Consider the following 64,045-nt stretch of genomic DNA (forward strand, 5'->3'; position numbering starts at 1 on the left):
TAATGCCTGCTATGGTTAGAAATGTTTTGGCAGGATAATAGTGATTTCTAAACAATAATCTAGGACCAAGTATCCAAAAGAAAAAATGGATCCCTGCAATTATACCTGTAAACTTTAGAGAGGGTTTTCCCTTCAATGTCAACATGGTCATCGTCATCATCATCATCATCACCACCATCATCATCAGGCTTGTTACAGATCATTTTGTCTTTTCTCCCTCGACTCACATATGTAGGAATCAAGTGAGCCAAATCCATGCAATTAACTCCACTCCCCATCCTCCAGCAGTGTTGATGCATCATCATTCACCAACGACTGGCCTTTGAGGGGAAACAACTGCCACAGTGAAATATCCACACAAAGACCCCACAAGTAGGTAGCAAATTCCAATTTACCTGCAAAAGCATCCTCTCAACTTCACAAACCATCTGAACGCTACAGAAGAAACAAGTCCCAACCCAAGTATGTAAAAAGAACCCAATTCCTTATTTTGTCCTAGTCCAATAAGACACTCACTTGAACAGGAAAATGCCAAGAGGAATATGGACTATCAAGCAGAAGCCCTGCCTACTTCAAACTCAACAACACAAATGACAGTTCCTTGCTTCTCAGTCCCAACCCACAATTCAGTTTTAAACAATGAAGCTCCTGGACCAGCCTGAAGGTCAATGAAGACAAGACAGAAAGGATTCTGCCTGGGAGGTGGGAACAAAGAACTGGGAGATGTGGCTAGGATTATATGTGCCCTTTCAACTGATAGTATATGGCTATCACTTGTGACTCCAATTCTTAATCTGGGATCCTGTTGGCTCCCCAGATGGGGTTAGATAATTATATACAAGCAGTGACCAAGAAGAGTTGTTGTTTTCTTCTGTTGCTGTCTGTCCTAGAGATAGCAATGATTTCTCTCTGTAGGGGACTATGCATTTACTGTCCTTGTCTCTCACCTAGAGATCAAATTACTGAACCTTACACTGAGGTATCTGGAGCAACACTTTCATCAGCTAACAGACTGAAGCTAAGCCACATTTCAAAGCCTGTCTCTTTTCATAGGCCTTTTATGAGTAGAAGGTGAGCTGAGGGTCAGGATATATCCATTGACAGTCGTGTTCTATGGTTGGAGTGTGATTTTTTTTTTTTTTTTGCTGATTTAGGGAATCAGCTGTATTTATTTTTATCATATGAATGGCTTTTTAGTATATGACCCTGAAGTCACTCAAGGCCCTGAGTAAGCACATTTTAATGTTTGTATAGAACTAAGAAACTAAATAGTATCCTCCCAGCTAATGTCCTAACTCAGGCTCCAGTTCAGGAAAGTTCTTACACACATAAGCAGGTCCATCTGTATTCAGGAAAATGCATATGCTTATGCTTAACTTTAATCATGTCCATAAATCCTATTGACTACACACATGCTTAAGTGCTTTTCTAAATAGGGATGCTTTCCTGAATGGGCTGTATGTGCCAAAGAGGGACTTGAATAGTCCTTTGAGAAACCTATCAGAGCTAAAGACTATAACCTTTGGGACTCCGGTGTGACTACCTGAGAATATGCAAAATTAGCCCATGCACTTCTCTAGCTTTTATTATCCTGGTCCTCTCTATGAGGGTGTGAATCATTAGGCAGAAGTCAGCATTGTTAGGAGTGCAGATATATATTTATTTAGGGACCTGAATGTCAAGAGCAGGACTGCTCTTAATAGCTGATGATTCTACAAGTCAGACACTTTCCTTCTGCTGCCCATCACTCTATTTTATATCTCACAATAGATAAAAAGATAGGACCCCAGGTCCTGACAGCAGGGGTCAAGTTGGCTTTGTTGTCATTTCTTCTCCTTCCCCTCCCCATCAGAGATGCACCTCTCTGGGCTCATGGCAGAGAGGGTGACCATGTGGGAGAGATTTTCTGCCACCAGATTGCAGATATTATTTCCTTTGTGGTGCTGCATAACTGGCTTCTCCCCAAGTATAGTGGGCACTGCTACTCCCTTGTTTGCTGCTGCTTCCTTCTCCTGTCGCCGCATGTCCTGATATACCTGGTGCATGATGAACTGGGTTGTGTTCCTTGGTGCACGCATCCCTGGTGCACGCCAGCCACACAGGTTCATAGGTCGTAGCAGTGCAGCTACTGCTGCACGCATGCTTGCTGGCACACGGCACTTGGGGACCCAGCGGCGCTGTGCTATGCTCCAATGCTTTGCTTGCTTCTTCTTCCAGGATCCCTTCCTATTGCCTCCCTCCATCCACCAACACTGCCTCCTTCTGGGGAGTCTGCAGTGGTGCCATCTAGAAAAGGTGTGGGCAGCCCTTGGCTGCCTATGCACAGTGCCATAGGGCCAGAGAGAAAACTCTCCCAGGCTCCTTCTCTCCCACATCAGGGTCCTGCCTGCTGTTGCAGGCCACTGATGTTGTTGACCCTTCATAGAAAGCTGCTGCCACCCATGTTGGCTCCTCCACTGGCTAGTCAGGTATATATAAGGATTCTGTTCCACCAAATACTTCTTGTTTTGCACCACCAGCTGCTTCCTTGGCTCCATCTCCTCCTGTAGCTGCCAGTTCCCTCTGTACTGTTGATTCCTTCTGCTACTGCCAGCTCCTCCTGGCCTCAACCAGCTGGTCTCCTGCAGCTGCTGTCCCTGTCTGCTGCTGTTCCTTCCAGCTCCTCCTGCCTTGGGGCCATTCCCAACTCCAATTGCGGCTCGTAACATGATGAGCCCCCGGTGCGAGATGCCGCTTGGTCCCTTGTCCCTGCAGAGACTCAACAGGCCGCGGGGTGTAGTGCCACCGGGGATGGCGGCCTCCTTTCACCTCAGGAGTCCTGTCCACACTGAACATAGCATCCCAGTTACCGGGGGCAACAGGCAGCCAATCACAAAGCAATGGGAGGGGCTGTGACTGAACATTCCACAGGTGCTTTTGCCCAGAGAGTGGGGGTGGGGACTCAGATTGTTTTTCTTACCTACGGGGCTTAAGGAAAGTCAAATTTCATGCCTGCTGCCTGAAGTTTGGGGACAACTGCACCATATTCAGCCCCTTCCTTCCCCCCCACCACACACACACACACACACACACACACATCTGCCATGCTTTGTGCATGGGTTTTAACTAGAAATAGGTTTGAGACAAGATGCCAGATATAAACACCCCAAACTCTGGAATAGGTAAGACCTAGTGTAGCAATTACCCCCGAAGTCAGAGGATGCTGGCCCCTGTCATGAGACAAGGGTATAAATCTTTGTGACTTTGATCCAGGTCAAGTGGCTGGGGTGAAGAAATACATTTGTGTGTCACCCCTTTATTATATCCAGGCCCTGCCCCTATTCCTAACATTAATTCCAGTCTACATTTTACTACCAATACTGAGATTTCAATCTGAGGCTCTCAAAGCACCTCACGCAGGCAAGTGATTGTTATTGTTTCATTATACAGGTAAGATGTCTGAGACACTGAGGGTACGTCTACACTACAGCGCTAATTCGAACTAACTTAGTTCGAATTAATTAATTCGAACTAAGCTAATTCGAACTAGTGCAGCTAGACCTAAAAACTAGTTCAAATTAGTGTTTTGCTAATTCGAACTAGCGCGTCCACACTGATTGGACGCAGGGGGGCATTTAAGGGCACCTGAAACCAGTTCTGGCAGGGCATCAGGTCAGTAGCTGCGTTGTGTGGCTGCTGTCTGAGGCTATCTGAGGCTCGTGCTTAAAGGGACCCCCCCGGACAGCTGGTTCTCAGCTTTTCCTGCTTGCTTGCCAACCTCGCCGAGGGACAGCAAAGCGTTGGTCTCTGTGCCCGTCTGTGTCGGTGCTTCCCTTTGGGGACGTCGCCGCAGGTGGCAACATGGAGCCACAGCTTGCCCTGCACCTTCTGGTGCACTTTCTGGACTTGCTGCTGCAAGCCTGCCAGCAATGGCTCGAGGCTGCCTGGCACCACCTGGTGCACGTCAGCCCCCTGCCTCTCCACCTGGCCGCCCTGGGGGCCATGGAGGAGCCGCGGCGGTGCCCGGACGCCGGCGTGCCCCGCCGCATCTGGCGTCTGGACACCAGCAGTGACTGGTGGGACCGCATCATCCTGGACAGCTGGGAAGACCGACAGTGGACCCAGAATTTCAGGATGAGGAGGGACACCTTCCTGGAGCTCTGTGAGTGGCTCGCCCCTGCTCTGCGCAGAAGGGACACTCGCATGAGGGCCGCCATCCCCCTCCAGAAGCGTGTGGCCATTGCCCTCTGGAAGCTCTCCATGCCGGACAGCTACCGATCCGTCGGGAACCAGTTCGGCATGGGGAGATCCACCGTTGGAGCGGTGCTCATGCAGGTACGGCACTCATTGGCCACTGGACCGGGAGGGGAGGGGGGCTGCAAGGAGGGGATGGGCCGCCCCAGGGAAAAAGGGGGGAGGAGGGAGGAAGCAAAAGTGCCCCGCACCGGTCTCTCCCGGCCATACTTCACGCCGCCCGGGGGGATTGCTTCCGAGAGTGGGGCACGGGACACTGCCAGGGCACGAACACTCCCAGCCACCCAGGCGCCCCACTGATTCGCGCTTTGCTGTGTCTCTCCACCGGTGGTCAAGGCCATCAACCAGGTGTTGCTCCTCAGGGTGGTCCGCCTCGCCGACACGGATGCCGTCTCCGGGGCTTCGGTGCCCTGGGCTTCCCCAACTGCGGGGGGGCCATCGACGGGACGCACATCCCCATCCGTGCTCCGGAACACCAGGCCTCCCGGTACGTCAACCGCAAGGGGTAGTTCTCCTGCAAGGGTGATCCTGCAGGCCGTGTGTGACCACCGGGGACAGTATACGGACATTAACGTGGGCTGGTCCGGCAAGGCACACGACGCACGGGTGTACCGCAACTCCTCCGTGTGCCAGCGGCTGCAGGACGGGACCTTCTACCCCGACCGCCACATGAGGGTCGGGGACGTGGACATGCCCGTGTGCTTGGTGGGGGATGCCGTCTACCCCCTACAGCCGTGGCTGATGAAGCCCTACACGGGGCACCTCAATCCCTCCCGCCAGGCCTTCAATGCCAGGCTCAGCAGGGCCTGCATCGTGGTGGAGGGGGCCTTCGGGCGACTGAAAGCCCGCTTTCGATGCCTCCTCACCCGTCTGGACCTCGCCGAGCACAATATACCTCCTGTAGTGGCAGCATGTTCTGTGCTGCACAATTTGTGTGAGAGAAAGGGGGAGGCTTTCCTGTCAGCCTGGATGGCTGAGGCTGACTGCATGGCTGGCCACTATGCTCAGCCCCGCACCGCCGCTGTCTGGGAAGCCCACCGGGGGGCTGTCCGGATCCGGGAAGCCCTGTGGGAGAGCTTCCTGGTGGAGGAGGAGGAGGACTGAACTCTCCCTGCATGCCCCACTGGGACCTTCTTCCACCCTCCCCACCTTCCTCTTTCCCCTTCCTAACCACCCTTCCTAATGTCAAATAAAGACACCTGTTTTGTCAAACAACCTCTCTTTTAATTTAACATAAGTGGAGTAGGGGGACGGAGGGTGAGGGTGGGAGAGGGGAGGGGGAAACCTGGGACGAGGGAGCTGGAAGGGGGTGGAAGGGAGGAAGGGAAAGGAAAGCTCAGGGGCGGGGGTCCGGCTGCCTCTCCCGTCTTGCAACACTGCGGGTGAGGGGATGTCGGGGGGGAATGGGTGTGGAGGTTGGGGCAGGAGGGACGGGGGCTGTGGAGGAAGCAGGAGCAGGGGAAGTAGGGGGAGCAGGAGCAGGAGGAAGCGGGAACCGGTCGAGGAGGCTCTGGAGGTGGCCTCTGAGGGCACAGCCCTGCTCCTCCAGCGCCTCCAAGCTCCGCTGGCGCAGCCGAAGGTCCTCCTGGACCCAATGGTCCTGGATGCGGAGCTGGTGATTCAGGAAGCGGAGGTGCCGCTGCTGGTACTCCTCCTGGTTCCTGGCTCTCCTGCTGGCCCGGGCGCGGGTGGCTGCTGCAGGCGGGTTGGTGCACCCTACAGGCCCAGGTGCTGCGGCTGTGGTGAAACAAGAGCAGCGGTCAATTCTCCCTGGGGCCCAGGTGGGTGAAACCCAGCCCCCCTCTGCAAGGCCAGGGCCCCTGCATGACACCCAGCTGCTGCTCCATGGTGGGCAAGGGCCAGACGCACGGTCCCTGGTCTCCCTCTCCCCGCAACCCTCCGTACACCTAAGGGGAGCACGATGGTACTCACATGTGGAGGCCTCCTCGGCCTCTGACAACACAGGCGATCGGCTCTGTGGGGTTCCTCGGGGGTCCTGGGCAGGCTGCCGGCAGGCTCCTGGCTCTCGGTGTCCTCCGGCTTCTCCTCCTCGGTGTCACTGAGTGGTCCCTCCACCCCGGGGTCGATGACCACCCTGAGGGCAGGGATGGCGTGACCCCCCAGGATGCGGTCTAGAGCCAGAAAGTGGGGGCAGGCCTCCGGGTCAGCCCCTGGCAGGCAAGCCCGGGAGTAGGACTGCCGCAGGTCCTTTATTTTGCAGTGGACCTGCTCCCTGCTACGGCGGTGGCCCCTGGCGGCCAGGCTGGCAGCCATGCGGCCATACACTGCCGCGTTCCTGTGGCTAGTGTGGAGATCGTGGACATTGTAGGCTTCCCCCCAAACCTGGATGAGGTCCACGATCTCCGCACTAGACCACGCGGGCGCCCTCCTCTTGCGGCCCTGGGCAGGCTCCTGGGAGCCGCCAGGCTGGTCCCGGGAAGAGGGGGAGGGCTGGGGGGCATCGGGTGGCTGGTTCATGGAGTGTCAGGTGCAGGGTCTGCTGGCACGGTGCTGGCAGCATTGCAACTGGCACAAACAGTGTAGCTAGCCCGTGGCCCTTTAAGGGCTCCGGGGTCGGGAGGGGGGCAGTAGAGTTTGCCTGGTGTTGGCCAGAGTGGCCAGCAGGGCAAGCTGGGAAGGGCTAGCCTCCCACTAGTTCGAACTAAAGGGCTACACAGCCTTAGTTCGAACTAGTAAGTTCGAACTAGGCGTTAGTCCTTGTGAAATGAGGTTACCTAGTTCGAACTAAGCGCTCCGCTAGTTCGAATTAAGTTCAAACTAGTGGAGCGCTAGTGTAGCGCCTATCAAAGTTAATTCGAACTAACGTCCATTAGTTCGAATTAACTTTGTAGTGTAGACATACCCTGAGAGATTAAATGTCTTCTCCATAGTCACATGGAGCATGTATTTGGGACAGGAATTCATCCCAGCTCTCCTGCCTCTATATCCCAAACCCACTTACTGGAGCATGCTGTCTTATGTACTCTGCCTTACAGGACTTGAGAAAATAAAACCTAATGTAATGCAGTTCTGCAGTCTGTCTCCTTTTCAAAGTGGAGGCTTTTGGAGACCACAAGTTAGAGAATATCCTTTCCTTCTAGCTATCTAATATCTCTCTGTGGCCCTCATCACTGTAGCAACTTTCAAGTATTTAAAAATAGCAAACAATTACAACCTCCTTCTTTCTTCTTTCAGAATAGCTTGATTAGTTTGGGTGCATGTAAAAAAGAAAGAGGAGACTTCTGTCTTGCTCCATCTACTCAGAAAATTCTGTTTCTTTTGACCATGAGCGTCTTCCTGTCCGTCACTAGTTCCTTGGTACTGCAGGATGAAGCTCTTTAATCCAGCACTCTGACCCAGCAACATCCATGGTCTGGAATGATTTTAGTTTGCCAGATGTCCACTTATCATGGGTGTGGTCAAGTTTCCTGCAGTCCCATAAAGTTTGTTTCCAGCCATCAGTCTTGGCTCTCAGTGTTCTGTGCTGTAGTTTAGCTTTAATTTACCCCCTACATGTCTGCTAAGAACCTAGTAAGCAGTGGAAGTGTTGGTAATTCTGCTAGAAAATATTGACTTCCCATGGTTTGGCATATTTTCTGGTTCAGCATCAGTCAGGTCCCAAGGGTGCCTATAGTGTAATTGTAGTTGTCATATATGGTTATCATCACAGAGGGAGCTGTAATCTGTGTGAAAACTAGGACAATACCCATTGAGAGCTTTTGAATGCCAGGCCTCAGTATTATCTTAACTTGAGAAAGATGTCATTGCTATAGAGTTGAAATCACTTTCTAAACTAGAATAGTTCTGGCAGGTTTTTTTCTTTATTTAAATACTAATCAGGAAAAAAACACTTAAGAATGGAAAATGTTTAAAATGCAATACTTTTGAAGGCTGTGTCTAGACTGGCCAGTTTTTCTGGAAAATCAGCCGCTTTTCCGGAAAAACTTGCCATCTGTCTACACTGGCCGCTTGAATTTCCGCAAAAGCACTGACTTCCTACTGTAAGAAATCAGTGCTTCTTGCGGAAATACTATTCTGCTCCCATTCAGGCAAAAGTCCCTTTTGCGCAAAGCTTTTGTGCAAAAGGGCCAGTGTAGACAGCTCAGATCTGTTTTCCGCAAAAAAGCCCCGATCGCAAAAATGGCAATCGGGGCTTTTTTGTGGAAAAGCGCTTCTAGATTGGCACGGATGCTTTTCCGCAAAAAGTGCTTTTGCGGAAAAGCGTCCATGCCAATCTAGACACTCTGTTCCAAAAATGCTTTTAATGGAAAACTTTTCCGTTAAAAGCATTTCCAGAAAATCATGCCAATCTAGACGCAGCCTTGCTGTTTCTGAAGCACAGTAAAGCAAAAGAAATAACAGTTATTTTTTTCTCTTATAAAAAAATCATAGTCTGTCACTTTGCTTTACTTTTAAGTCAGTTCCATGTTTTTCACCAGCACTCAGTATGGAGGCCATAGTGAAAATTCTTTCAGCCTGATATACTGGGACTACAATGGGAAAAATGCTCACCATGGTGAGACTAGCAAACTTGAACAAAGCACAATATAATATGGTATAATGCAAAGTTATATCAATCATGAACACATGATGGCAGTAGTAGTCTGTGTACAATGGTTAACTGAAAATGTCTGGGCATTAGAGAGACAAGATTGGCAAGATAATATCTTTTATTGGACCAATTTCTGTTGGTTAGAAAGACATGCTTTCAAACTTACCAAGGCTCTCCTTCAACCTACTTCATCTGCCTTGTCTGTCTAATATCCTGGGACCAACAAGTCTACAACACCACTGCACACAACATATGCACCAAACTGCTTTTGTTTTTAGGTATTATGAAGATTACCACAACAAAAGCTTCCATAGCCCAACAATTACTAGGATGAGTTGCAAATAGGGTGAAAGTCTGGGAGAGATATTATGTTTTGTTTAATACAGTTGAGCAAAATTGTGGTAAAGTCAATTACAAACATGGTCTCTGATCTAGACTCCATTGTGTAATGAACTTGTGCCTAAAGAGGCTCTGTCATCTATTCAGATATCTGTGGCATATCACATTAATTATAGCAGATTTCTCTATTCCTTCTTTATTTATCAAAGCATTTAAGGGTATAATCCAAAGCCTATTGATGTTAGTGGCGTCTTTCTCATGGGCTTTGGATCAGGGACTAACAAAGTTGTCAGCCAGCCAACCTTGGAAGGCTTCTTTATTCACAGAACAGACACATGATTTCCTAAACTATATTGCTAACACACCTTAACTCTGTTGAGAGTAATTCAGTAATTCATGATTATCTATAAAGATGACAATTTTATTTGCTATTTACTTAAGTGCTAACATTTTTGATGTCTTTACAAAGTGTGCTAAAAAGGGTGGCATCTTTGCTAATTGCCTGTTTGCTAAGAAGAACACTTCCACCACTTATCCCATTCTATGTAAGTAACCCAACACTGTAAAGTGGTAGATTTTTATGTCCCTGTTGAGCTGCATCATTTTGAACCTTTGACAGTGATAAAAGACTGTTTCCCTTTAGCAGTTGTCGTACAAGAATCCCCTTATCCTTTCATTCTGACTAGACTTTCCAGACACCCTGCCACAATGGTATACATTTCCAGATATTAACAGTTTCAGCAACATTTTTTTTCACTGTTCAGGAATTTGGGTTTGGTATATAAAGGGTATGTTTATTTATCAGTGTGATATGGAGAAGTCTGATATGTCATTTTGCTCATTGTATACTGACAGCTGTACACTTCCCCCCACTTGCCACTGTTGAAAAAGACAATCTGATCATTGGGATCTTTATGTTTCTGTCTGATACATCTATTCTTGTTATACATTTATCCAATAGATTGGAGAGCCCTTCTCACCATGGCTCATTGTTTGACAGTTAAAGAATTTGGGGCCCTTTGTGCACTACAGGAAGTGGGGGGCCTTCTTCAAAGAACTTGCCACCTATACTTAGCCCACCTAAGATCCCCTCCATAGAATCCTGAGTGCTTCTTCCACCCCACATGTACCCCAATAACCCTCCACCATTGCCATCTTATCCTGACAGCCCTGCCCCTCCACATCCCAGCATTCTGGACACATCCCACGTATCACAGCCCCCACCAACCTTAGCTTGCTCCCAACCTTCCCTGCTTGAGTAATCTGACCTTTACTATTAGTGTTGTGGGATGAAAGTAACTTACATTTCTTATGGGAACTGCTGTATTGTAATCCCTCCCCCCTTGGGAGGGGCTCAGGAAAGGCAGTTGGTGGGAGGAGGGTTGCGATATGACAGCACCTATAAGAAATTTAAGTGTGGAGTGCAGAGGGCTCAGGCCAGGGGGCTGCGGAGGGTGCAGGAGTTTGGGTTGGAGGTTTGAGGAGGGGCTCAGGACAGGAGGTGAGGATGTGGGTGTGTGCAGGAGTTAGAGAAGGAAGTTAGTGAGGAGGTGTGGTCAGGGCTAGGCGAGTCCCAGTTGCTGATGCATGGATCCCTGCCCATGCTGCTCCTGTTTCTGTACTGCCTGGCATCTAGGCAGTATGGCAAGAGAGGGCCAGAGCAACACAGGCTGGGATGTGAATGCCCCACCAGGAGCGTAGCTGGGACTGTACACTCCTCCTACAGTGCACTCCCAGCCCCAGCTGGCCCTTTCACTTGCCTGGCTACCTGCTGCAGAGCCCGGAGAGCTGGCGGGAGCCCAGCTGGGAGTGCACTGCATACTATAACTCCTTCTGCAGCAGAGCACCCCAGCACCAGCTTGCTCCTTCTTACCAGAATGGTGGTGCCCTGAGGCTCGCCACCTTATTTTCCCCTCTGGTTTAGTAGCGGAAACCTTAATTGTTTCTGTGAAGCAAATAAAAATAATGTTAAATGGTCATTTTCCTAATAATACTTCTCATTTGACTTCCAAAATTTTGCATTTAGCTTATGCCACTGTTCAGGGCCACTTCACCTGTATTCCTGCTCTCTGGTCCACAAAAGGCACCCACTTTCTGGGTTCAGACTTCCCAGCTGTCACTTCTCTTTTGTGGAGATATGTGTCCCCCTCCTGATCACTTTTTTCCCAGTCTGCACAGTTCCCTCCCTACACTGTGAATTCCCCAGCAAGTCAGAATGCCCAAACAGTCTTGCTCAATGCTCTATGCAACATAATAGACCATATGTGTAAATTACCATACAATCTTTCTAAATAAGCACAGTTGTTCTTAAAATGAAAGCCTCAACAGAGGGAACATACTAAAATAATACAAATATGCTGAGTTTATCAGCTATCATCCCAGCTCCAGCAAGAGCTCTAGTAGATATTCAAATCCCACCAAAGTTTTTTTCTGTGTTTATAAGCATCTTGGCTCAGAACAAACACCCCATGAATATGTCATGTCCTACCAACCCTTTCTATGAAGGATTGGACCCTTCTGTAGGCAGAAGATCCTGTCTGTTTGCTAAAGCAGAAAGCAGACTGAGTCAGTGTAAATTCAGGCTATTTATCCAAAAGTCCTTTCTTTGTCTGCTTGTCTCTAGAGAATCCAATCTGAATCAACAGATGCAAGCCTCTTCAGGTAGTGGTACTTTCCTGGAGGTGTTTGTCTAATCACACCCACCACTATTCTTATTTCCTGGAGGGCTATGATCCCCCTTCTCCATGGAATTATATAAAATGTCTATCCCACATTTATGCCATCTAATTTAAAACAGTGAGTTGTGGGGATTAGACAAAATGGCAACAGAGCAAACCTGTGTGTTGTCCTTATCTTGTAAAATTCAATGCACATCTGTTTGTGACTCTTGGACTGCCAAACACAAAGCAGCAGATTAAGATTTTTGCATCGGCAGAAGGGGTAGATTTTGAAATTGTTGGCCCACCAGTTGTTTTCTGAGACAGACGGGCCCTGTCAGGACAAAAGGAAGCTTCACCACAGGAAAGGCTGATGCTATAGTACATTTAAGACAACCCACCCCCTTAATTTCCAACATTCCAATATTCCCTGTTACACAAGAATTTGGGAAATTCTGAAAAATTTAAGCCTGAGCAGAAGCATCAACTGAGAACAGAGGCTGCAGTCCTGAAGAACTTCAATCTTTCCTATCTAGCTTGCAAAAAAATACTGTCAAACTTGGTGGGGGAGCAGTGGATGTAGCCTGCTAAGACTGCCCAGCATTGATTTGGGTCCTTCTGAATTCATGACATACACAAACAAACCTACTCCCCATGTTCCCAGTTGCCTACTTCCACATTGTGGTTCATAGGAACGGAAGATGCAGTGTCCTTAAGTACAGAAGTTCCATTGCCTAGCTCAGCAGAAGTGTACCGTTTCTGCTGCACTTGACACATACGTGGTGAATGTACTAAATTAAACTCAGGGAAACTAGGATACCAAATATATTTGTTTTGTAGTTGGGAAGATATTTTTTTCATGATTGGTTGTCACCAAGTTATTTTCAGAAATATTTCAAAAGATTTTCACTGTGTCACTTTTTTCTCTTTACTGTTATGAGGGACCAGCATCTTCGAATCTGTCAGGTTATTTCTGAGCATCATATTTCAAAGTGGAAGGTATGAAACATACAGTAGAAAACAGATTTCTTAAAAATTGCCAGGGTGAGAGAATTTCCAGATCCGAATTGTTGAGACTTCAGGAGAAATGAAGAACTCAAATAAATGGCTAGCAATATTCGGAGACTTAGATCACGTGCCAGAACTGAACTTACTCAACTACAGTGTTCTGTATAACTATCAAGGTACTCCAGGTAAAGTTCTTCAGCTTCTTTAACAGATACAGGTTAATGTTCAATATTTTCCAAACAGGCCATTTAACATGAGAATTTTATTATTGCTCTAAAAGAACTAGCTAGCTTAGCAAAGGTATAGAAAACAAGGCTGTAAAGCCCAATTATTGCTACAAAAGCACTGATATGCACTTTATGTACATTTATGTACTCCTAGATGTTTATTCTCCATATTTTAGTGCTGATGCAAGATAAGGTTCAAGATTTTCCAAATATTTTGGAATACTATCAGTATTTCTCCAAAACAATCTGGTGCAGTAGAAAACAAGTAGAAAGCAAAGATTTGTACTTTACTGAGAGCAAGAAGCCAATTAAAATGAAAATGTCATTGATATAGATCTTATGTACATGTATTTTGTGTTATTCATTTATTGTGTTACAATTAAGTTTATATAAAATTATTAAATTTTAGCACACAAACATTAAATCAGAGAGCATCAAAGTTACACAGTTTCAGCTGTTCTGATCCCTCTTTTCTATATATTCAATGTAGTTGTTGTATTGAACGTATTGACATTTATTGCATTGCATAGTTTATATTTCAGTAGATAATGGATTAATCTTTTAGCATTTCACATTATCATTTGTGTTTTTTGTTACTTTTCTTACTGATTAAAAACCTTTCAAATAAATGAGCTTTGAAAATAATCTGCATTTTTTTTACACAGCAATGCCTTGTTCATTTGTCATAGACACTATCATGTCAAACGACATTGCTGGCTGCTGTCGAAACTTAGATGAGGCTACCAATTGGCAAACGGGGTAGACACATATAAGCAGAAGGAGTCTTGCTCAAATTGATGGGATTGCCATCCAGTCTGATGTCTTCTAGAGATCTACGGGCATAAGAAACATCTTTCATTTTGCAGAAAGTGTCTTCATGCATCTGCTGAATGTTGTTGTTCTAAAAAGAAAAACAAAGTTATCCATAAGAGCACAAACATATGTTTGATGATAATTGTCTTTAAAAGCCAATTTTTGATACATTTTCTGTGCTGTAAAAAGAAAGTAACATAACCTCAGGGACTTTGCACTGCCCACAGTTCAAGAGAGACAGATTCTAGATGAAGATAGCCAGCTTACAATTCTCCCTGTCAAGGGAACTCTCAACCAGTAGAGAACTGCTGCCTAGAACAAACAAAAGGCCAAGAAGGCAGAGTGGAGTCAGGCAGGAAGGTGAGAGACCAGTAAAACTCTCAGCTAAAGGCTCATGCCCAGCAGAGGTCAGCCTAAAGAAGCATAGAGCTGTAACCAGCCTCTTGACATCCTCAGACCTCACAGCTTGCCAGCCTACAGATGTGGAATACCGTGTTGTGCCAAAGGCCCTAAATAGAGAGTTTATGTAGCCCATACACCTACTGGGTGTGGTTCACTGACCTATGGAGTGGCATTTAAACCACTTACAGAGAAAGCCAGAATGTGTGTGCTCTACAGCCTTAGCTGAGAGCCACCTGGCTTTATAGTGCAAGCTGTAGCACAGAGGTCCATGTTCTGTTCTGCCTGTCAGCTTGTCCAGGATTTCAACTGGGTCTCTGAAGTTTGTGACTTGCTTCCTCTGCTAGGGGAAGTATGCAACCCACACCTCTGCTAGGTATGGTTCACTATCACAGGGAATGACACTGAAACCACTTACAGAGAGATAAGAATGAGTTTCCTCTACAGCAGTGTTTCTCAAAGTGGTCTGCAGACCCGCACTGAGAATGGTGCTACCAGGCTGCTTTCTGGCTTGTTTATTTACTGACTATGGAGCATCGTGGCTCCCATTGGCTCCAATTCATCATTTGCAGCCAAGAGGAGCCACAGGAAGCAGCGGCCTGGGTCACATCACTTGGCAGCAAATGGCAAACTGGATCCAATGGGAGCCACAAGGCTCCGTGGCTGCGGAACTGGTAAGTAAACAAATTGGAGCAACCTGGTAACAGCTGTCTCAGAGAGGGTCCGTGGTCTTCAGCATTAGGCAGGTGACTTCATAGCTCAATCTGTAGAAGCTCATACACTAAACTCTAGGGGTCCCAGGTTCAATTTCACCTGTCAGCATTGCACTTAGATCCACAAACAAATTGTACATGAAGCTTAAAATACTACAGGAATTATTTGCTGAGTGTAAATTACTCTTCCTGTAATCTCAGTTTTGTGCTTCTTTTCCCAAGGTAAATAATTTTCAACAACAAAAATGATAGGATACCATATTTGTGTGGGACTTTGGTTATTTTAGAACTGAAATGACATGTCTCAAAAGGAGAGCCCCTCCTACACTTTCATGTCAGTCAGAGATTGGACTGCCAGGAGATAATCCATGTCCTTGCCTGTCTGTATCATTATTCAAATATGCAGTGGTGTGTGTAGCACTATCTTAGCAATATGAAACCAAGAGAATGGATTGCCATTGCTAGACTACATTTATTCAGTTCAGGTCTTTATGTATTAAAAGGTGGGAATGAAATTATGAATGTGTGTTGGGATATTCACCCCCACACCAGCCCAGAAGTGATCAATGATGCTGAGGAGAGGCCAGTTTATCTAATAGGCTGCACCTGGGGATAAGCCAGGACTTGGTGGGCCAACTGAAGATGGAGCTCAGCTGGGGAGGAACAGGAGACAGTGGCATACAGCAAATAAAATTGGCATGAGACAGGCAGGGGTGTTTGAGGCTATGGAATTCAGTAGTCTGCAGTTACTGTCTATGGGGAGGGAGTTTATGCTGGTACATCCAGAGAGGGAGGAGGAGCCAGAAGCTGTAGGAGGAAATAGAGGGAAAGACCAAGAGTCTGAGGGAAAGCAGATCACAACTGTCAGGTACAGAGTTCCTGCACTGGCACCTGGAGTAGTAGGTGGGCCCTTATGAGCCACTGGGGAAGCCGAGTGCAGGTTGCCTGTGATGGGTGTCCAGTAGGAAGGGAAGACTAGAGTGACCTGGTTGGAGGCTAAGCATGAAGACCGAACACCCTGAATCACAAAGAATAAGAAAAAGTGATTAAATGATATACAGCAATAGGGATGAGTAACCTGTAAAGAGCTAATACCCAGAGCACCCTTGAGAAGGAGTCACATAATGCTGAATAAAGCATCCCATGACAGAAGGATAAAATGGCTTTGCCAGATTTATGTTCTGGTTGTGGACCAGCTCCTTCTCTGGTGTAAATCAAAATGGCTACAGTGCCTAAACTAAATCTTACCAATGGAGAATCTGGCCTTTTGTTTGAAAATATTTACATTGCACATGAAAGTTTTAATAATTCATATCCAGATACACTGGACTGTGGATTATTCAAATTTTTTTTGTCACCTGACTCTGAAAAGTGTAGAGTAAGTGAATTTCATATAATAAATACCCTGAGTAGTCTAAGGTTACAGATGGCCCAATTAGATAATGCGAGTTTACCTGAAATTTCAGAATAAAAAAAATCCACTTAGCAGTAATATTAGTTTGTCCTCCCAGCTATGTCTGTTATTCAGCATTGCTATAAAAAGCAATTGGTTTTGTAATCTACCTGAAGATGAAGAGCTTGGAGGCTTTCAGGCAGTGGGAGTGGGATGTGATCCAGGTTATTGTCAGTGATGTAAAGATGATGCAGATCAACCATATCCTGAAAAAAAAGGAAGGGGAAATTTTCCTTAACTGGAATTTGTAAATATCTCCAGGAAATGCATAATAAGTTTTACATCCACCATTGCAATGAGAAACTTAATGCATGAGTTCCTTTAAATCAACAGGACTCTCAGTTAAAAGCTCTACGTTAAGCTTAAAAAAATAATGAAATACTGATAGGAGCTTTCTTTTGCATTGGCCAAGCTCAGTTAACATTAAAGATCAGCTGCCTTCCTAAAGCAACTGAGAATGGCAAATACATATTTAAGCAGTCTCCAGCTTGACATTGTTTTCAAGTGCTAATGTGGCCTGTCCAAACTTCTGCAGAAAGACCTTGCTGGGTTTTTTTTCTCCTCAAGGAATCACCCAGTTTATTGTTTAGCACAGGGGCAGGAACCTCAAGCCAGGGGCCTGGATGTGGCTCCTGACTTGCCTGCATCTGACCCCCAAGGCTCAGGGGCCTTTCCCCCAGTATTAGCAAGCCTGGCACGCCAGCCCTTCACTGCCCTACTGTGGGTCTGGAGCACACAAAATCTACTAGGCTGGGCCCCCTAGGTTCTGGTGTATGAAGGGAATGTGAGGAGTGTCTTTCTTCTTCTCAGTCAGATGCCACATCAGTGGGTTTTGGGGGGGTTTTTTTTTTGCTTCTCGCTTGTGTGTGGCCCCCAACTGATTTTTCTGTGATCAGAAGCCCCTAACCAAAAAAAGTTTCCCCACACCTGGTTTATCAGAATCATTTTTGTTCATGCAAAATGTTTCTGAATAATATTCTTGACACATACCTCTCCCCAACAGTAAGATCAACTCCTGCATAGCAATAGCAGCAAGGGAGTGAAGTCTAGAGGAGAAGCCGTATATTCTAACTACACTAAGGGATAGAAGTTCAGGGCTTCTGAGTTCTTGTCTCTCACTCTCATCTTGGGGACATCTGTAAACCTCTCTGTCTCAATATACCCATCTGTAAAACAGGCATAAGACTACTATTTATTTCACTGGCTCTTGTGGATTCATGAACATTTGCCAAGCTCTTTGAGATGCTAGGATGTCAGGAGTGTGAGTGTGAAATAATTGTGGGGCATATTTTCTCCCATGTCTGAAATGTACTTGAGAGTATGAGTGAGAGGCCATTGGGGAGCCTGAAGGCTGAGTTATGCCTTCCTAAAAAGCTCACCCTAGGTGTGAGGCTGAGAGGGAGCAGCTGGTGAAGGAGCTGATTCTGCAAGCTTTGATATACTGGCTGAGCCATCTTCCCATGAAGGAATTCATAGCTGATCAAGTACAGCTAGAATCTAGCTCCTTTGGGGCACCTGGACAGTGTATAAAAGTCAGATAAATCATGAAAAACTGGTCCATTATTTAGATATATAAACAGAGGCATAGATGGTGAGATAGTGATATGCCTGGGGGAAGAGGCAGCACATGGTAGCTTTTCCACCAAGAGGGAAGGTGTCACTCAGGGAGCTGCAGTCTACCTGCTGCTCCAGAGAAAGAGTAAATATATGTGGTTTGTAATATGGGTGTAGCTACACTGCTCAACACATTGGAAGGGAGCCAAAGCTTTACCCACACATACAGGTGGACAAAACACTACTGTGATATGGTGTAGGTGTGATTTTTCTGTCAATACCAAACTCACTTTAAATGCTTCTTCCTTTATTCCTTTGCGGCCAAGCCTGTTGTTACTAACATCAATAAATGTCAGGGTAGGTGGTAATTCGGGGAGCTGTCTTATCTTGTTATCCCGGAGCACTAGCTCCTGAAGCTGGGGCAGCTGCCTGAAGGCATCTTCATCGATCTCGGATATAAAATTTGATGTCAGATCGATCCTTTTTAAATCATCTGGCAGAGAAAATAACAAAATAGTTAGAGCACTTCAGAGCTTATTTCTGACTGTCTTAAAACTTTTTTTAGAAAAAGCAACTGTATTTTAAATACATTTGAACATCCCCTATACAGTACTTCATTACATGCTTGTACTTATTTGGTAGAAATAATGCAGAAAAGTAGCCAATTTGAGGACTGAAGCAGTTTTCTTCTTCTGAAAAGGGCTGGCTTCCATTAATAATGAGCACAATTGCAGTTTATGGGAACTTCAAGAACACAACGTTCTTTCAGGAGGTCCAGTAAGCTCCTTTAGTGGAGGGTGCTCCATTGAGAGCAAAATTACACAATTGGAACAAATCTTATTTTGATAGAATTTGAGGAGAAGTGGTAAATCATGACTATTTCATGAAAGAAATTGAATATAAAGAATCTCTTTTTGTTTGCAATTTTCCATAATTGAAAAATTTCAGAATGAAATGTTGCCAAATTCTCTTATTTATCTGATTTAAAAAAAAATTTCAGAGAAAAATAGTACCCCTTATATTTCACACTGGGAAAAGGGGGAGGTTAAAAAGTAAGCATTTCCATACAAACTCCTTTTTTTCCTACCTTTTTTTCAATAGAAAAGAGTAAAACTTTAGAATGGGTTTTTATTTTTGTTGTTTCAACCACAAATGAAATAATTTTTCAATAAAAAAAAAATGTAAAAGGAAAGAGTATTTTTTCTTTTGATCAAAATGTGTTTTCAATTAAAAGTTTATCGGGGATGAGGAGGGGCTTGGTGGAATGGAGAATTCACACACCAAAAAAAGTGGATTCTTTTTGAGCCTTGTAGTGCTCTCTGGATATTGTAAACATGTCTGAGGTGAGCTTCCTTACTCAATCACTTCCAATATGAATAAATTTGGGTTTTTTTAGAACAGTTATGTAGTCAAATAAGGCATTTTCAAATTAATATATTACATGATTAATTTTAAGTGCACCACTGTAACAGTTTGGTATTGGTGTTATATTTTGTAAACCAAACCAATCAAAAAGATTTTCAAAATTGCATGGAAGAAGTTGGGCTACCAAAAAGTGGCTTGATTTCAAAATTGTCCAGTATCCAAAGACTTCCACTGAAATCAATTGCACGGACTCTGTAATTTTTTGAAAACCAGGCCTCTTAAGTTGCTCACATAAAAAGGGAGGGATGCAAAATCATGAGTAGAATTTGACAATTTAGGCCTCAAAGAACCTAACTTTAGCACATTTGAAAATAGAGGTTTAGATTTTCCTTTTCCATAAGGTTTTCCTGCTCAAATCTCAGTAAAACCATAAATATCTTTAAATGAGGGAAACTTCTTTAAACATTTACAAAGATTCCCTTCTTACTCTTGCTAATTACTGAATGTAATGCCTAAATGAAAACTGCTTTCCCTAAAGAAGAGAACTAATCACTGTATTTTACATTCTCTATGGGGGTTTTCTCCTTTAAAGTTAATTAGAAATGCCAGCAAGTGCATAGGTAAATGTGTTCAATTATTTGTACTGTATTATTTGCATTAATTTAGGATTGAATTTTAGTGAATCTGTAATCAAGCTACTTAAGGCTTAGGCCTCAAAGCATAACAACGACCAAACTGGGTCAAAGGTCCATCTAGCCCAGTATCCTGTCTTCTGACAGTGGCCAATACCAAGTGCTCCCAGAAGGTATGAACAGATCAAGTAATCATCAAGTGATCCCTCCCCTGTCATCTATTCCCAGCTATTAGCTAGGATGGGTTATGAATGGTGTCCCTAGCCTCTGTTAGAGGCTGGGAATGGGTGATAGGAGAAGTATTACTTGAGGATTCCCTGTTCTGTTCACCCTCTGGGACATCTAGCTTTGGCCACTGTCAGAAGACAAGATACTGAGCTAGATGGACCTTTGGTCTGACCCTGTATGGTCATTCTTATATTCTTATGCCTATGACAAACAGAGGCTAGGGACACCATTCCTACCCATCATGACTAATAGCCATTGATGGACCTATTCTCCATGAATTTATCTAGCTCTTTTTTGAAATCCTGGCCTTCACAACATCCTCTGGTAAGGAGTTTCACAGGTTGACTGTATGTTACATGAAAAGCACTTAAAGCAGCAAAGCACTTAAGCATGTTACCCATTGACATCAATAAATTTGACAAGCTCATGTAAGACAGTTTGCCACTTAAAATGGCACATAGAAAAAAGGAAAGAAGAAAGGGAAACCAATTGCATCAGTACTATCACACATACTTTGATTAGCAAAGTCGTTTTTGTTGATCTTTTTTATTCTGTTATAGCGAGAGTAGAAATGGGTGGTTTCCTTGGGCAGTGGAGGGACAGCATCCAGTTCATGATCGTCGCAGTAGACTGTGGTCCCCAGACATGTACACAGAAGGCAAGTCGGAAGGCCTATGAAAATATTAAAGGAAACCAATTATGTGAAGAAAAACGTGGAGTGAGAATACTCAGATTGGGACAGTTTTATAAAGCTGTACTATCTAAGAGTTAGGTATTACCATTAAGAAAGTAGCAGTGTTAAATTGTGCTTAGCAGGGTTGAGCCCTGGCGCTCTAGTCTTGGCAATTCGTAGCCTCAGCACCTCTGGGCTTGCTGGATCAGTTATAAAAGTGAAAAAAGGGATTGAGCTCCTACACCCCTTTCATTGCAAATTAAGCGCTGGAAAACAGTACATCCAAAGTTGAAGGTTTTCAAAATTGTTCATTACAGCCTGTTTGACTTACTAATAATGGAGATAGAAATTAAAGAAAGGTAGCTGTAAATATACACGTGTTTCTCAGAATATTAAAATGAGTCAAACAGTCCATTGTTCTTCAGTGCTTTTAAAAAGTACAAGGGATCCTAGTGACAAAAAGATGAGATTCCTCCATGGTGTACAGGGCTGGCGGCAGTGTCTCTACAGTACTTACACCTCACATATGGGATGTGCAGGGAGACAGGGGAGTGGACACAGTGGGGAGTGGGTGCCAGAGCACGTCTACACACAGAGCAAAGGTTCTTCTCCACTGACACATTTGTGAGTGGGTCTGCTAAGAAAGAGATGAAAGGGGCAGGCTAGGACCCAGCTATTGGTATAGTTGTTATGCAGATCCAGTGGCTTCAACATCCTGGGCACCCAGCACAAATGGGGAGTGTCTGCTCCTCCAACCCAGAAGCTGGGAGAGCAGTAATAAGAATGGGAGGGATCCATCTCCATCCTCTGGCTCTGCTCTCTGCTAGCAGAGCCCTACTTTCCAAGATGCAGTAATGGTGTGTACAATCAAGTGTGTGCCTAGGGAGTGGTTTGTCGCTTCACTGGTTAGGATTGTTAATGCCTCCAGAAGGGAGAACAAGAGAGGCTAGCTTTCCTGAACTTCCTCATTTGGGAAAAGCAACAAAGAGAGTTTTGGTGAAGCAGTTCTGATGCCAGCTGGAATCCCTGAGTTTCCTGTCTATCTGCCCACTAGTGGCAAAAAATAAAAACCAAACCCCCTCACAATGTATTCATCGATGGAAGTGACTTCCTCTCTCAGGAAAGACAGTTAAATACCTGTGTTGCTTCCTTAATTTCAGCAGCAGCTTTCAGTGCCATTGGCTAGCTGTTACACTTTGCTGGACTGGATGTGATCTCCTTCCTCTGTGATCTCTGAGGGCTCTGATAGTCCTGCTCCTCATGAGGAGTAAGGGACATCAACAGGAGTGTGTGCTCCCATCGACCTCCTGCTCCGTCCAAGGTGCCAAAATACAATTTAAGATACTTTGACTCCAGCTATATAATTAATGTAGCTGGAGTTGCATAGTTTAAGTCGATTTTCCCTCGTTAGTAAAGGCCAGGCCTGAGATGGTTGGGATGGGGAATCAATTGCTTATCCCTTCTAAGAATTCTTTTACATAAAGTCCTGTTCTGTCACCCCCTCCAATGCCGCATGTTTGGAGGGCGGCTGCAGAGGGTTGTGAGAGTGGGTATTTATTACCACAAGTTTGTGGATGATACTCAGCTTTCCTTTTTTACTGGAGCTAAATGGTGTAGTCCCTCCGCTTCCCAAATGTCTGACTGTAAGCAGGGCATGGATGGGATTAGCAGGTAAAGGGGAACCATGTGGATGGTATGGCAAAGATGTTAGGTGGGTGGGCAGGGTTGTGTATGTGAGGCTCTCTATACGTGGGTGATCCTGGATCCCTTACCAATAATTGATTTCCCAGTTATAGTAGTAGCTAAAATGCTTTTTTTCATCCATTTTTTTTTAATTTAAAAGGTGGTGGATACAATCCTCTCTGAGGGCCTAGTCACGGTGACATAACTTTGATCTCCAGATTAAATTATGACCAGGTGTTTGATGAGGCTAACCTCTAAGGCCATTTTACTTTTGACGCAAGCACAGAATAAGGCTGTTTGTTTAATGTTCTAGCTATAGGATGCATATTATATCACCCCCAAATATCTCACCAGATTCTCATTTGCTTTGAGGTGCAATAGAAGGTATTGCCATTGATCTAGAAACCTCTGCATTGTTTGGAAGCTCATTCCTTCTCTCCCTCTTAGGTTATAACAGTTGAAATTGTTTGGAGGCATTTGACTCAATTCCTAGTTTGATGCCCTGCTATCTTGTGTCCACTACACTCTTCTGTACTTACCCATCCCTTTCCCCACCACGGGTAAAATGCCACCGATCACAACAACAAAGTAGAAAACCAGGCCCAAGAATTCTTTTTAATCCTTCAAATTTACCTGCAAGGCTGGTTGCCTCTATTCTTAGGGCTAGATTGCAAGCCACAAGTGTTCAGTAGGGGGCGGTATAGAGCCATGCAGGTTTCTGCATGCTCTGGAGCAGTACTGGGGGGATCAGAGATCATGTAGGCATGAACTCCCCTGAGGCTACAGACTGGGTGCAGAATGTTCCTCTTGGTGACCAAGACCCTTTTGGGGCCCAAAATTGTACTCTGATCCTCCTGCCTACCATTTGCTCTCCCAAGAAGCACGAGCGTAGGGACTACTATTTTGACAAATAGGTACCTACATGCTTCCCTTCTGCCATGAGTAGCCATGCCGAGGGTGTAAGCTGCTTGCCCATCGTTGCATGATTATGCTCATTCCACTCACTAGCTTTGGCCTTAGACTTTTGCATAAAGGAGTTAAAGTATGGAATCTAATAAGGTGCAGTTTGAGATGGAGGTCTACCTATATTGACATTTGTCAGCATGCTAGAGATATGCTCCCACAGATTGTAGGACCCAAACATTTTAAATAGGATTTACATAACTATATGGGGAAACTAAATCTTGAATTCTTATACATCCCAGACATCCTCCACTTCTGTGGTAACTCCAGAAGAGCAGAAAGTTTAAAACTTCAATTTAATCGATAAGTTTCTTTAGTTGTCGGATTTCTATGAATCAACTATATCGTGTGCAAATTCCATTCTTGCTATAATTTTGATTACAGAGATTAGATACATGAACTGCAACTCATCATCTCACTTATTTGTATTGTTTGTCACTGGACAATCTTCTTGGGGTCTCTGATGGCTAATTCCTTTCTTGGATTGTTCATTCCAATTTAACAGTGGTCCAAGACATGATATGGCCAGTCAAAACTTAGTGCTTCAAAGTTTAATGTAATGAAATCCATTGAACATGAACTGAATTCACAATAATATAAAATATCTAAGTTCCTGATAGATTCATTTAGGGTATGTCTACACTACCACCTAGTTCGAACTAGGGTGGTAATGTAGGCAACCGGAGTTGCAAATGAAGCCCGGGATTTGAATTTCCTGGGATTCATTTGCATCTCGCTGGGCGCCATTTTAAAATGTCCGCTAGTGCGGACTCCGTGCTGTAAAACGAGGAATAACGGTAGTTCGGAATAGGAAGCCTAGTCCGTGCGGCGTGTAGCCGCGCGGCACGGAGTCCGTACTAGTGGACATTTAAAAATGGCAGCGCCCGGCGAGATGCAAATGAAGCCCGGGAAATTCAAATCCCGGGCTTCATTTGCAACTCCGGTTGCCTACATTACCACCCTAGTTCGAACTAGGGTGGTAGTGTAGACATATCCTTGGTGATTAAAAACTGGGGTAACAGTAGTCACAACTGCAATTCAGTTTTCTAAGAGTATCACATGAGAAACAGAGTTAATTTGACATTTCCTTCTTATTAGAGTTATGAGATTATAGTCACATTGAACCCCTCTGATTCCATGCTATGCGAAAGATTCAAATGTGGTGGCTTTGAAACTTATTAAAGTTACTTAAGTTTAGTTCTGTGAACAGTATGTTTTGGATGATTCTTGAGGAAATGAGTTTTTTCGGAGAGTTATGGAGACTAGATATCAATTTCCTTCCCATTGTTTTTAATTAACATTTCTGATTCTGATCTTAACATCAGGAAAGAGTTCTCATCCCTTGAGCTAAAACTGCTTGAAAGATGTGCATTTCAAAGAAAATATTTACACAAAGAGGAGCATTAAAATAGAGCCATTTCACCTCATTCACAAAAGGTTTATTGCATATGAATGACAAACACCAGCTACTCAGAGCTGCAAGTGGCCATGCCCGCAGATGCTCAGGTAAACAAACTGTCTGGTGTCCCCGCCAGCAGCTTACCCCTACAAACCATGTGTGGCTGGCATGCAGGAGATTCCCTACATCCTGCTCTAGCAGATCTGTTTCTCATCATAGAACCCACTGTGCACTTTGTGCTGGATAGTTTTATTTGTGAAATTTATTTGGACTGTTTCACTAATTAGGACAGTTAGCAGTGTAGTTAGCAAAAGTAAGTGGCATTTACAATTTAAAAGTTCTTATTGAATTGGCTTTTAGGTTGGTTGTTTTGGAGTTGCCTGTTTTGGCCCTCTTGGCCAATTATGATTAGTCTTGTTTCTGAAAAAAGGCTAATTGTTGAAGACCAGAATCATAGAATCATAAAATATTAGAACTGGAAGGGACATCGAGAGGTGATTGAATCCAGTCCCCGGCCCTCACAGCAGGACCAAGCACTGTCTAGATCATCCCTGATAGATGTCTATCTAACCTGCTCTTAAGTATCTCCAGAGATGGAGATTCCACAGCCTCCCTAGGCAATGGATTCCAGTGTTTAACCACCCTGACAGTTAGGAAGTTTTTCTTAATGTCCAATCTAAAGCTCCCTTGCTGCAATTTAAATGATAAATACAATCAGTACTTAGCTGAGGGACACCTTGCCATGGGCACGCTTGGTCTGCATCCTGCACTCTTCAGGCAAACAGAGAGAGAAGCCACAGACTAAAGTCCTCCTTTCCTCTGGAAGCTCTGTATACAGTGCCCAGGCACCCAGGAGAAACATTTCAGAGTCGTGCCCCCTTGCCTTCCCTTCCACTGGGTGATTAGAGGTAGCTTCAAAGAGCAAGGCTTACACAGGGAGGAGTAAGTTACACCTCTCAAACCAGTTGTAGTGAATCTGGACCTAAGTGTGTTTAGAGTAAAGTTATTTGATTTTTTTTTTTTACAAAACTTTTCTGGCAGAAAATACCATTCTGTGAAAACAGGTTCCTTGGAAATATATCTGTTTCAACTAAAATGGTTTCTCAGCTCTAGGTAGCAGATATAGCCACACATTTTAGAGTGATCAATAGTTTGGTGATCAGAGCACTCACCTGGGCAGTTGAAGACCAGATTCTAGACCTCATTGCAGGTGAGTGCCATCATCACCGGGTTGTAGAGTCAGTCTCTGTCTCGCTGCTCCCATGGAGCATAGTGGAACAACTTCAATAGGAGAAACTGAGAGAGAGAGAGACTGAGACTGCCTCTATAGCCTCCAACTCACCTGGCTGATGGGAGAGCCACGTTCAAGTTCCTGTTCTGCCTCATGCAGAGTATTAACACAAACCTTGATCTCTCACATCCCAGGAGAATACCCTTCTCATTGGGCTGTTGGGTACTCTGGGGTGAGGCACTCACTTTGTTTTGTGAAAAAATATCAAAAAGACTTGGTTTCATTCCCTCATTGGAGTGAAAACAAATATTAGACCCTTTAAACTTTTCATAAAATGGAGGTGTTATTTCCCAGACCGACAGTTAGAGTCTTAGATGGCCACCATAGACAGGATTTTGCAGCTGAAACAGTGACGGACTTTCTCTTCTCCCTTCCAGCCCTATCACATTTTCAAAAGAAAGAGATTTCTGCTAAATTCCCCCTGGACACCTTGAAGGGGGCAGATTCATAATACATAACACAGGGGAGTATGTAAAACCTCTTTTGAAAGGTTTGAAAATCTAAAATAGAGAATATTGTATTGTCTATTTCAGAATTGTCCAGAAAGCCTTCCTCCCCCATTTTTGTTTTACATCAGTACAGATTCTTTATTCTGGTGGAATCTAACTGATGGAATTTTTAAAAAACAGATCTGGGAGTGATTCCATTCCACACACAAAAATGTGCACATTTGGATATAGGAACTTTTCTTTTTGTCTCCCTAGATCCTCAGATAACATATTGATGAGCAGGTACAAAACAAAATCTCTAGTCTATACCCTGGCTGCATCTCTATCACAGCATAACTTTTAGATCTGTCATGGCAGCCCCCAAACTGGTGAACTACTACTCTGACTTCCATATACTGGAGCCTAGAGCAATTACTGCTCTGTGGTATAGAGCTGGTTTGTGGTTTAGTGGGTTTCATTTTCTTATATAAATGTTTACAGGAATTTTTTTAGTGGCTTGTCAAAGATTCCTATCTAACTAGCAATTATCAGACATAGGAAAGGCCCATGTTTCCATTTTACAAGTTCCAACTGGAACTGTGTCTGTCTTTTCCCAGAGATGCCATAATGTTTTAATCAACATTTTAAATGGAAAGGCTTACTGAAATTATTAGAAATCATAGAATATACGTTCAAATCGGTATTGAACTTGATATTGATACAAATTTCAATTGTCATAGTTTCACCACAAAATGGAAAATGTTGATGACTTTTTCATGAAAAGTTTTGGTTTTGAACATGCATTTCTGATAAAAATTATTTTTCAGGGGAAAAAATGTCACTAACATTATAGACAGTATCCCCAAATAGATAAATTCTTAATAAAAAGTACAAACTCACCACCAAACTCAGTGCATCATGGAAATCAACCCAATGCAATGGTGTGGCATTTTTAAAAAAACTAACCATCATGTGTTTGGGGCCCAAGAACCCCTGGCTCATGTGGTGAAGAACCGTCAATTAGTTTTGGTGTTGATGCTTCTTCCTCAGCTTCTTCTGGAAGTGGTGGCGGGGAATAAATCTCTTTAGTTACAGAAGGTAACACGGTGCCAATCTCTATCTGGGGAGAAACACAGTTATATTATAAGGAGGTATATTACATATTTCACTCAATGGCTGGTGATGTTCTAATAGATTCTACCATTAGAGGTCAGACATGCTCTGAAGCTCAGTGGTACATCTGCGTTTTATACTGCAGCTACCAGATGACTTTGGCTTGGTCTGCAATTGTAGAGCTTATAAAACTTACACATATTTATTCACTTTACACCTCAGATATTTTCATTGTTAGGGAAGATATTATACTAATTCTGCATTAATAGGAACTTCTGTTAACCAAGATCTTTTTCTCACCCTTATTCAACAATAGATTTAATGAACTGATTGTGTCATGCAGCTTGTTATGTTCTATCTGACAGATTAAAAGTTACTAAGAAGCTCCAAAGAAAAATGCTAATCATCTGAATTTAGAATGCCAAAGCGTGCCAGAATAAATCCACAAAACATACCCGCATATGTACATCACATTTGAACTGTGATATGTTTAAAAACTCTCCATTTTAAAACAGAAAAGGCAGTCAGTACTTGTCATAATAAACTAGTTTTAATGTTTGTCAACTTTTTTTCACTCTCTGAATGCTTGACAGCACCATACAGCTTTATTCATCAACAGTCACAGAGGATACAAAAAGGGAGAGTTGAAGATAAAAAGCATCTAAATGAACACTAAGTCCTTCATTCAAGAAAATCCTATAGTTTGGTAAACCCTGGCCCAGCACTAGGAAACATTTTCTCCTTCCATGAGTCTTGCCACCTTCTAAGTTGGAAGAACCAATTTTTGTTACTATACAACTATAAAGCTATAGTCTCTCAAAGTTGCTCCAAAACAACTTCAGGATACAAATGAATATGTCTAGTTTTTAGCATGGGTGTTGGAGCAAACTTTTTAGTGGGGATACTGAAGGCTATTGAGCCAAACAGTAAACTCTTTATATAATGGAAACCACTTCAAGCTGGGGGTGAGGCAGCACCAAGGTTCCCTCTGATCTTTTCCATCCATGTGCAGATTTTTTTCTATATTCATGCAAAATAATTTTATGTGCACTGAAGCATGTGCATATGTACATCACCAACAGAAACATAAAACCTAGCTGTGGACACTCTGCTAATCAGCTGGATGGTGTTTGATTCTCTGAGCAGTCACATAAGTGCACCGTTTACAAGTTTACAAGCTCAGTTCCCATTGCCTTACAAAGGTCTACGGCTGTGGGCCTCGTGTTTGTGCACTGAAAATTTCCCTCAAGGACTCGGGCTAGAACTAATTCTTCCTCTAAAGTGTTTAATAAATTGTCATATGTTGCTCCATATTAAGGTGTAGGGAGGCCTCTTTTAGTGTTTGGACCCAACTGAAATGCACCATTTGGTACCCCAAGTCGATAAATCATTACTTTGGCGTTTAAGGAATATATTTTTTGGGAGGAGTGGGACAATAAAGAATTTTAGTTCAAGAGAGTAAAGTCTTCTCCATGAGGCCTGACACCCCTCTCACCAGCTCAGCATTCTGTTTAAAGAATTCTTTTTAGAATGCAATATCACTGCCTATCCTTGCATCAACCCAGAAAATTGAACAAACATCACATGCTCGTGTGCTGCCCATAATGGACTCCCTAGTTAAGCCACTTTGATTTATTCATTTTCAAACTAGAGAAGCTGAACTGAAAAACTGTCCAGATTCATGATTCTGAAGTGTTATGAAAATTAGAAACCAAACCACAGGCATCTGTGGGCTGCATGTAATTATTAATGGGCAGCCTGCATCTAGTGCTAGAACTCTCTTCTGCTAGTAAATGGTTTTTTTGAAATTCGGATGGAGGCTATCAAGATAACTTGCATACTTAACCTGCCTTCCTGCAAGTGCAGGTTGGTGCAATTCACACCCCATCCTCTGTGTCCATATGTGACCAGTGGTGGAGGGGGCATTCATACCACCATAACTTTCTGCTGGGGGAGGCTGCTTTACCGACTAGATGGGGCTTTATACAAGTCCCACCAGGTGAGTTGGGAGAGATGCGGAATCTCCACGACTCCCAGATGATTTGGCACTGCCCCTTCCCAGGCCAAGCTCATCTGTTCTTGTCGCCTCGACTCCAGTGAGTGTGGTTTGTGGTATATCCTGAGCTACTGTCCATAAATCCTAGCTACCTACATTTTAATGAGGACTTTTTCTGCTAGGATATTTTTAAATCAGCCTTTCCATGAAGGCCAAATAAGTTAACAAACACACATGACACTTGCTCTATATCCTAAATATGAACAAAGCTGTGCAAAAACACTATTGTAATTCCCATGCAAGTACTTAGCTCGATTATATCTTCAGTAAGTGCAGTTTATTTTGGAAAGACCAATTCCAGGAATATTGTCCTGTAATTTTGTATCAGTGCTTATAATGTGAGAAACTGTGATGCTGAATGGAAGAGATTCTGGAAACCATCTAAACTGTTCTTATTGAATAGAAATAGTTTGTTGTGAACTTAGAGGGTGATTACACGACCCACATGCTGAGGAGAGCTGAAGAGAGGTAATGTTTTATTTTTTTCCCCAATCTGGGTAAATCAAAATTTCCAAATATCTCCTATCCCAAAATTGAGACAAAAGTCAATCTTGAAAACTTTCATGAATTGACAAAATGCAAAGAAAATTGGTACAGGCCAATTGAAACATTTGGTTTTGATGATATTCTCTGTTTTGGTTTTTGACTTTTCCCTCTTACTAGAATTAGCTCAAGTTTCCAGTCATTTTGAACTAGGAAACAAGCATTTTTGAAGTGAAAAATTCCAAACAGAATGTTTCAAGATTTTTGAAACTTTTTTCAATTTAAGTTAAAAAAAAAAGTCAGAACCGATGCTTTCCTGCAAACAGTTTCAGTTTTGTTGACTGAACATTTTTCTATGGGAAAACAGACAATGTGCCTGACCAGCTTTAGTGATGAGTTGCATTGAAATCAGTGAATAATGGAGCAGTTTAGAATCTCATAGGTGTTTCATACCACACAGAATCAAGTCTCAAGTTTTTATTTTGTCCTAATGATCTGTGTATAGAAAGCAGCAATATTTGTTATGACTGAAACGTTCCACAGATACTGTCCTTTCAATATAGTTAAAAGGGAAGCATGTGATGGAATTAGGAAGAACTACTGTTTCTAAATGTGGAAGGGAAAATAGCAAATGGGGTAAGGAAAAAAATTAACCCCTTCACAAGACAGCAAATGAGTTATTGCTAACTTGGCATAACAGCAAGTAAGAATTATCTTGTCTATCAAAAACACATAGGCTATGTCTACACTGGCGGGTTCTTGCACCAGAAATATGCGAATGAGGCTAAGCATGGAATATCGCTGAGCCTCATTTGCATATCTAATGAGCCGCCATTTTGCGGAACAGGCTTTTGCGCCAGAAGGAGAATCTATGAGGCTCAGCAATATTCCACACTTAGCCTCATTTGCATATTTCTGGCACAAGAACCCGCCAGTGTAGACATAGCAATACTGTTCAAATCTGTGGGGCTGAGAGTGGGACAACTTTAACAGGAATGGACATGGGGACAAATGAAAAGAAGACCAAAGAGAACACAGGAAATGAGGGCAGATGTTCTCTGAATGGAGACAGCTTAGAGGGAGAGATACATTCCAAACTTATTGACCCTGTCCTGGTATTATGCAAAAGTGGTTGCATATGTCTGTTTACGGAAGTCAGTCAACTTCCTTTGTTTTGTGAACATCTGTAAAGTTGTGTGTTTTATAAGTGCAAATTTGGAAATGTTTTTTAACATTCCCAAAATGTGTTTCCAAACTTCGTAATAGCACATTTTTGTTCAAGTAAGATATGAAAACTGTACTGCAAAGAAAGTTTTGGGAAAGAAAATCATTGAGGTTCAGAGATACTAGTTATTGACATATCCAATAATTCCTTGTAAACTTGGTCTATGTTATATGATAAGGATCAGATCATCAAGGTAGTTCTTCTACTAGCATTCAAGTTTACCACTATTAGTACACCCTATGAGCCATATTTTTAGGCACATCACTAGAACACTGTTTATAGTATGTAGTTTTTCTACTAAGATATTCTGTCAGAGAATCTTAAAATACTTCACTGACATAAATTAAGTTCCAACACACAACCCCTTTGAAATAAGTATTTTCCCTTGTTTTTGAGTTAGGAAATTGAAGAAAGTGTGCTTGTGAAAGATACTGGACTGAAACTTTCTTTCAAACAGAGTAGTTATAGAGCAGTTAGAGTATGGCTGCGTCAGTGAAAACTTCCTTAAACATGTCCTGGCAATGGATTAAAATAGTGATCTGGAGAGGCTATTATAAACCTAGATGCTTAGACATTCTTCACGATCATTCAATTCGTAGCACCTCTTCTGAATTTGTAAAGGAAAATACCAGTTTAAGTGGTGAGTTTTTATTTTGACACCTCCCCACTAGAATATGGATAGAAACCATTGATACATATTGCAAACATGTCTCAAAAAATAAACACTTCTTGGCCATTACACAGGGGCTGGATTTGAACCAGTGACCTAGAGGTAAAAGTCTGTTTATTATCAAGCTTGTGATTCCTGCAGGCCTCCCTATTTTACAGATCACGCAAAATTTTCATAAGAGAAAAATATTTCCTAGACTATATGCTGTCAAAAATGGTCCTTTGTCTTCCAGATGTCTATTTTGACAAGATTGGCCTCATTAGATATTTTGATATTTCAGACAAAAACAATTCTAGCTGATTTAGTAGTTTTTTCCCCTCTGTAGTTCTCTTCACTTATTTTAAGAAAGGGAAGGATTTTATAAAGAAATTTGCAGAGGACCAAAGTATATGGGGTTTTTGTTTCTCTTTGTTAAATATCATGATTCTTTAAATCATTTCAAACTACTGTGTCTTGCCTACATGCACCGCAACATAAGCAAACTGTTAAAATATCCTTTTTGTGTACACACAGAGAAAACACTGTATCCTCAAAGGTAAATAATGGTCAACTCTAAGGTTGCACAGATAACCTTAACTCCTCCTTCGTGCATATACATACTCATGTTTGAAAATTGAATCACGTGGTCAGACTATTTCTTGATTTAATATAACACCATAACACCCTTTAAGCTTAAATACCCCCATAGCATTTTGTAATTTTTCCTTTTGTGTATTTTCACAGTATGTACTAAATTTTCATAAGTGACCATTTAAATTGCATGCTCAACTTGGTATGCCTAAAAGGGTAATTTTTTTTTAAAGTGTTGAGCGCCCAACTTCTGAAAATCAGTCTTTTTTTCAAGCACTTAAAATCACTAGTCACCTTTGAAATTGTAAGCCTATATCTTAAATAACTTAAGATCTGGTTTTCAAAAGTGCAGAGCATTCAGCTCAAACTGACTTTTGTTTGAATTTTAGGTGCTCAATACTTCTTAAAATTACTTTCTAATTACAGTACTGTAGCTCTTTTTATACAACTCTTCATCTCTGGTATAAATTTACTAATGTTCGACCTGATCCAAAGTCAATTAAAATCAATTAGATTATTTACATTGAAATCAACTGGCTTTAAATCAGCCCCATTGTCAGAACCAATGTTCTATAGACTCTTCTACCAGCTTTACAGATTTATTTAGATGCTATCAATAGAATGAGGCACTTTTTCATATGCACAATATAGCATTTTGTAGGCAGAAAGTAAAATGGTGGGAGTTTTTCATAACACAATTTAATAGATTAGCTTTTTGCTGTTTTATTTCAATTAATTTTGTGATGGAGAGGCACATGGAGAAAGCAAATAACCCTGAACAGAAATTAATGATGAAACACTAACTGAAAGCAAATGAGTTTTGGGAAAGGCATTTGAAGGAAGAGAGGGAGGTTGCATGCCTCAGAAAATGGAAACTACTATATGAGAAAATGCCTAGCAATTGAAGATGCCTATCCCAGCAGTAGCTTCAGCATAGTTTCTTATTTTTCTCTCTTTATATTAAAATCAATAACACAGGGGAACAGCAGCAAATTGCATGTTAATGTAACATTTATGTAGATGGCAAGTTGTTCAGGGCAGGTATACTATCATGTACATAGTTCTGTGAACACAAAATTGATTGTATCATGATTTTTCCGAAGTTAATATCTTTGTCAGCTGTCCATGGAAACTTAGGAAAGTTCATGGGTTCTTCCACTGAATCTCTTATAGGAGGTTGGAATATTTCATCCAATCATCTTTGGCCACAGAATCTTTTCAAACAGGTATCCTGAAGCTTCTCTTTCCAAAGGTGAGAGTCTGGATTGCATTCATGCACTCAGACATATGGGTGTAAATCCTGAGGTAACTTCTGATTCTATTGGTTTAACTAAGGCTTTCCTTACTGCTTCTGTTGTAATTGTCCCATAATACAGAATGGGCCAGTGATTTAAAAGGAAAGACTCCAGGTTTACATTGATGACAATGAAATCAAATTATGACTCTGATCCTCCATCCTGATGACTAGTTTCACATGCAGTTTCATGTGCCCTAGTTCCTTGTCCTGATGTATTCTATTTAGAAGTGCATTAGGTGGATGAAATAAGTCAGCCTGCAGCAATTCTTCTGGTCAGTGTCTTCCTCAAATAGATTCACCACTGATGGATAGACTTCTGTCTCTCTAGGGATTGGTAGAAGAGCCTGACCTTCAAAAGTCCCTTCAATGCAGGTTGATCAGATCAGTATCATCAGGCCTCAGGTAGCAGAAGTCACTGCTTCCCTTTTTAAGTTCTTCCTCCAGCCTGTGAAGGTTTTCTAGATAGGATAAGGCTGGTCACCAGGGACCAGAGCATATCCTAAATGATTTCTTCTCAGGATGGGATTTGCTCACCTATACCACATTTTTGTTACATAAGTATTTTAATAGAAACCAGGAGATTTTCACCAGCCATCCTCTGTTTAGCCTCAAGATGAAGGACCAATGTTATCTTACAAAAGCTTTACATGCTTTGCTGATTTGAGGATTCCCCAGCTCCATGTTAGACTTTCCATTAGATGAAGTTTAAAAATGCAGCTAATGCCTATGAAAGGTGTTGGATTGTCATCCTGAAGTCATCTATCTAGCCCAAGAAAATACAGCATAGGTAATAGCAGCAGTACAAGCTTCCTCATGTTACCTTGACAATGCACCTCAGATCTGGAGGCATAAATCACTTGTAGTGAGTTTGTAGCTTAATCTACACATCTATTCAGTCTTCATCGCAAATAAGCTTGCCAATAAGTGTGGCAATTATTGGGTGGATTTTAAATCATGTGTGCCTGTACATTATGAATTGGACTGAGACCACCAATTTGTTTGGACTGGAGAGCTGAGCAATAATTTTAACTTATTCTTAGGTTTAAACTTGGATTATGGGATAAAATAACGTGCAGACAATTACCAGTTTGAGCCATCCTCTGTTTAGCCTCTTGTTCCCCTTTGATTAAGGCGACCCTAAAATTAAGACACCCCTTAAAATTCAGTACAAGGGAAATTACTTAGAAATTACTTTTATTTTAATGATTTGCAAGTCTAAGGTTGAGTGAAAAAGTCTGAAAACCTAGGTTTAAGAAAGATAAACCAAATGCTGACATTTTGGGACTGTTATATTTTACCACCTATATGATAATAAACACATGCTGACTAATGATACTGAAATATAAAGAAGAATTGCTGAATGCTCAGATTAAGAATTCTGTTAGTTATACTTTCATGATATAGAATTATGGATAGTGAATTAGTTTGCTTAATATTTAAGCCAAGGCTTTGCCTGACATGATTGCTGTTATTCCATTTCTTCTTTCACAGAGAATTGCTGATGTCACTGATGACAGAGCAAAGATAACATGTGCTGGAAGCTTTTAGTTAAAATCCATAAACCTGTAACAATAAGTCTGCTTTTACTGGGAAATCCCCAGAGCAGAGAGATATAGAAGTAGAATGATATGGAAATTGTGTAAATAGCAAAAGTTATGTGCAAGCTTCAACGTAGATGCATATTACCTAAAGCAAATGATTCACGTGCTCCATGCTGATTGGATAAAGGCAAAGTAATGCATAAAGAGGAAATTAGAAGACCCAAGTGAACAAGGCCCAAACTGGGCAAACATCAGATCAAAAACTGAGGGAGCAGGACTGACACAACGACTTCCATCATGAAAGTACAGGAGAATTTCCCAGGGCCAAGGAATGTGATAACTTGGCCTCTACCAACTCCATCTATCTGTTTGCCATTAACATATGGGAAGAAAATGTAGCAACAAATCTGTCTGATTTTTTATAAATAAAGGGGAAAACTGATTAAGCTTAAATTGGGTGGACTTCTGACACAGTTTCCCACCTTGCTCTCCCCATATCATTTGCTGGATATTGTTTTGTTTCAACCCTTTTCCTGTCTTAAATATCTCCTGGCCTCATGTCTGTTCCTTCTCTTAAACTTGTTACTTTTTCCTCTAGCATAGCCTCCTTGTAGCTCTTTGCCTCACTGATTTTCCCCATCTCATTTCAAATCTCAATTGAAAACATTTTATTCACATACTTAGACTATCTAGACATATTCACGCTGATTCCCATTAAGTTAGCACATGTGCAACTGGGACAAGGGAGTAACAGTGACGTGACCTAGCTTTGCCAAGTATATAATCATCTGAATTGCATAGGTATGTACCTGGCATGACTTAGTCATATTGCTGCCCATCCTGTCACAGCTACACTACTATTTATGATTATCCTCACTCTCAAGCTAGTGCTAGTCTTCAAAAAGGTGAAAATCACACCCTTTGTTCATAGTGTAGATGTAGTCTTATTTTCTCCTTCCTACTTTCTGTGGGGAGGGGGGGAGGAGGGGACAGCCATGTTTAAATATACCCTATAATTAAACCGTGCTAGGGCTTTCTTTGAATTTACTTGCTGAAACATGCACATATCAATCTTCAGTTCTCAATATTGTCTGACATGCTCTCCAAATCAAGTTTTTATTTAAAAGCTTCCATGAGAGCTCCCTTTGAACGAAAGCCTCTGAATCCCTGAAGTAGTCATTGTTAAAGGCACTATTCGTGTGAGTAAAACATCTGGTTTGGGGAAGAAACAATGTCTTTGTATATGTTTTTTATAGAGCCTAGCACAAGGAAGCCCCGCTATTAATTATGACCCTTTGGTTGCTAATGTAATATAAATATTCATTAATAAAATCATCTGTGAGGAAAAGATGTGGTATTACAATTTGTATATAAATGAAGATATTCAGAAGGTAAACCCGACTAAAAAGTGTTAAACCTCTTCTTCCTAGTCTAATTATTTAATGATGTATCAGCATTTCTTTCTGTTTCTTAAGTTCATTTTGTTTTTCCTGCTGTCTGTGAGTTGGCACTGGTCTGTTTACAAACACCACATACATTTCTACTTGAGTCACCTCTCTTTTAATTAAGACTGACAATATATTTCCTTCAGCTACAAGCCTTAGTATGAGTTAGAGGTCTCAGGGTAATGGTTCTTAGAATTTTAGGTTTCATAGCCAAAATTTGGCCTTAGCTATTATACTGTTGCCCAACACTGGTGCAGGATTGAGCCCATTTCCCATAAGTAATACAAAACCTCAGCTATCTTGCCTGTCTAATATTCATATACTGTTTCCCACACACACTGATCATACCAGATGAACATACTGAAGGAGCTGAAGCTAGGTCTGAGATCTACATTGTCAGAAGAAACCTTGGGGACTCCCTGCAACCTGTTAATTCTACAAACCATAATGTTGCACTAACAAATAAATCAAGCAACACTCTGAGACCTCACAGGGGTAACAAAGAGCCACCAGCAAGGGGATACTAGTCACAGAAAATAGTCCACAAAGTCCATAGATTGTACAAAAATACCAGTATACATTTATTTTCACTGGAATAAAATAATTTCTCAAGGAAAGATTTTCTAAACAGAAAACACAGAAATGACTCCTGGCCCTAGATACCAAGCAAAAAACATAAAGGAAATATACTCTTCTCACCATCAGAGGAAACAAGAAGATCTTTAAGGCCCTCTTTCTCATGAGCAGGTTTAAATTACCCAATCAGACCTCTTCTCCGAATTTCCTTATTTAAAATAAGGACATCTGTCAACAAAGGCAATTTTAAAGTATTCCTTCCATGACCTTTTCCACTTATTATAGCTCCTGTTTTCCTCAATTACCTCCCAAATGGTTTGCTTCTGTCAAACCTTTCTGCAGATACTTCTCTTCAGGTGCACATCTCCCCCATACACCCTACCATCAAACCCTAAAGAGGGTGGGGGTTGGTAAAGAGTTAGCAACTAAGCTTCCCAAACATTCAGTTCTGAGAACACTCATATGACTTCACATATTTGCAAAATCAACTGCCTTATGTGCCTTCCAGTGACTTCATACCAATGGACCCCTACAAATCTAGGGGTATGTCTATACTAGCCCCCAGTTCGAACGAGGGAGGCTAATGAGGGCAACCAAAATTGCTAATGAAACATGGGATTTAAACATCCTGTGCTTGATTAGCATATTCCTGGCCGGTCGCCATTTTGGAAACTGACTAGCCTGAAGAAACTTCCTGCGTCTATATGCGGCAGAGAAGTGGGATTCCGAGATAAACCCCTTAGTTCGAAATAACTGTTAAACCTCATTCCACGAGGAATAACAGTCAATTCGAACTAAGGGGTTTATCTCGGAATCCCGCTTCTCTGCCATGTGTAGACGCGGGCAGTTACTTCGGGCTAGTCAGTTTCCAAATTGGCGACCGGCCGGGAACATGCTAATCAAGCGCAGGATATTTAAATCACGCACTTCATTAGCAATTTTGGTTGCCCTCATTATCCTCCCTTGTTCGAACTAGGGGGCTAGAGTAGACGTACTCTAGAAAAAAGCAACTAGGTCATGATCAAGATAAATGTATAAGGGTAAATTAAGAGATAATTTTCCGATCTATTAATTCTGTGCTATTAATTCACCTCACAGACAACACAATCTCCAGCATGGACTTTCATAAAAGAATAATATCAAGTACTCTCTTTTTAAATAAAATGGACCTAATTCTTCTTTCACCCACTTTTTACCTCCCCTCCCCCACATTTTGCAAAGATCTAACTGAATTTCATGCTTACACATTTGAATACCTGTTGGGTACAATTCTGAACAGCCCCTAGGTCCCATTGACATTTGATGGGATGCTGTTACATAAGTTGGGCACTTTGAAAAAATGAACCTCCATCTATATGACAAATAGGATGTTTGAAGACAATTAATCCAAGTTTTCAGCTAACATGACTTTTAAGTCCTCAATTCAAGAGGTAGAATAATATTCTACAGCATCTTAAGGATCTAAGGTTTGATCTAAAGCCCATTCATTTGAAAGAAAGTATGTCAGGACCCTGACGTGCAGCCATGTATAAATGGGATAGACTGGTATTCTATAGCTAGCCTGAGTTTTAGTACTATCACTCATTATTTGATGTGCATATCTACATTCTGTGCCCTTGCATGGATAATTTTCATTAAACAGAGCCCTTTGTGTAGCTTGGATCTATAAATAAAATGGGATTCCATGTCAGCAGTGACAGAATGAATAGATAAACTTTGCAAGAAACAATTAAAATATAATTTATCACAATTTTAAATGTGTCCCCAGGGACCTAAATCCATATCTAGACACCTATTTTAACATGGCTTGATTTGTAAAGATGCTGAGTATTAAGAACTGTCATTGAGTTTCAAGGACTATGAGTGTTGTGACTTTTGGGGGGATAGGGTGTGGAAGGAGTAATGTGATTGAACTAAGCAAAGAAAATTTTTGGCTAGATATCTGGCAAACGTTCTTACTGGGAGGTCTATTAAACTGCAAAAGTTTCCAACTGCTGTGATGGATTATGCCTCACTTGAGGAATATAAAGTAAGACTGAATGATCTTAGCTCAGTAATAGGAGACACTGCAACCTTGGGAAAGAGATGGATCCATCAATAGGACTCCTCCATTTCTAATTTCTTTTCTATTGAGGGACTCTCATTCCTCCCATTTATTGCTTTCATAGTGAAGTGGAAGGAAACTGATATGGCGAGAAAGTTTTCTTTGGTTGGCGGGAGCAAAGATTGGGCTGAGAACCTAGCCAGGGCTTAACATGTATGAAAAAAGTGCCAAGAGTCAGTCCTTTCAAGCCCCAGAACAATTAAGCACAGCTTGGGCAGCTGGAGAGTGGTGGTTGCTAGTTGAGAGCCCAGCTCTGAAGGCAGCGCTGCAGCCAGAAGTAAGGCAGAAGTAGGGTTAGCTTGACATGGTGCATTGCCACTCGTATTTCAGCACAGCTGCCTTCAGAGCTGGGCATCTGGAGACCAGCAGCTGCTGTCTGGGAGCCCAGAGGTACTGAATCTATGAACTACCAAACCTAGAGATGCTGAGACTCTGCCCAGGCAAATCAGGGCACAAATTAAGCTCTGAACCCTGCACATCTATTTAGCAGAAAGTGAGTCACAAGAAGCCCTCTTTCAATCCTTATTTGTTGGAATTTGGTAAAGAGCCACCCCATGTCTTGGTGAGATGGGAGCTTATGGGGTGACTCACTAAGGGTACGTCCACACTGTGGTACTATTTTGAGATACTGAAAGTATCCCAAAATAGTTATTCCACGTCTATTGAAGCAGCCCATTATTTTGAAATAACAAGTGGCTTATTCTGATGCCCCGGTAACCCTCATTCTATGATGGTTAAGGGGCATTTCGGAATAGCAAGTTATTTCAAAATTTGGCACACAAGCTAGCCTTGTATAGACAGCACCAAATTATGAAATAAGCTATTTTGAAATACATGTGAAATAAGCTACACAATTTGTGCAGCGCAAATTGTGTAGCTTATTTCAAACTAAGGGTGCTGCGTAGATGCACCCAAAGAGAACAGAGTACATGAGATTCACATCTAACATTTGGTGACCTAATATATTTATTGTTTTAAATGAGATATCACAAAGGCAGGGTAGCAGGTGCAAAACTGTCTCCCTTAAACATGAGAAGCCTTACAGTAGTAGTGTATATTCCTTTTTTTTCAGATAGAAGCAAGGCAAAGGTATCACATATTAATCAACATCCAGTATACTCAGCTGATAGACAGCTGGGGCTTCCAGTGAATAGGGGTAAATTTTTCCAAAGAAGACTTGCTAGAAACATGAATGTGGGGAGAGCTAGATGTCAGCAAGTGAGGGCTATGCAGAGAGGAAGTGGATTAAGGGAAGCCATCTCTGTAAGGGAAAGTAAGCCACCTTTTCTCAATGACTGTACTGCCTCTGGAGCTGAGAAGGAAGATGGTTATTAGCAGGCTATTTGCAAACATCTCCTAGGGCAACCAGCTTATTGTGGACCATATATTTTGGGAACATTTTAAACCCATTTCAAGTATTTATGTGTCAAGGCTGATCTTTGGCATAGTGAAATCTTCCTCTGTTTTGAAAGGAACAGTACAGCTCCCCTGAACGACATCGGTGAGTTCATGAATGTATTTATGATCTTAGGACAGATTCTCTGCTAGTAGTCATCATTGATTTCAATGGACTTATGCTAATTTATACCATCTGACTCCGGCCAACTCAATCGTGGAACATTAAAGCAATAACGCCTATAATTCTGTTAGGTAATGAGCACCAAATGTGTGTGGGCTGGGGCCAACACTCTGATGCAAACTTACATTCCAATGACCCTGAGAACTGTGCAGGTAGGAGCTTTGACTCCTTGTGGGGCCATCCAAACTGAGCATGTCAAAGGGTAGGGACCGTACAAAAAGCAGGTCACTGATGCTCCAGATTAAGGGCTAAATGAGAGGCCATTAACCTGTCCTCATAAAGAAGTTATAGAAACACAAGCTAGCCTTTCTGGCAAACAGCATGATAGATAGGGATGGCAGAGCTTTGTTTGTGCCCTAATCAATATCTGATGGCACAGAAAGGGTTCAGATTCAGAACTCCCAACATATCATAATTCATGCAAGTCTTGCTGTTATTATTTTAATCCAAAATTAGTTAACATTCTTTTATTTTTAATATTTTCTTGGCACTCCATCTTGAATCAGGCAAACCCCCATTGCTTCTTTGGGAGTTTGCCTAAGTCCTTACATCAGGAGTGGATTGTAATCAATTTAATATTTTTTTTAAGTCTTTTCTCCTTAATTATCTTTCTTACATTCTCTCTTATCTCCCCTTTCATCTCTATTCCTACAGTTGTCGAAAGAGCTTGCGGGATGAAATACCTGTATCCTGCATATTCCTTGTTCCATAATGCAGCCTCAGGAAACAGTTTCCTTCTGTCCTTCTTTTTGGGGAGCTTATGATGTTTGTCTTATCATAACCTTCTCTATTTCTCAGTTTTGTCCCACCAACTTGATGTCACTACCACAATAGGCTTCAACATGTCGGGAAAACTGAGGGAAACAGAGGCTACCATCTACAATCTAAAAGATTAGCTCTAAAAACCCTCAGGGGCACTTTCTGGACCATATGTAAAGATGGGGAGAAATCACGTGTTAAGTATGGCATATTAAATTACATAGAACACAGCTGAGTCAACCGTAGCTACACACAAACCGACCTGTCTCAGGGACGAATCATTTTAAAAAAATCCTAAGCTACCTTGGCATTTATGCATTGCACTTTCTGGGAAAGCAAAATAAATGAAAATCAGATTACCTCTGCGTGATCAACATGGATATTTTCATCATAGTCATAAAGATTATCCAAGTCTTCCAATGCTACATCATAGGTTTCAGAGTCATAAGTTAAGGTATGTATTGTAGGAGCAGCCAAAATGGCCTCAAATATAAAAAGTCCCAGAAAAATATTTGTAAATGTCTTCATTGTTCAATTCTTTCTAAAGGGAGAACCAAAACATAATATGCGTAAATACATACTTGGAAATAACCTGTGACATTTCAATCTTACACAAGCAGAATATTCAATTTTACCAAGAGTTCTGAAAGCTAAAGACCTTTGTTAATTCCAGCAGCATTAACTGAAAATATTACTTGCTAGCTATGTTAATATGAATATCCCTTAACATTTGAATCTGGATCATTCAGTTACATCCACTTCGGGTATATATTAGCATCGCTCTGCAAAAAATTGATTGAATGTGTGCTTATTTACACCAGGAGCTGGCCCACTAATTTTCATGTGCTTCAAGAGAGTAATAACAAAAGATTTCTTGACAAAACTTGCCCCTATGAGAATAGCTACACAGTGCCAAATTTCCAAATAATGTGCTATTTTGAGACATCCCTTAACCCTTGTGGAACAAGGTTACAGGAATGCCAGAATAGCGTGCCTGTTATTTCAAATAATATTTCAAAATAATGCGTGCATTTAAAAGATATGGGGTAGCTATTTCAGAATACCTCTGGTATCCCAAAATAGCCCTGCTGTCTAGATTAACCCTAACAAAAAAAAATAGAATCAACATGTCCCTACTAATACTTAAAGTTATGCTATGCTCCATTTTCTTAACCACTTGCTCCATTTGTAAACTGGCTCCAGTAAGAAATGATGGTGTGATATAATCACCTCTTCTCCCTGAATGTGTTAAAATATGAAACATTAAATCAGTAATACAGGATTGAATATTAACATGCCTCCTCTCTCATGCTTAAGTGATCCATTCATTATCTAAAATTTCCACAAGTAGGATTCTATTCAAAAATATTTATCCCCTCTTATACCTTTAGATTTCAACAAGAGTATTGACAGTAATAATGAGTGTTGAGTAGATCTAAGAAACCGTACTCTGTGTGATACCATAATGCAAGTGAGGACTATACACAGTATTTTATTATTTCATTTATAAATTCTAGCAGCTTAAAAATGTACATAGTGTATAAGAGATAAGAAATTCATGAGTTCCTTTCCTTTTGAGGTTGCATACTTTGAGTAACAGACTGAACTTCAGCTACTTGAAAGAAGGTCTTTATGAAGCAGGTTTAGGCATGAGGATACGAAATTCCAGAGGGGATGATGGAGAGCACAAGGCACTCATTTTTCCTTCCAGTGCTTTTTTCCACACAATTTTTTTAGCTGCTGCTTGGAAAACCTAGAGACAGTTTAGCTAGTCTCTGAGCAAGTCTGAATTGAATGGCAAGTTCTTAATTATTAAAGGGTTGGTTGTGGGTTTTTTCCAATAATTATATTACAGATCCTTCAAGTATACGAATGCATTCACTATGGCCCTCATTCTGTTTTTGTAATCCCAATTTTTAAATTGTTGGTGATGGTATAATAGCCAAAGAAAACATGAAATAGTTTGTTTGGTTTTCCTTGCCTTTATTTTCTGTTCTTTTCATCAGGATTGTTATTGGCCTCATTATATGGTTGGCTTGATTCTAGCATTCATCCCCAAAGGTCCAATAATAAAGTGTACTGTATATTTCCCCTAACTTTTCACACTAACATATCAGGCATAGGTTTCTTTTTGCCTTGTGTAAATTTGTCTGAGCAGTTGCTGTATATGTAATTAATCATTTAAGAATTGCCTACATTTTCTTTATGTTCAAAACATTTTAAAACCAGTTTTACATTTCCTAGATAGGAAAGTGTAAATGTATGTTTTTAAATACTTTATCTTACTTAAGAAGATCAGCAACAAAATAAGTAATCAATTAATGGAGTAATCACCTCCACTGAACTGTATCTCCATAACTGTGACTGTACTACCTAGACCTGATTGCAAAGCATGTGTGTCTTTTTACTTTTTTATGCAACAGATATTGGAACACACTGTAATTTTATTGGCATCTACTGTAGCTGTCAGTTCAAATATTTTCTTGAAGATCATGTACTCCTCTCACAGGAAGGAACTAAGAAATATTTAAAGAAATAAAGTAAATATCATCTACCATATTTGAATTAGTATTTTCCATGATAGTATAAAACAAATATAAAAAAAATTCCATCTTTAAGAATCCAATTTACCAGTTGAGAAAAGAAGTAATAAAACTTACCTTTGGCTTCTACTTTCTCAAATGGCACAGAGTAACTCAGAATGCAGAGCTGGTGGTATTTGACCCTGACCAATGGCAGTGGGATTTTGGACTTGTGGGAGGGTGATACAATTCCTTCCCTCAAGTAGAGACCTCACTCTGAATAGGCTTTTGGTCTTCAAACACCTTGATATTAATTTTTCTGAAACAAATCAAAGTCAAGTCAAACAAAGCTAGTATTGTAAGAAAGTAAAGTTTACTTCAGAAGTTATATCTCAGGAGTAGAGAGAGAAGATGACTCTTTTAATTTTAGAGTTCATTCATTATAAGTCTTGCAATAAAGGAAAGAAGTAAAACACTTGCATTCTATGTATTACCACTATGCAAGGATGTACTGGAGGCTTTAATTCAGTGAAACGAAATCAAAAACTTACACCAACAAGGCTTTTACATTTCGAAGGATTTCTCTTTATAAATATTTAATATTCACATATAAAATAAAATATACCAAATTTAAAGAAAAAGTAATTTAAATGTAACAAATTCCATGATAACATCTAAATACCCTATAAAAGGTATCTGTATTGTTTTTAACCTTGGTGCAAATTATGATCTAAGTTACACCATTCTAAGTTTTGACTTCAATAGAATTATTCCAGATTCAGTTGAGTTACTCTAGATTTACAATGGTATTACTGAGAGTTGACTATTGCCCTTTATTACCAAGTGGAAAACATGTTTTGGGTAAGCCATTTAAAACATCCAAAAACTAACATCAATTGCTCAATATTTTTTTACATTTCATGGAGCAGTCTTTCAGCAATATCCTTAGAAAGTGCCTCATCCAGTCTTTTCCCAGTCTCTGGTAAATAATGATGATATCGCCCTCTCTTCACTTGTTCTTTTGTTTGTAAGGAACATTCAGGCTATGTCTACACTCGTGGCTTCTTGCGTGAGAACTATGCAAATGAGGCTAAGTGTGGAATATCGCCGAGCCTCATTTGCATACCTAATGAGCCACCATTTTTGCAGAAGAGGCTCTTGCACTAGAAGGAGCCATCTACACTGCCCCTTCTTCTGCAAGAAAAACCCTCTTGCACAATGCCGTTATTCCTGAAAATAATCAGCATAGTGGCATTGCACAAGAGGGATTTTCTTGAGCAAGAAGGGGCAGTGTAGACAGCTCCTTCTGGTTCAAGAGCCTCTTCTGCAAAATGGCGGCTCATTAGGTATGCAAATGAGGCTCGGCGATATTCCATGCTTAGCCTCATTTGCATATTTCTCACGCAAGAAGCCGTGAGTGTAGACATAGCCCCAGTGGCCTCTTCTGCTGTCTGATAGGTCTTAAAAGAACAAGGGTATTTGTCATTTCCGTTTTCCCTTGGTCTCTTCCCATCATATCAATGGTTTCCTCCATTAGAGAACTGAGATAGTAAATGTTAAAGAAGGCCCTCTCTACAACATGCTGTTTCTACAAATAATTCCATCTCTTTGCTCCTGGATCCAGCAACACTAGCCTCAAGCCTATGGGATCATACTTGGGCTCTAAGAGGAGTGAGCTGATTGCATTGTGACCTTTTACCACTTGGCCTCAGAGCAAGCCGTTGGGCCTTCCACGCACTGTGCAGCAAAATGAGTAAGAGCCATCCTGAGCAATGTTGTTCTGATTTGCTACCTCTGTTGATTATACAAGTGTTTACCACCAGCTCATAAAGCGCAGGTCTCCCTTATATTAAAAATTATTAAGTGTTTTACTCATTCATGTGTTTATGATTTTGAAGGATTTTCTCTACTTCACTTTTTCTTTTACAGTATTATTTTTTACAGGCAGGCACGCTGAGCATGTCTAAGGAAGGTAACTGTCTAAGGCAGTGTTTCTCAAAGTGGTCCATGAAACCACTTTGAGGAACCTATTAACTGGTTACACTGGTTTGTTTATTTACTGGCACCATGGCCATGGAGCCTCACGGATCCCATTCACTCTGGTTGACAGTTTGTAGCCAAGGGGAGCCGCAAGAAGCGGCAGCCCATCCCACGCTACTTCCTGTGGCTCTCCCTGGCTGAAAACGGCAAAATGGAGCCACAAGAGACTATAGTTGTGGCCCCAATAAATGAACAAAGTGGGGTGGCCAGTTAACAGGTTTCTCAAAGTGGTTTTGCGGACCACTTTGAGAGACACTGGTCTAAGCTAAGCTAAGCTCATCAAAAAGGAAGGTCCATGTTTCTAATACAGGTTGAACCTCTCTTGTCAAACACTCTCTGGTCTGACAACATCCAAGGTTGAGCATGATTTTAGTTAGCTGGATGTTCGCTTACCATAGGTGCGGCCAAGTTTCTCACAGACCCATAAAGTTTGTTTCCTTGTTCTCTCACCACCAGTTCTGGCTCTGTGTTCTGTGCTGTTATGTACCTCTAATTTACCCCTAAATGTCTTCTAAGAGCCCAGTAAGCAAAGGAAGTGTTGGTAATTCTGCTTGACAATATTATCCTCCTGTGGTTCGGCAAATTCCAGTTCTGAGCGCCACATTTCAAGAAAGATATGAAGAAATTGGAGAAGGTCCACAGAAGTGCAACAAAAATTATGACAGGTCTAAAACTATGAGCTATGAGGGAAGGCTGAAGGGACTGGGCTTGTTTAGTTTGGAAAAGAGAAGACATGATAGCAGTTTTCAGGTATCTAAAAGGGTGTCACAGGGAGAAGGGGGAAAATTGTTCTCCTTGGCCTTCTGATGATAGGACAAGAAGCAATGGGCTTAAACTGCAGCAAGGGAGGTTTAGGTTGGACATTAGGAAACACTCCCTAACTGTCAGGGTGGTTAAACACTGGAATAAATTACCTAGGGAGGTTGTGGAATCTCTATCATTGGAGATATTTAAGAGCAGGTTAGACAGACACCTGTCAGGGATGATCTAGGTGATGCTTGGTCCTACCCGTGAAGGCAGGGGACTGGACTGGATGATCTCTAGAGGTCCATTCCAGTTCTAGTGTTCCATGATTTGGCATCAGCCAGGTTCCAAGGGTCTCAGACCAGAGAAATTCAGCCTGTACTCCTAATATAATTAGGTTGATTTAGTGTACTGACCTAACCCCTGTGACTTGTTATACCTGTAGATCTTGAAGAGCAGTGCTTTAGTGATTTGCAGCTATCAGGGTCTTGTGGGGCAAGCCCATCCATCCCACTTCAGGGATGGACATCGGGCCTCTGAGGCTGTGTACCAGTTTGTAGGGGGCTATGCTTCCCCTCCCAACTATACCCATAACTCATGTCAGGCCATATGTTCTGGTGGCTCAAGTCAATATCAACACCCCCCCTCCACAGGGAAGTGTGGCTCAAAAGCCAGAATCAATAACACCACCCTCTTCCCAATCAAAGGGCAGTGTGGGCCACAAATTCACTAACACCACCCTTTTCTTGCAGGGCAGCATGGCCTAATGGCCAGAGTCAATAGCAATGACTGCTTCTCCCTAAGGCAATGTGAGCTAGCAGCTAGAGTCAATGGCACTGGAGTATAGATCTCCACATGAGGTTGGTGAGGATGATGTGGGGGAACCCAGGCCCAGATCTCCACCAGATTTCAGCCCAGGGCCCTGTCAGAGGTGGAGTGGTCCACCACTAGCTCAGCAGAGAAACTCATCAAAATACACCAAGCTCCCTGGTGTCCTTCCTACTCATCTCTCCAGTACAATCTTGTCCAGCTCTTCCCTCCACACTGAAGCTTCTGCTGCAGTTCCCTGCTAAGTGGTAGCAGCCTCTGGGTATGCCTGTGCTCCCTCTTCAGGAGCTCATGTAGTACCTTCTTCCTCATTAGCAGTCAGCCTACACTCAGCTGCTCAATAGGCCTTTATACCTGGCCTCCAGCTGAAGCATGCCCAGAAGAGTAGTGGGGACTGGGATACCTCAGCCAGGTGAACAGGGTTAACCCTTGCAGCCCTAGTGGGGGATTAGTACACCACATAACAAAGGGCAAACAAACTTTACATCCCATTGGCTGTGGGCCTCAGCTGAATTCCTTTTGGTTGATTTCTGGACTCCTCTCAGATGACAATATGCTTTCTCGACTACACAGCAATACTTTCACTCTCAAACATTATATTATCATTATTTTAGTAGCCTCTGGAGGGCCCAGCTGTGATTAGAGCCCCGTTGTGCAAACTCATGGCAAAAGACATTCTTTGGCCCTCGGAAATGCTTACAGACTAAACAGACAGAGAAAGGAAACATTGTTAGTCTCTTTTTACGGATGAGGAACCAAGGTGTGCAGAGATTAAACGATGTACTCAAAAGCACACAGGAAGTCTGTAGATGAGCCAGAAATTGACCCTGATTTCTAGCTCCCTTGCTGACACTTAGTGTAGCAGCCTGCTATCACAGAGGATCATGAAATAGAATACTAGCTAACACACACTTTTAATCTATTTTCCCATATACCATATTTAATGAACAGGGCTTTCTTATGTTAAAACACCACATGTTTCTTTGCTTTATAAATGTTGCCAATCACTTGCAAACCTTGCTCTCCCCTGTACTAACTTGGGGCCTGATTCAGAGCCCATTTGAAGTCAATGTAGGGATTTTTATTCCCTTCATTTGTTTTTTGGATCAGGTCCTTAGATGCAACTACATGCAGCTGTAGCCTATTTCCTAACATTACCATCCAGCATACGTTCCTGATATCTAATAGCTGACAAAAGTTAAATGAGTTAATGATTTTGTTTTCAAGAAGCTTTTCTTTGCATTTCAGCTTTATGGGAGATGGAAAGACCTCTAACTGAGAATTTGGAGTCAGTCCCAAAGCTTCAACATCATCTTGATCTTGCTCTTCCACAAGCTGCCATGTAAAATACTCAGTATGTGTTTCCAGCTGCTGGCATCCGCTTGATTAGGTTTTGTTTTGTTTTATTTTGTTTTTCCACTCTATTTTCTTTTGACATCATAGACGTCAAATCTAAACACTTGGCAATAAGAAACGAAGTATTATTATACAGTCAAATCTGAAAATTAGGTCAGTCTCTATTTTGTCTCTCCGATTAACAGGAGCCAGATCCTACAGTCCTTTAGGGTCCGAGTCTGCAACCCTTTCTTATATGGAGTAAGTAAGTATTCACCTTAAGTAAGGAGGAGAGAGTAGAGCCCCAGATGAGAAGTCTCTTTGATTTCATCAGGGCTCTTTACATGAATAAGGAAGAATTAATTGAGAAAATAAAGGCTGAACAATCTTCCCTTAAATCGTACATCATATAGCACAAGGGTGGGCAATAAGATGGAGGCAGTTCACCTAGGTTAGCCCCTAGCAGGCCACTCCTGCTGTATTTAGCTGCACCTCCGTAGGGCTGGGAACAGCGATCCGCGGCCAATGGGAACTGCAAGTTCACATGCCTGTGGAGGTGCAGGTAAATACAGAGGTGGAGGCCTGCCAGGGGCTAACCCTGGTGAGCTGCATCTGGCTCACAGGCCAGTTATTTCCACTCTTGTTAAAGGAAAAGCAGTAAAAGGATCCATAAAAAATGAGGGGGAAAAAGCTAAAGGCCACATTGTCCCCCTGCAAATAGGAAAACTACTTAGAGGAGAGGAATTCCATTTGTTTTGCCCCCATTGAAAAGGTTAGGGGTTCATGTCCAGTCAGGGGCAGCCCATGAACCTAGACAAACCAGGCAGTTGCCTAGGGCGCCGCTGGCCTGGGCACCCCGTGATTACATCACGGCCATTGATGGCCGTGCAGGCGGGGGCGCTGATCGCGCCTTCCGCCTCGGGCGCCAGCTGCTGCAGCTGGCCTTGGGCCACTCCTGTGTCCAGTTACAATAGGGGCTATGTCTACAGAAGGAAAAAAAGAGCATGGGCTAAGCTCAGGTTCCTGGGGCTTAAATATCACTGTATGGTCACTTGGGTTTGGGCTACAGCCTGAGCCCAACGTCTACACAGCAATTTTATGTCCTGGAGCTCAAGGACCCCGAGTGTCTCAGGTGTCAGAGCGTTGGAACCCTAAGGCTTGTCTACACTAGGAAATAATTTTGAAATAAGTAAATTTGAAATAATAACTCTTGAAATGAGCCTGAATTGCGTTTAAGGCCCCCCAGAAGCACTCTGGATGGGCATCAGGAGAGCTGCTCTCTGAGGCTGTCTGAGGCTTGAGCTTCAAGGGGCTCCCCTTTCCAGCTGTGTCTCAGACCCTTTTCCATTGCCTACCTTCTTGAGGGACAGCAAACTCACACCGTGTGCTCTGGTTGCCCTTGTGGACTCCACAGCACTCACACCAAGGAGCCAGAGCTGCTGCAAAGCAGTGCCAGGCTCACAAGCCTCATGCTACGCCTCATGGCACAGTTCTTTCTAACTGCCGACATATTGCTCTAGCAGGATAACAACCAGCCTAAACTGGAGAAACTCTTCACCCATGTCCTGGTGCTCCTGCTGCTGCAAATACCCCTAAGTTCCCTGGACACTGTTGAATGTTACTTCTGGTGGAAGGAGATCAGTTTGGACTGGTGGGACTGCATTGTCATGCAGTGATGGGATGGCCAGCAGTTGGTCCAGAACTTCTCCATGCAGAAGGCCACTGTGGATGGCTCGCCCCTGCCCTCAGGCAACAGAACTCGTGACTATGACCACTCACCCACCTGCAGAACCACATCTGCAGAACCCACCTGCAGAACCTGTGGAAGCTCGCCACACTGGACAGCTACTGCTTTGTTGGGAACCAATTTGGCGTGGAGAAATCCACAGTTGGGGCCATGTTTTCCTAGGAAACCATGGCCATCAACAACGTGCTGCTATGGAGGGTTATCACTCTGGGCAACACCATTGTGGATGGCTTTGCTGCCACAAGCTTCCCCAACTGTGGAAGGACCATAGACAGCCCCTGACCACCATGCCTTGGACTATATAAACAGGAAGAGATAGTTCTCAGTGGTGCTGCAGGCACTCATAGACCACAAGGGAGGCTTCACCAACATCATTGTCAGCTGGTTAGGGAAGGCACATGACACCCACATCATCTGGAGGAAGAAAGACACACACGGGGAAGGCAGGGGTCCATTGTGGACAGACAGGGTACGTCTACACTACAGCGCTAGTTCGAACTAACTTAGTTCGAATTAGTTAATTCGAACTAAGCTAGTTCGAACTAGCGCATCTAGAACTAAAAACTAGTTCGAACTAGCGTTTTGCTAGTTCGAACTAGCGCGTCCACACTGATTGGACGCAGGGGGGCATTTAAGGGCAGCTGAAACCGGTTCTGGCAGGGCATCAGGTCAGCAGTTGCTTTGTGTGGCTGCTGTCTGAGGCTATCTGAGGCTCGTGCTTAAAGGGACCCCCCCCTGGACAGCCGGTTCTCAGCTTTTCCTGCTTGCTTGCCAACCTCGCCGAGGGACAGCAAAGCGTCGGTCACTGTGCCCGTCTGTGTCGGTGCTTCCCTTCGGGGGGGCCGCCGCAGGTGGCAACATGGAGCCACGGCTCGCCCTGCACCTTCTGGTGCACGTTCTGGACTTGCTGCTGCAAGCCTGCCACCAATGGCTCGAGGCTGCCTGGCACCACCTGGGGAACGTCAGCCCCCTGCCTCTCCGCCTGGCCGCCCTGGGGGCCGTGGAGGAGCCGCGGCGGCTCCCCGGCACCGGCGTGCCCCGCCGCATCTGGCGTCTGGACACCAGCAGCGACTGGTGGGACCGCATCGTCCTGGAGCACTGGGACGACCGACAGTGGACCCAGAACTTTAGGATGAGGAGGGACACCTTCCTGGAGCTCTGCGAGTGGCTCGCCCCTGCCCTGCAAAGAAGGGACACTCGCATGAGGCCCGCCATCCCCCTCCAGAAGCGGGTGGCCATCGCCCTCTGGAAGCTCTCCACGCCGGACAGCTACCGATCCGTCGGGAACCAGTTCGGCGTGGGGAGATCCACTGTCGGAGCAGTGCTCATGCAGGTACGGCGCTCGTCAGCCACCGAGCCGGGGGGAGGGGGCTGCGAGGAGGGGATGGGCCGCCCCAGGGACAAAGGGGGGGAGCGGGAGGAGGCGAAGGCGCCCCGCACCGGAGGGGTCGGGCTGTCCCGGCCGTACTACACGCCGCCAGGGGGGTTGCTTCCGGGAGTGGGGCGCGGGGCACTGCCAGGGCATGAATGCTCCCAGCCACCCGGGCGCCCCACTGATTGACGCTTTGCTGTGTCTCTCTCCGCAGGTGGTCAAGGCCATCAACCGGGTGCTGCTCCGCAGGGTGGTCCGCCTCGCCGACCCGGATGCCGTCATCCGGGGATTCGGCGCCCTCGGCTTCCCCAACTGCGGGGGGGCCATCGACAGGACGCACATCCCCATCCGTGCCCCGGAACACCAGGCGTCCCGGTACGTGAACCGCAAGGGGTACTTCTCCGTCATCCTGCAGGCCGTGTGTGACCACCGGGGACAGTTCACGGACATAAATGTGGGCTGGTCCGGCAAAGCACACGACGCCCGGGTGTACCGGAACTCCTCCGTGTGCCAGCGGCTGCAGGACGGGACCTTCTTCCCCGACCGCCACATCAGGGTCGGGGACGTGGACATGCCCGTCTGCCTGGTGGGGGATGCCGCCTACCCACTGCAGCCCTGGCTCATGAAGCCCTACACGGGGCACCTCAATCCCTCCCGCCAGGCCTTCAATAACAGGCTGAGCAGGGCCCGCATCGTGGTGGAGGGGGCCTTCGGGCGACTGAAAGCCCGCTTTCGATGCCTCCTCACCCGTCTGGACCTGGCCGAGCACAACATCCCTCCCGTGGTGGCGGCATGTTGTGTGCTCCACAATTTGTGTGAGCGGAAGGGGGAGGCTTTCTTGCCAGCCTGGATGGCTGAGGCTGACCGCATGGCTGGACACTACGGTCAGCCCCGCACCGCCGCCGTCCGGGAAGCCCAGCGGGGGGCCATCCGGATCCGGGAAGCCCTGCGGGAGAGCTTCCAGGTGGAGGAGGAGGAGGACTGACCTCTCCCTGCATGCCCCACCGGGGCCTTCTTCCACCCTACCTCCCCCTTTCCCCTTTCCCCTCCCTATCTACTGTACAATAAAGACACCTGTTTTTCAAACAAAAACGTCTGTTTATTTCAGAGAACTGGGGTGGGGGAGGGAGGAATGAAGGTGGGAGAAGGGAGGGGGAAACCTGGGACGAGGGAGCTGGAAGGGGAGGGGAGGGAAGGGAGGAAGGGAAAGGAAAGCTCAGGGGTGGGAGTCTGGGTGCCTCTCCCGTCTCGCCACACTGCGGGTCCGGGGGCGTCGGTGGGGAATGGTTGTGGAGGGGGGGGCAGAGAGGACAGGGGGTGTGGAGGAAGCAGGAGCGGAAGCAGGAGCGGAAGCAGGAGGAGCAGGGGGAGCAAGAGGGGGAGCAGGGGGAGGAGGAAATGGAAAGCGGTCCAGCAGGCTCTGGAGGTGGCCTCGCAGGGCACGGCCCTGCTCCTCCAGGGCCTCCAGACTCCTCTGGCGCAGCCTGAGGTCCTCCTGGACCCAGTGGTCCTGGAGACGGAGCTGTCGGTCCAGGAACCGGAGATGCCGCCTCTGGTAGTCCTCCTGGTTCCTGGCTGTCCTGCTTGCCCGGGCGCGGGCGGCTGCTGCAGGCGGTGTGGTGCGCCCTGCAGGCCCCGGTGCTGCAGCTGTGGTGCAAGAAGACCAGCGGTCAATTACCCCAGGGGCCCAGGTGTGTGAAACCCATCTCCCCTCTGCAAGGCCAGGGCCCCTGCAGGATCCCCAGCTGCTGCTCCGTGGTGGGCAAGGCCCAGGCGCACGGTCCCGGGGCTCCCTCTCGCCCCAGCCCCCCGTACACATAAGGGGAACACGAGGGTACTCACAGGTGGACGCCTCCCCGGCCTCTGACGATGCAGGCGAGCGGCTCTGTGGGGTGCCTCGGGGGTCCCGGGTCCTGGGAAGGCTGGCGGCAGGCTCCTGGCTCTCAGAGCCCTCTTCCTCCTCCTCGGTGTCCAGGAGCGGTCCCTCTGCCCCGGGGTCAATCACGTCCCGGGGGGCAGGGACGGCATGAGGCCCCAGGATGCGGTCCAGGGCATGGAAGTGGGGGCAGGCCTCCGGGTCAGCCCCTGGCAGGCAGGCCCGGGAGTAGGACTGCCGCAAGTCTTTAATCTTGCAGCGCACCTGCTCCCGGCTGCGCTGGTGGCCCCTGGCGGCCAGGCTGGCAGCCATGCGTCCATAGACGGCCGCGTTCCGGTGGCTAGTGCGGAGATCGTGGACATTTGAGGCTTCCCCCCAAACCTTGATGAGGTCCACGATCTCCACACTTGACCAGGCGGGCGCCCGCCTTTTGCGCCCCCGGGCAGGCTCCCGGGAGCCGCCAGGCTGGTCGTGGGGAGCAGTGGAGGGCTGGGAGCCCTCGGATGGCTGGCTCATCCTGTGGCAGGTGCAGGCTGTGCAGGCACGGGTGCTTGCAGCCTTGCAACTGGCACAAAGTGAGTAGCCAGCCCGTGGCCCTTTAAGGGCTCCGGGGCCGGGAGGGGGGCAATAGAGTTTCCCTGGTGTTGGCCAGAGTGGCCACCAGGGAAACATGGGAAGCCTTAGCCTCCCACTAGTTCGAACTAAAGGGCTACACAGCCCTTAGTTCGAACTAGCTAGTTCGAACTAGGCGTTAGTCCTCGTAAAATGAGGTTTACCTAGTTCGAACTAAGCGCTCCGTTAGTTCGAATTAAGTTCGAACTAACGGAGCGCTAGTGTAGCGCATAGGAAAGTTAGTTCGAACTAACGTCCGTTAGTTCGAACTAACTTTCTAGTGTAGACATACCCGCAGAGAGGACAGGGATCCGCATTGGCTCTTATGGAGGAAGCTCTGGGCTAGGGCTGATGAGCTAGGAACATTCCTAGGACAAGCTAAAAAAATCCTTGGGGAAGAGAAGCAGTGAGGGAAAGCCTGCTTAGATCAGCGGAGAAAGGAGAAGCTGGGAGGATATAAGGAAATAACAGAGTCCTGAGAACCAATGGCAAGGTGGGTTAAAGCTGAGGGGAAGAAGCAAAAAAGTGCTTGGAGATAATAGCATACTTGTAAAAGCAGATATAACTGCTTGATTCAGGGTCCTTAAGCTAAACCCAGAATAGAGGGCATCTCTCCTAGCACAGGAGTAGCTTTTCTGCCTCTCTTCTGCACCTTCTCTGGTTTTCCAAGAGCCTTTTAAAAATGTGGGCATAAGATCTGTATGCAGTATCCCAATATCAGTCCCTCCAGAACCATAAGAAGAGGTAAAATCACCTCCTCACTCTTACTCAGTTGACATCAATATCATTTAAGCACATACATGTTTCATTGAACTTAAACCTCAGAGAATAATGTTAAGATTTCTCATTATCCCCTTTGCACTGACAGGATAAAAATTATACTTGTGGAGGACTTCTGTAAGGACATAGTGTCACTCAACAAGGAGCAGCTGACACAGGCTTGGGATCCAGCCATAAACTGGAAAAAAACATAGCAACAGAACACATACACAAATAAAGAATAAAACAAGTCTCTCAGTAACTATGGCAGTAGTCCATCTAACTTCCTTTACATCAACCAGTCACAAGGTCCCATGGGTGGTAGCCCCATAGCTGCTGTTTATCCCACCTATTTATCTACCAAACCTTACTCATGCTGGGGATCAGTAAGAAGTAGCAGTAGTCTGTGTGTGTCTCTGAAGATCTGGCTATAGTTCCAAGGTGTAAGAGAGAGAGACAGAGCTTGGAGCACTGGGCCTGGTATAAGATCTGAGGCTTGAATCATAATTAGTAAAGTTAGACAATGTCATGAACCAAAGTCAAGCCATGAAGTAAAACAGATGCTTACAAAAGTACTTCCCAATAAATGATCTTGGCAAAGGTTTTGCTTGTGTTGCTAGAACATAGGTGCTCCTAAAAAGCAGCAAGTATTAGTTATGTGTATGAAGTTACTCACTCCACAAGACACAGATATAGCCTGACCTAATACAGGATAAGAGGGTTTGACAGATGTGAGGACGTTTTGCCCAAGACACCTGCCACAAGATATAAGTGGAGGTAACAAGCAGATTCGTGAAACATAGAAGGTGGTTTGTAAATCATTTGTCTGTCTATAAATGTCAGGGTACCTTGTCTTAACCCTTTGTGTGGCCTAGGGGATCCTGCTGTTCACTGAGATACTTTTTGCCATTAGCACTCATGTGTTGCTGCACCTATAACCATATAGCCAGCACATCCAGGGTGCCTGAGGGTAATAAAACTGATTGACTTCCTTTGTCACTGAACAATACCTCTGGTCTTTCTGTGTAGTGCCATCTGTTGAATCAACAATCTGTGCAGGGCTGGGACAGCGTATGGAGAGAACACCCCCCAACACACCAACTCACAACACACAGAATCTGTTTGCCATGTCCGACAGAAGACTGCCACCACTGGATGCAGCTTAATGATCCAGCTTTATTAAGTCTCTGGAAGATAAAGAATCAGCAGAATCAACTCAGTTCTGCTGCTGACTTGCGTATTGTCTCTTGCCACAAAGTCCTCTGTGTATAAAAGCTCTTGCAATGAAATTCCATAAAGGAGGGAAGCCAAGAGTGCTTAAAATCTTTGAACAGAGTCTTGATTGCTTGAAAGTACACATACAGTTACGGTGATTTCCCAAATGTCACTAGAGGAAATGAGGCTAGGTAGCCTATGCAAATGAGGTTATCTATTATATCACTTTTGCCTTTTAACATAAGTAGCAAGAGATCTTTTGCCTCTTGAACTTATGGAAGAAGCAGGATTTAGCAGGAAGCCTTAGAATTTGAAAGCCTATAAATTTGGTTCTGCCACTGCCTTACTGTGTGACCTTGGGCAAGTCATTTACCTTTTCTTAAGCTCAGTTTCCTTAGTTACAATATGAGAACAATAATAGACCTTTTGGGAAATGCTTTGGGTGTTCTATCATATATATAGTAGCCCACTGTCTGTGAGTCTGTAACGCTGACGTACATGGCCACGCCCCCATGCCATGTACATCAGCGCCCCGCCCCTCTTCCCCTCCCTCCATGGTGGTTCGGCCCAGTGCTGCGCTGCTCAGCTGGGCCCTGGCGGGGGAGCAAGCGGCAGCGAGCCCAGGCCCAGCTGAGTGGCGCTCCCGCCGGGCCCAGCTGAGCTCCCGCTGGGGAGCACGGACCCCAAAGGGCTGCTTGCCTCCGCTTGCTCCCCCGCCGGGGCCCAGCTGAGCACCGCTCAGCTGGGCCCAGCAGGAGTGCCACTCAGCTGGGCCCAGGGCTGCTTGTCGCCGCTTTCTCCCCCAGCGGGGCCCGGTGGGAGCGCCACTCAGCTGGGCCCAGCTGAGCGGTGCAGCGCGCCACGGAGGGAAGGGAAGGGGGGTGGAGTGCTGGTGGGGGCATGTGGCCATGGGGCTGTGGGGCTGGCCGGCAGGAAGAGGGGGTGGGAAGCAGAGCTGGGGGGCTGATCAGGGGCTGTGGGGCTGGACAGGAGGAGGGGGGCGGGAAGCAGACCTGGCGGGGGGGGGGTGTAGCCACTGGCCACAGCCAGAGTCCTTGTGTACGTCACCGCCCCCCCCTTTCTCCTCCCGCCGTTGCGCTGAGTGGTGCGCCCCTCAGCCGGGCCGCCATGGGAGAGAGGAAGGGGGGGCAGTGACGTAGACAGCCCTGCCCCCTGGCCGTGTACGTCACCGCCCCACCCCTCCTTCCCTACGGCGGCCCGGCTGAGCGCACAACACTCAGCCAAGCCGCCATGGAGGGAGGGGAAGGGGGTGAGGCGGTGACGTACACGGCCAGGAGGCGGGGCCATCTATGTCACCTCCACCCTTCCCCTTCCACTGTGGCACTCAGCTGAGTGCTGCTCCCCTCAGTCAAGCCACCGGGGGAGCCAGCAGTGCAAGGGGCCATTTGGGCTCCCCCGGGTTGGGAGGGGAAGGAAGGGCGGTGAAGTACACAGCCCCGCCCCCTGTCCGTGTACCTTACTGTCCCGCCCCCCCTCCCTCGCGGCAGCCCGGCTGAGCAGGCAGCATTCAGCCAAGCGCCACGGCGGGAGGGAAGGGAAAGGGATAGGGGAGTGGGGAGAGACGAAGGGGAGAGAGAGGCAGGAGGAGGAGGAGAAGAGAAAGGGAGAGTGAGAGGCAGGATGGGGAGAAGAGAAAGAAAGAGAGGAGAGAGAGGCAGGAGGCAGAGGAGAGCGGTGAGAGAGGGGGAGGCAGTAGGAGGAGAGAGAGAGAGGGGGGGACAGAGGGAGAGAGCTCAGGAGAGAGGATTTGAAAATCCCGTCTTATGACGGGCTAATTGGCTACTACTGTATATGTAATAATACCTTGTGTGTGTATGCATGTGTATATATATTTTAGGTGTTCTCAGTATTATTATAATTATTCAGTAATTGTGAGAACTTAAAATATCTTTAAAAACACTGGCTCATCAGGGTAAGCAGGCTGGTCTACAAAGGTTTCTGGAATTTAATATATTCCAGAATGAAGAAATGCATAATAAATGTTTGCATGCACTAAACCCAGGACTGGTGATGCTGCTAGCCTCAGTTCTCAGGATTGCATTCAGCTTATCTGAAAATTCTTAAAACTCATAATCAAGCTTTGTTAAAAATAAATTGTCAAGCATCATGAATAATTAAAAAAAATCAAATAGTGGCATGTGCGCAGGCATGCACTCTCTCTCTCTCTCTCTCTCAAATACATAAAATTTGATTTTGTTCTTTCATGTTGCTTTTCATATTTTATTTATGGGGGAGAGGGTGGGAGAGAGGACGAGGTGGAAGGAAATGGATATCTCCCAGATTCTACATTGTAGGGATGCTGCAGTATCCAAAAAATCTACATAAACAATCTCCAATCCTTGCTAGACATGGTGGGTCTGATATATAACCCATTGATCTCAGTGGGATCAGTCCTATTGGCATGGAAGCTCTGCAGAATTAAAGAGATCCTCTTTAAGCCTCTTCAAACTTTAAGTTCTTTTAAAGTTTGCACAAGTAACCAGTAAGTAAAATCCTTCAATCTGTGGTTGTAAAATCCCTCAATCTGTGGTTCTTGCTCTTCTTTTTTTATGCTGTGCAAGTCCAAGCAAATGAAAAACGAAGCCAGATTGTCAATGAATTAATGATGGGCAAACCATATGGAAATTTAGTTGTTAGTCGTGATTAAACATATATAATTTTATGGGGTATGAATTCAAACTACCCAGATCTTTAGTATCTGCTAAAACTGTTCTGAAAAAATCTCTCAGTGATAGCTGTTTTCTTCCTTGCATTTGTTGCTATAAGTTTTCCTGAGAACACCCTTTTCTTTGAGACTTTGTCATCTCTAGAGCTGGCCTGTGTCTGAATCTGAGAATGCAAAGGTAGATAAAAAAAATTAAAAGAGGAGAAGAAAAGCACTGTTTGAAACCTCAAAAATAAAGATTAGTTCTTGCTTTGGCACAGGTTGGAGTGGTAGTTAATTTTTATCAGAACTTCTTCAGAAATGCTTAATATATATCTGGGGAGGAGGGACATAGAAATCTGCTAGGATCAAATCCTTAAATCCTTAAGCAGACAGAAATCCCATAAAGGTCAATGTCCTGAGTAATAGATGCTTGATGTGACTCTTCTTAGCTCATATTTCATTCACTTTACAGACTGCATTGTTTAAAAGCCAAATTGACAATTTACATTTGAAAAGGTATCATTTGCTACAGTTTTGAGAGAGAGGAAAGGAATATATGATCTTTCTTCAATCTTAAATGAATATAAGGTAGCTCTGCTGAGCATGCAAACATGTGGTATGGCAGAATGTTTCTTTATTAATGTTCAGAGTTATGGCCTGTAGTTCCTGCCCAGCTTCTGGATTGGTGTTGGACCCTCTTAGGAAAATGCAGCTTTTGGCCACAGAGACGGAAAATTTTAGTTTAGAATTTTCTTGCTTAACTGAATTTTCTTGCTTAACACAGTTCAGATGTGAATTACAGCATTCTTTATGAAAAGAACTGTAGTGCTTCAACTGGGATGCAGCCGTAAAGCAGAAGCAAGATTCAATAATGTGAGAATCTGAAATTGTCCATTGTCCATTGCAGTTTGTCCTATCCACTTTCCATGTTGATACAAACACATATTCAATGCCATGTATTATATTGTAGTTACTGAATATAGACCCTGTAATTCTTTAATAAAGCCCAAGGATATTTATGCCAACCACCATCCAGAGCAACTTTTGACATTTGGAAAAGAAAGTTTAAATGTGGCGCTTTACGCATTATCATTTCCATAAATTGTGTGGAGCCCCTATTTCCTATATATAATTTTTAGTAGGAAATTATGACTATTTTTAATTTGGAAATGTACATTTAATATCTCCACAGAGCCTAATATCCTCTTTGGTCATTTGAAAAATGCCTACAAAGTGAAAACCAAAAGTGAAAATACTTAGTTTTATCTAATTTCTAAAATTCAAACCTAATGACCATCTGTTTTCATACCATTTATTGCAAAATCAGGTGAATATCATTGAGAAAAAACTTCAAGGGGTAGCCGAATTAGTCTGTATTAGGAAAAACTTAAAAACCAACAAATAGTCTAGCAGCACCTTAAAGACTAACAAAACACATAGATGGTATCATGAGCTTTCGTGGGCAAAACCCACTTCTTCAGATGACCGGAGTATAATAAGTCCAGATCCAAGAATAAATAAGGGAAAGGGGTGAGGGAGGAGAAGGAAAAAGGGGAGGGGAGGAAAAAAAAAGAGAGACAGTGCGTAGATAGTGCAAATGGAACCCACACACCGAGGCTATGTCTACACTCGCGGCTTCTTGCAGGAATAATATGCACATGAGGCTAAGCATGGAATATCGCTGAGCATCATTTGCATACCTAATGAGCCACCATTTTTTTCAGAAGAGGCTCTTGCGCAAGAAGGAGCGTCTACACTGCCCCTTTTTGTGCAAGAAAAACCCTCTTGCGCAAAGCTGTTACACCTATTACTTGAGAGGAAGAACGGCATTGCACAAGAGGGTTTTTCTTGCACGAGAAGGGGCAGTGTAGCCTCTCCTTCTTGCACAAGAGCCTCTTCTGAAAAAAAATGGTGGCTCATTAGGTATGCAAATGAGGCTTGGAGATATTCCACGCTTAGCCTCATTTGCATATTACTCGTGCAAGAAGATGCGAGTGTAGACATAGCCCTAGTGTGGTTACTGAGTACTGCAAGTGGCACCTAGACCACTGCAACAGTTAAGATCAAGAGACCTCTACAGCATAGGCTGAGAACCAGCTGGCTTTTAGCTCAGTGGGTAGAGGCCCCCTATAGTCAGCTCCTGAGGTCCCAGGTTCAAATCTGCCTTGCTGGTGGTTACACAAATAGTTACAAGGGGCTATTAAGGACCACCTCCATCATAAACATCCAGGAATCAGCCCCGGTGCCAGCTCTGCCCACATATCTACACAATTTTATCACTGGACCCAATGATATCAGCCACCAAATCAAAGGCTCATTTAACTGCACATCCACTAATGCAATCTATGCCATCAAATGCCAGCAATGCCCTACTGCTAAGTATATTGGCCAAACTGGACAATCTCTGCGAGAAAGAATTAATGGACACAAATCAGATATCCAAAATATAATACACAAAAACCTGCTGGAGAGCACTTTAATCTTCCTGGACACTCATTAATGGATCTCCAAGTTGCCATTTTAAATTCTTATCCTAATGTTCTGAACTGGGATAGAGGATGGCTCACATTCTATCTTCCACCTTTTAATGTCTTAAACGATCAACCAAACAATGGAGGGGCTAATGGTTCTTAACAGCCCCTTGTAACTATTTGAACTATCTACTTGCTGTCTCTTGTTTTCTTCCTCCCCTTCCCTCCCCCCATTTATTCTTGGATCTGTACTTATTATACTTCAGTCATCTGAAGAAGTGGATTTTTCCCACAAAGTCTCATGACATCATCTACGTGTTTTGTTAGTCTTCAAGGTGCTACTAGACTAGTTGTTGTTTTTTAAGGTTTTTTTTAATCAATGAGAAAGTAATGCACAGATATGTGAGCATTGGAGTGACAGTGTAACTCGCTGACTATGTGTTTTAGGGTCTCATCTGTGTTCCTCTACAGATGATATGAGTAGTTACAGCATTTAGCTATGAAACTTGGGCTTTTCAGCTCAATCTGTTAGCAGCTCATGTTTTTTAGCTCTAGAGGTATGCCATTCTTGTATGTGTCAGACAATATGGCAGCCATCACAACAGTAGTCCAACAATATTTATACATATTGTGCTCTACTGACTCCTTCAATTAGTAGGACTCAATAGAGTGGTGGAAAGTCCACCTGAAAGGAGGGAGCAGTGACATAAGCACCTGCAACTACTGCTCCATCTGGGAATTCAGGAGACGCAATGATTCAATGCCATTGAATCTTGGGTGCCAAATCATTTTTTATGGCACCATTCTCAACTTAAGATATCTGTCCTTGGTAGACTGTTTGAGCAAAGACAGGCCATAGAAGAAGGGGGACTCCATTAAACACAAATTGTGGGAAAGCAAAAAATGTGTGTAGTGCTGATTTAAAAAATGCAGAAATATTTACACTATTAAAAAAGTCTTTGTGTGTGTTTTTTGACTTCAAGAGAGTTGGATTTTTTTTAAGGTGGAAAACATCTAGAATCAATTTTTTAAAAAACACCTTATTCCAGCATTTTTATAGAATCTAAGCAAATGCAAACACTTATCCAACTTCAGTTACAGGTTTTTTTAGAACTATACAGGCCTAAAAGGTGGTGGTGGTTGTTTTTATTTATTAATATTTCTTCTTCAACAAGCTGTCAACTGTACCACATGTAAATAATGAGCAAAAAGGGCTCAAAGAAGCAAATGATGGTTGTATATAATTATCTGAAAGAATAATTATAGATAGTTCCACTCACTATCTGAAATTGAGCTGAATTTCAGTAGGGTTATGTGAATGTGTCTGAAGGCAGAAACTGTGCACCCATGGAAAATTTCTTAGCACATGTAGGTACTTTCCTTCGTAATTACTTTTAACACTATGTATATCATGAGGGATATTTTTAACAATAGGCACAGCTTTATAAAAAATATAGGTATCTATACTTTGGGCAGCTCAAACCTATTCTTTACTTTTTGAGTTGTTGCTACCATTGGCCCATAGAGTAACAAATCAGCCTAAATCATCCGTAAAGGAATCAGGGTCATTCTTATGAACTAGCCAATTAGCCCGTCATAAGACGGGATTTTCAGGTGTCTCCTCCATGTCAGTCTTCTCTCCTGAGCCTCTGGTCTCTCGCTCCGTGTCTCTTTCTCTCTCTCCTCCTCCTCCTACTGCCTCCCCCTCTCTCTCTCAGCTCTCCTCCGCCTCCTGCCTCTCTCTCTCTGTCTCTCTCTTTCTCTTCTCCCCCTCCTGCCTCTCACTCTCTCCCCGCTCTCCTCTGTCTCCGTCGGGGATGCATGCTTG

The 64,045-nt window shown here is 43.9% G+C and overlaps 1 protein-coding gene across 2 annotated transcripts; it reads right to left on the minus strand.

Moving 5' to 3' along the window:
• Positions 1-13,347: 13,347 nt before the first annotated feature.
• EPYC (epiphycan) lies at positions 13,348-44,847 on the minus strand. 2 transcript variants are annotated; one of them, XM_006131076.5, is made up of 7 exons: positions 44,689-44,847; positions 42,389-42,569; positions 27,577-27,730; positions 20,687-20,845; positions 18,239-18,441; positions 16,505-16,600; positions 13,348-13,917 (listed from the first exon to the last, which is right to left on the minus strand). In XM_006131076.5, the coding sequence occupies exons 2-7, from the start codon at positions 42,554-42,556 to the stop codon at positions 13,747-13,749; spliced, it is 951 nt and encodes a 316-aa protein (XP_006131138.1). In that variant the 5' UTR covers positions 42,557-42,569; positions 44,689-44,847; the 3' UTR covers positions 13,348-13,746. The 2 variants fall into 2 exon arrangements, with proteins under 2 accessions (XP_006131138.1, XP_075789130.1); XM_075933015.2 differs by lacking the exon at positions 44,689-44,847 and adding an exon at positions 42,687-42,710.
• Positions 44,848-64,045: the final 19,198 nt, after the last annotated feature.

Source organism: Pelodiscus sinensis, chromosome 1, assembly GCF_052426305.1.
Source record: "Pelodiscus sinensis isolate ZL-2025 chromosome 1, ASM5242630v1, whole genome shotgun sequence".
Classification (NCBI taxonomy): domain Eukaryota; kingdom Metazoa; phylum Chordata; order Testudines; family Trionychidae; genus Pelodiscus; species Pelodiscus sinensis.

What these genes read in the sequence shown, in the direction of transcription:
- EPYC (XM_006131076.5), bottom strand. Translation starts at nt 42,556, where the DNA reads ATGAAGACATTTACAAATATTTTTCTGGGACTTTTTATATTTGAGGCC. An exon ending in AAACGACTTTGCTAATCAAA is followed by an intron (nt 18,442 to 20,686) that starts GTATGTGTGATA and finishes TTTCTCTGCCAG; the next exon opens with ATGATTTAAAAAGGATCGAT. An exon ending in TCCAAGCTCTTCATCTTCAG is followed by an intron (nt 13,918 to 16,504) that starts GTAGATTACAAA and finishes TTTTCTTTTTAG; the next exon opens with AACAACAACATTCAGCAGAT.